Here is a 72,089-nt window from a genome sequence, read left to right on the forward strand (position 1 = left end):
TCACTCTAATGTACACATAAACATAGAAAAACAGAAAACAAGTCCAAACAATAAAATAATTGCTACATTTCACACTGAGTGTCCAGAAGTAACATTGTAATGATGTTTTGTTCACTTTTTAAGGTTTATATCATGTGGCAGGAGAAAAAAATAGAAAATCTCCAAATGAGCTTAACTCACTCTGATGTACACATAAACATAGAAAAACAGAAAACAAGTCCAAACAATGAAATAATTGCACAATTTTACACTGAGTGTCCAGAAGTAACATTTTAAAGATGTTTTGTTCACTATTTAAGGTTTATATCATGTGGCAGGAGAAAAAAATAGAAAATCTCCAAATGAGCTTAACTCACTCTGATGTACACATAAACATAGAAAAACAGAAAACAAGTCCAAACAATGAAATAATTGCACAATTTTACACTGAGTGTCCAGAAGTAACATTGTAAAGATGTTAAGTTCACTTTTTAAGGTTTATATCATGTGGCAGGAGAAAAAAATAGAAAATCTCCAAATGAGCTTAACTCACTCCAATGCGCAAGTAAACATAGAAAAACAGAAAACAAGTCCAAACAATGAAATAATTGCTACATTTCACACTGAGTGTTCAGAAGTAAAATTGTACAGATGTTAAGTTCACTTTTTAAGGTTTATATCATGTGGCAGGAGAAAAAAATAGAAAATCTCCAAATGAGCTTATCTCACTCTAATGTACACATAAACATAGAAAAACAGAAAACAAGTCCAAACAATGAAATAATTGCACAATTTTACACTGAGAGTCCAGAAGTAACATTGTAAAGATGTTATGTTAACTTTTTAAGGTTTATATCATGTGGCAAGAGAAAAAAATGGAAAATCTCCAAATGAGCTTAACTCACTCTGATGTACACATAAACATAGAAAAACAGAAAACAAGTCCAAACAATGAAATAATTGCACAATTTTACACTGAGTGTCCAGAAGTAACATTGTATAGATGTTAAGTTCACTTTTTAAGGTTTATATCATGTGGCAGGAGAAAAAAATAGAAAATCTCCAAATGAGCTTATCTCACTCTAATGTACACATAAACATAGAAAAACAGAAAACAAGTCCAAACAATGAAATAATTGCACAATTTTACACTGAGTGTCCAGAAGTAACATTGTAAAGAGGTTATGTTCACTTTTTAAGGTTTATATCATGTGGCAGGAGAAAAAAATAGAAAATCTCCAAATGAGCTTAACTCACTCTGATGTACACATAAACATAGAAAAACAGAAAACAAGTCCAAACAATGAAATAATTGCACAATTTTACACTGAGTGTCCAGAAGTAACATTGTAAAGATGTTAAGTTCACTTTTTAAGGTTTATATCATGTGGCAGGAGAAAAAAATAGAAAATCTCCAAATGAGCTTAACTCACTCCAATGCGCAAGTAAACATAGAAAAACAGAAAACAAGTCCAAACAATGAAATAATTGCACAATTTCACACTGAGTGTCCAGAAGTAACATTCTACAGATGTTAAGTTCACTTTTTAAGGTTTATATCATGTGGCAGGAGAAAAAAATAGAAAATCTCCAAATGAGCTTATCTCACTCTAATGTACACATAAACATAGAAAAACAGAAAACAAGTCCAAACAATGAAATAATTGCACAATTTTACACTGAGTGTCCAGAAGTAACATTTTAAAGATGTTTTGTTCACTTTTTAAGGTTTATATCATGTGGCAGGAGAAAAAAATAGAAAATCTCCAAATGAGCTTAACTCACTCTGATGTACACATAAACATAGAAAAACAGAAAACAAGTCCAAACAATGAAATAATTGCACAATTTTACACTGAGTGTCCAGAAGTAACATTGTAAAGATGTTAAGTTCACTTTTTAAGGTTTATATCATGTGGCAGGAGAAAAAAATAGAAAATCTCCAAATGAGCTTAACTCACTCCAATGCGCAAGTAAACATAGAAAAACAGAAAACAAGTCCAAACAATGAAATAATTGCTACATTTCACACTGAGTGTTCAGAAGTAAAATTGTACAGATGTTAAGTTCACTTTTTAAGGTTTATATCATGTGGCAGGAGAAAAAAATAGAAAATCTCCAAATGAGCTTATCTCACTCTAATGTACACATAAACATAGAAAAACAGAAAACAAGTCCAAACAATGAAATAATTGCACAATTTTACACTGAGTGTCCAGAAGTAACATTGTAAAGATGTTTTGTTCACTTTTTAAGGTTTATATCATGTGGCAGGAGAAAAAAATAGAAAATCTCCAAATGAGCTTAACTCACTCTGATGTACACATAAACATAGAAAAACAGAAAACAAGTCCAAACAATGAAATAATTGCACAATTTTACACTGAGTGTCCAGAAGTAACATTGTAAAGATGTTAAGTTCACTTTTTAAGGTTTATATCATGTGGCAGGAGAAAAAAATAGAATATCTCCAAATGAGCTTAACTCACTCCAATGCGCAAGTAAACATAGAAAAACAGAAAACAAGTCCAAACAATGAAATAATTGCTACATTTCACACTGAGTGTTCAGAAGTAAAATTGTACAGATGTTAAGTTCACTCTTTAAGGTTTATATCATGTGGCAGGAGAAAAAAATAGAAAATCTCCAAATGAGCTTATCTCACTCTAATGTACACATAAACATAGAAAAACAGAAAACAAGTCCAAACAATGAAATAATTGCACAATTTTACACTGAGTGTCCAGAAGTAACATTGTAAAGATGTTATGTTAACTTTTTAAGGTTTATATCATGTGGCAAGAGAAAAAAATGGAAAATCTCCAAATGAGCTTAACTCACTCTGATGTACACATAAACATAGAAAAACAGAAAACAAGTCCAAACAATGAAATAATTGCTACATTTCACACTGAGTGTCCAGAAGTAACATTGTAAAGATGTTAAGTTCACTTTTTAAGGTTTATATCATGTGGCAGGAGAAAAAAATAGAAAATCTCCAAATGAGCTTAACTCACTCTGATGTACACATAAACATAGAAAAACAGAAAATAAGTCCAAACAATGAAATAATTGCACAATTTTACACTGAGTGTCCAGAAGTAACATTGTATAGATGTTAAGTTCACTTTTTAAGGTTTATATCATGTGGCAGGAGAAAAAAATAGAAAATCTCCAAATGAGCTTATCTCACTCTAATGTACACATAAACATAGAAAAACAGAAAACAAGTCCAAACAATGAAATAATTGCACAATTTTACACTGAGTGTCCAGAAGTAACATTGTAAAGAGGTTATGTTCACTTTTTAAGGTTTATATCATGTGGCAGGAGAAAAAAATGGAAAATCTCCAAATGAGCTTAACTCACTCTGATGTACACATAAACATAGAAAAACAGAAAACAAGTCCAAACAATGAAATAATTGCACAATTTTACACTGAGTGTCCAGAAGTAACATTGTAAAGATGTTAAGTTCACTTTTTAAGGTTTATATCATGTGGCAGGAGAAAAAAATAGAAAATCTCCAAATGAGCTTAACTCACTCCAATGCGCAAGTAAACATAGAAAAACAGAAAACAAGTCCAAACAATGAAATAATTGCTACATTTCACACTGAGTGTTCAGAAGTAAAATTGTACAGATGTTAAGTTCACTTTTTAAGGTTTATATCATGTGGCAGGAGAAAAAAATAGAAAATCTCCAAATGAGCTTATCTCACTCTAATGTACACATAAACATAGAAAAACAGAAAACAAGTCCAAACAATGAAATAATTGCACAATTTTACACTGAGAGTCCAGAAGTAACATTGTAAAGATGTTATGTTAACTTTTTAAGGTTTATATCATGTGGCAAGAGAAAAAAATGGAAAATCTCCAAATGAGCTTAACTCACTCTGATGTACACATAAACATAGAAAAACAGAAAACAAGTCCAAACAATGAAATAATTGCTACATTTCACACTGAGTGTCCAGAAGTAACATTGTAAAGATGTTAAGTTCACTTTTTAAGGTTTATATCATGTGGCAGGAGAAAAAAATAGAAAATCTCCAAATGAGCTTAACTCACTCTGATGTACACATAAACATAGAAAAACAGAAAATAAGTCCAAACAATGAAATAATTGCACAATTTTACACTGAGTGTCCAGAAGTAACATTGTATAGATGTTAAGTTCACTTTTTAAGGTTTATATCATGTGGCAGGAGAAAAAAATAGAAAATCTCCAAATGAGCTTATCTCACTCTAATGTACACATAAACATAGAAAAACAGAAAACAAGTCCAAACAATGAAATAATTGCACAATTTTACACTGAGTGTCCAGAAGTAACATTGTAAAGATGTTAAGTTCACTTTTTAAGGTTTATATCATGTGGCAGGAGAAAAAAATAGAAAATCTCCAAATGAGCTTAACTCACTCCAATGCGCAAGTAAACATAGAAAAACAGAAAACAAGTCCAAACAATGAAATAATTGCACAATTTCACACTGAGTGTCCAGAAGTAACATTCTACAGATGTTAAGTTCACTTTTTAAGGTTTATATCATGTGGCAGGAGAAAAAAATAGAAAATCTCCAAATGAGCTTATCTCACTCTAATGTACACATAAACATAGAAAAACAGAAAACAAGTCCAAACAATGAAATAATTGCACAATTTTACACTGAGTGTCCAGAAGTAACATTTTAAAGATGTTTTGTTCACTTTTTAAGGTTTATATCATGTGGCAGGAGAAAAAAATAGAAAATCTCCAAATGAGCTTAACTCACTCTGATGTACACATAAACATAGAAAAACAGAAAACAAGTCCAAACAATGAAATAATTGCACAATTTTACACTGAGTGTCCAGAAGTAACATTGTAAAGATGTTAAGTTCACTTTTTAAGGTTTATATCATGTGGCAGGAGAAAAAAATAGAAAATCTCCAAATGAGCTTAACTCACTCCAATGCGCAAGTAAACATAGAAAAACAGAAAACAAGTCCAAACAATGAAATAATTGCTACATTTCACACTGAGTGTTCAGAAGTAAAATTGTACAGATGTTAAGTTCACTTTTTAAGGTTTATATCATGTGGCAGGAGAAAAAAATAGAAAATCTCCAAATGAGCTTATCTCACTCTAATGTACACATAAACATAGAAAAACAGAAAACAAGTCCAAACAATGAAATAATTGCACAATTTTACACTGAGTGTCCAGAAGTAACATTGTAAAGATGTTTTGTTCACTTTTTAAGGTTTATATCATGTGGCAGGAGAAAAAAATAGAAAATCTCCAAATGAGCTTAACTCACTCTGATGTACACATAAACATAGAAAAACAGAAAACAAGTCCAAACAATGAAATAATTGCACAATTTTACACTGAGTGTCCAGAAGTAACATTGTAAAGATGTTAAGTTCACTTTTTAAGGTTTATATCATGTGGCAGGAGAAAAAAATAGAATATCTCCAAATGAGCTTAACTCACTCCAATGCGCAAGTAAACATAGAAAAACAGAAAACAAGTCCAAACAATGAAATAATTGCTACATTTCACACTGAGTGTTCAGAAGTAAAATTGTACAGATGTTAAGTTCACTCTTTAAGGTTTATATCATGTGGCAGGAGAAAAAAATAGAAAATCTCCAAATGAGCTTATCTCACTCTAATGTACACATAAACATAGAAAAACAGAAAACAAGTCCAAACAATGAAATAATTGCACAATTTTACACTGAGTGTCCAGAAGTAACATTGTAAAGATGTTATGTTAACTTTTTAAGGTTTATATCATGTGGCAAGAGAAAAAAATGGAAAATCTCCAAATGAGCTTAACTCACTCTGATGTACACATAAACATAGAAAAACAGAAAACAAGTCCAAACAATGAAATAATTGCTACATTTCACACTGAGTGTCCAGAAGTAACATTGTAAAGATGTTAAGTTCACTTTTTAAGGTTTATATCATGTGGCAGGAGAAAAAAATAGAAAATCTCCAAATGAGCTTAACTCACTCTGATGTACACATAAACATAGAAAAACAGAAAATAAGTCCAAACAATGAAATAATTGCACAATTTTACACTGAGTGTCCAGAAGTAACATTGTATAGATGTTAAGTTCACTTTTTAAGGTTTATATCATGTGGCAGGAGAAAAAAATAGAAAATCTCCAAATGAGCTTATCTCACTCTAATGTACACATAAACATAGAAAAACAGAAAACAAGTCCAAACAATGAAATAATTGCACAATTTTACACTGAGTGTCCAGAAGTAACATTGTAAAGAGGTTATGTTCACTTTTTAAGGTTTATATCATGTGGCAGGAGAAAAAAATGGAAAATCTCCAAATGAGCTTAACTCACTCTGATGTACACATAAACATAGAAAAACAGAAAACAAGTCCAAACAATGAAATAATTGCACAATTTTACACTGAGTGTCCAGAAGTAACATTGTAAAGATGTTAAGTTCACTTTTTAAGGTTTATATCATGTGGCAGGAGAAAAAAATAGAAAATCTCCAAATGAGCTTAACTCACTCCAATGCGCAAGTAAACATAGAAAAACAGAAAACAAGTCCAAACAATGAAATAATTGCTACATTTCACACTGAGTGTTCAGAAGTAAAATTGTACAGATGTTAAGTTCACTTTTTAAGGTTTATATCATGTGGCAGGAGAAAAAAATAGAAAATCTCCAAATGAGCTTATCTCACTCTAATGTACACATAAACATAGAAAAACAGAAAACAAGTCCAAACAATGAAATAATTGCACAATTTTACACTGAGAGTCCAGAAGTAACATTGTAAAGATGTTATGTTAACTTTTTAAGGTTTATATCATGTGGCAAGAGAAAAAAATGGAAAATCTCCAAATGAGCTTAACTCACTCTGATGTACACATAAACATAGAAAAACAGAAAACAAGTCCAAACAATGAAATAATTGCTACATTTCACACTGAGTGTCCAGAAGTAACATTGTAAAGATGTTAAGTTCACTTTTTAAGGTTTATATCATGTGGCAGGAGAAAAAAATAGAAAATCTCCAAATGAGCTTAACTCACTCTGATGTACACATAAACATAGAAAAACAGAAAATAAGTCCAAACAATGAAATAATTGCACAATTTTACACTGAGTGTCCAGAAGTAACATTGTATAGATGTTAAGTTCACTTTTTAAGGTTTATATCATGTGGCAGGAGAAAAAAATAGAAAATCTCCAAATGAGCTTATCTCACTCTAATGTACACATAAACATAGAAAAACAGAAAACAAGTCCAAACAATGAAATAATTGCACAATTTTACACTGAGTGTCCAGAAGTAACATTGTAAAGAGGTTATGTTCACTTTTTAAGGTTTATATCATGTGGCAGGAGAAAAAAATAGAAAATCTCCAAATGAGCTTATCTCACTCTAATGTACACATAAACATAGAAAAACAGAAAACAAGTCCAAACAATGAAATAATTGCACAATTTTACACTGAGTGTCCAGAAGTAACATTGTATAGATGTTAAGTTCACTTTTTAAGGTTTATATCATGTGGCAGGAGAAAAAAATAGAAAATCTCCAAATGAGCTTAACTCACTCCAATGCGCACGTAAACATAGAAAAACAGAAAACAAGTCCAAACAATGAAATAATTGCACAATTTCACACTGAGTGTCCAGAAGTAACATTCTCCAGATGTTAAGTTCACTTTTTAAGGTTTATATCATGTGGCAGGAGAAAAAAATAGAAAATCTCCAAATGAGCTTATCTCACTCTAATGTACACATAAACATAGAAAAACAGAAAACAAGTCCAAACAATGAAATAATTGCACAATTTTACACTGAGTGTCCAGAAGTAACATTGTAAAGATGTTATGTTCACTTTTTAAGGTTTTTATCATGTGGCAGGAGAAAAAAATAGAAAATCTCCAAATGAGCTTATCTCACTCTAATGTACACATAAACATAGAAAAACAGAAAACAAGTCCAAACAATGAAATAATTGCTACATTTCACACTGAGTGTCCAGAAGTAACATTGTAAAGATGTTAAGTTCACTTTTTAAGGTTTATATCATGTGGCAGGAGAAAAAAATAGAAAATCTCCAAATGAGCTTAACTCACTCTGATGTACACATAAACATAGAAAAACAGAAAACAAGTCCAAACAATGAAATAATTGCACAATTTTACACTGAGTGTCCAGAAGTAACATTGTATAGATGTTAAGTTCACTTTTTAAGGTTTATATCATGTGGCAGGAGAAAAAAATAGAAAATCTCCAAATGAGCTTATCTCACTCTAATGTACACATAAACATAGAAAAACAGAAAACAAGTCCAAACAATGAAATAATTGCACAATTTTACACTGAGTGTCCAGAAGTAACATTGTAAAGATGTTATGTTTACTTTTTAAGGTTTATATCATGTGGCAGGAGAAAAAAATAGAAAATCTCCAAATGAGCTTAACTCACTCTGATGTACACATAAACATAGAAAAACAGAAAACAAGTCCAAACAATGAAATAATTGCTACATTTTACACTGAGTGTCCAGAAGTAACATTGTAAAGATGTTAAGTTCACTTTTTAAGGTTTATATCATGTGGCAGGAGAAAAAAATGGAAAATCTCCAAATGAGCTTAACTCACTCTGATGTACACATAAACATAGAAAACAGAAAACAAGTCCAAACAATGAAATAATTGCTAAATTTTAAACTGAGTGTCCAGAAGTAACATTGTAAAGATGTTTTGTTCACTTTTTAAGGTTTATATCATGTGGCAAGAGAAAAAAATAGAAAATCTCCAAATGAGCTTAACTCACTCTGATGTACACATAAACATAGAAAAACAGAAAACAAGTCCAAACAATAAAATAATTGCTACATTTCACACTGAGTGTCCAGAAGTAACATTGTAAAGATGTTAAGTTCAACTTTTTAAGGTTTATATCATGTGGCAGAAGAAAAAAATAGAAAATCTCCAAATGAGCTTATCTCACTCTAATGTACACATAAACATAGAAAAACAGAAAACAAGTCCAAACAATGAAATAATTGCACAATTTTACACTGAGTGTCCAGAAGTAACATTGTAAAGATGTTATGTTTACTTTTTAAGGTTTATATCATGTGGCAGGAGAAAAAAATAGAAAATCTCCAAATGAGCTTAACTCACTCCAATGCGCAAGTAAACATAGAAAAACAGAAAACAAGTCCAAACAATGAAATAATTGCACAATTTTACACTGAGAGTCCAGAAGTAACATTGTAAAGATGTTATGTTCACTTTTTAAGGTTTATATCATGTGGCAGGAGAAAAAAATAGAATATCTCCAAATGAGCTTAACTCACTATGATGTACACATAAACATAGAAAAACAGAAAAAAGTCCAAACAATGAAATAATTGCTACATTTCACACTGAGTGTCCAGAAGTAACATTGTACAGATGTTAAGTTCACTTTTTAAGGTTTATATCATGTGGCAGGAGAAAAAAATAGAAAATCTCCAAATGAGCTTATCTCACTCTAATGTACACATAAACATAGAAAAACAGAAAACAAGTCCAAATAATGAAATAATTGCACAATTTTACACTAAGAGTCCAGAAGTAACATTGTAAAGATGTTAAGTTCACTTTTTAAGGTTTATATCATGTGGCAGGAGAAAAAAATAGAAAATCTCCAAATGAGCTTAACTCACTCCAATGCGCAAGTAAACATAGAAAAACAGAAAACAAGTCCAAACAATGAAATAATTGCTATATTTCACACTGAGTGTCCAGAAGTAACATTGTAAAGATGTTAAGTTCACTTTTTAAGGTTTATATCATGTGGCAGGAGAAAAAAAAAGAATATCTCCAAATGAGCTTAACTCACTATGATGTACACATAAACATAGAAAAACAGAAAACAAGTCCAAACAATGAAATAATTGCACAATTTTACACTGAGTGTCCAGAAGTAACATTGTAAAGATGTTATGTTTACTTTTTAAGGTTTATATCATGTGGTAGGAGAAAAAAATAGAAAATCTCCAAATGAGCTTAACTCACTCTGATGTACACATAAACATAGAAAACAGAAAACAAGTCCAAACAATGAAATAATTGCTACATTTTACACTGAGTGTCCAGAAGTAACATTGTAAAGATGTTTTGTTCACTTTTTAAGGTTTATATCATGTGGCAAGAGAAAAAAATAGAAAATCTCCAAATGAGCTTAACTCACTCTGATGTACACATAAACATAGAAAAACAGAAAACAAGTCCAAACAATAAAATAATTGCTACATTTCACACTGAGTGTCCAGAAGTAACATTGTAAAGATGTTAAGTTCACTTTTTAAGGTTTATATCATGTGGCAGGAGAAAAAAATAGAAAATCTCCAAATGAGCTTATCTCACTCTAATGTACACATAAACATAGAAAAACAGAAAACAAGTCCAAACAATGAAATAATTGCACAATTTTACACTGAGTGTCCAGAAGTAACATTGTAAAGATGTTATGTTTACTTTTTAAGGTTTATATCATGTGGCAGGAGAAAAAAATAGAAAATCTCCAAATGAGCTTAACTCACTCTGATGTACACATAAACATAGAAAAACAGAAAACAAGTCCAAACAATGAAATAATTGCTACATTTCACACTGAGTGTTCAGAAGTAAAATTGTACAGATGTTAAGTTCACTATTTAAGGTTTATATCATGTGGCAGGAGAAAAAAATAGAAAATCTCCAAATGAGCTTATCTCACTCTAATGTACACATAAACATAGAAAAACAGAAAACAAGTCCAAACAATGAAATAATTGCACAATTTTACACTGAGAGTCCAGAAGTAACATTGTAAAGATGTTATGTTAACTTTTTAAGGTTTATATCATGTGGCAAGAGAAAAAAATGGAAAATCTCCAAATGAGCTTAACTCACTCTGATGTACACATAAACATAGAAAAACAGAAAACAAGTCCAAACAATGAAATAATTGCTACATTTCACACTGAGTGTCCAGAAGTAACATTGTAAAGATGTTAAGTTCACTTTTTAAGGTTTATATCATGTGGCAGGAGAAAAAAATAGAAAATCTCCAAATGAGCTTAACTCACTCTGATGTACACATAAACATAGAAAAACAGAAAATAAGTCCAAACAATGAAATAATTGCACAATTTTACACTGAGTGTCCAGAAGTAACATTGTATAGATGTTAAGTTCACTTTTTAAGGTTTATATCATGTGGCAGGAGAAAAAAATAGAAAATCTCCAAATGAGCTTATCTCACTCTAATGTACACATAAACATAGAAAAACAGAAAACAAGTCCAAACAATGAAATAATTGCACAATTTTACACTGAGTGTCCAGAAGTAACATTGTAAAGAGGTTATGTTCACTTTTTAAGGTTTATATCATGTGGCAGGAGAAAAAAATAGAAAATCTCCAAATGAGCTTATCTCACTCTAATGTACACATAAACATAGAAAAACAGAAAACAAGTCCAAACAATGAAATAATTGCACAATTTTACACTGAGTGTCCAGAAGTAACATTGTATAGATGTTAAGTTCACTTTTTAAGGTTTATATCATGTGGCAGGAGAAAAAAATAGAAAATCTCCAAATGAGCTTAACTCACTCCAATGCGCACGTAAACATAGAAAAACAGAAAACAAGTCCAAACAATGAAATAATTGCACAATTTCACACTGAGTGTCCAGAAGTAACATTCTCCAGATGTTAAGTTCACTTTTTAAGGTTTATATCATGTGGCAGAAGAAAAAAATAGAAAATCTCCAAATGAGCTTATCTCACTCTAACGTACACATAAACATAGAAAAACAGAAAACAAGTCCAAACAATGAAATAATTGCACAATTTTACACTGAGTGTCCAGAAGTAACATTGTAAAGATGTTTTGTTCACTTTTTAAGGTTTATATCATGTGGCAGGAGAAAAAAATAGAAAATCTCCAAATGAGCTTAACTCACTCTGATGTACACATAAACATAGAAAAACAGAAAACAAGTCCAAACAATGAAATAATTGCACAATTTTACACTGAGTGTCCAGAAGTAACATTGTAAAGATGTTAAGTTCACTTTTTAAGGTTTATATCATGTGGCAGGAGAAAAAAATAGAAAATCTCCAAATGAGCTTAACTCACTCCAATGCGCAAGTAGACATAGAAAAACAGAAAACAAGTCCAAACAATGAAATAATTGCTACATTTCACACTGAGTGTTCAGAAGTAAAATTGTACAGATGTTAAGTTCACTTTTTAAGGTTTATATCATGTGGCAGGAGAAAAAAATAGAAAATCTCCAAATGAGCTTATCTCACTCTACTGTACACATAAACATAGAAAAACAGAAAACAAGTCCAAACAATGAAATAATTGCACAATTTTACACTGAGAGTCCAGAAGTAACATTGTAAAGATGTTTTGTTCACTTTTTAAGGTTTATATCATGTGGCAAGAGAAAAAAGTAGAAAATCTCCAAATGAGCTTAACTCACTCTGATGTACACATAAACATAGAAAAACAGAAAACAAGTCCAAACAATAAAATAATTGCTACATTTCACACTGAGTGTCCAGAAGTAACATTGTAAAGATGTTAAGTTCACTTTTTAAGGTTTATATCATGTGGCAGGAGAAAAAAATAGAAAATCTCCAAATGAGCTTATCTCACTCTAATGTACACATAAACATAGAAAAACAGAAAACAAGTCCAAACAATGAAATAATTGCACAATTTTACACTGAGTGTCCAGAAGTAACATTGTAAAGATGTTATGTTCACTTTTTAAGGTTTTTATCATGTGGCAGGAGAAAAAAATAGAAAATCTCCAAATGAGCTTATCTCACTCTAATGTACACATAAACATAGAAAAACAGAAAACAAGTCCAAACAATGAAATAATTGCTACATTTCACACTGAGTGTCCAGAAGTAACATTGTAAAGATGTTAAGTTCACTTTTTAAGGTTTATATCATGTGGCAGGAGAAAAAAATAGAAAATCTCCAAATGAGCTTAACTCACTCTGATGTACACATAAACATAGAAAAACAGAAAACAAGTCCAAACAATGAAATAATTGCACAATTTTACACTGAGTGTCCAGAAGTAACATTGTATAGATGTTAAGTTCACTTTTTAAGGTTTATATCATGTGGCAGGAGAAAAAAATAGAAAATCTCCAAATGAGCTTATCTCACTCTAATGTACACATAAACATAGAAAAACAGAAAACAAGTCCAAACAATGAAATAATTGCACAATTTTACACTGAGTGTCCAGAAGTAACATTGTAAAGATGTTATGTTTACTTTTTAAGGTTTATATCATGTGGCAGGAGAAAAAAATAGAAAATCTCCAAATGAGCTTAACTCACTCTGATGTACACATAAACATAGAAAAACAGAAAACAAGTCCAAACAATGAAATAATTGCTACATTTTACACTGAGTGTCCAGAAGTAACATTGTAAAGATGTTAAGTTCACTTTTTAAGGTTTATATCATGTGGCAGGAGAAAAAAATGGAAAATCTCCAAATGAGCTTAACTCACTCTGATGTACACATAAACATAGAAAACAGAAAACAAGTCCAAACAATGAAATAATTGCTAAATTTTAAACTGAGTGTCCAGAAGTAACATTGTAAAGATGTTTTGTTCACTTTTTAAGGTTTATATCATGTGGCAAGAGAAAAAAATAGAAAATCTCCAAATGAGCTTAACTCACTCTGATGTACACATAAACATAGAAAAACAGAAAACAAGTCCAAACAATAAAATACTTGCTACATTTCACACTGAGTGTCCAGAAGTAACATTGTAAAGATGTTAAGTTCAACTTTTTAAGGTTTATATCATGTGGCAGAAGAAAAAAATAGAAAATCTCCAAATGAGCTTATCTCACTCTAATGTACACATAAACATAGAAAAACAGAAAACAAGTCCAAACAATGAAATAATTGCACAATTTTACACTGAGTGTCCAGAAGTAACATTGTAAAGATGTTATGTTTACTTTTTAAGGTTTATATCATGTGGCAGGAGAAAAAAATAGAAAATCTCCAAATGAGCTTAACTCACTCCAATGCGCAAGTAAACATAGAAAAACAGAAAACAAGTCCAAACAATGAAATAATTGCACAATTTTACACTGAGAGTCCAGAAGTAACATTGTAAAGATGTTATGTTCACTTTTTAAGGTTTATATCATGTGGCAGGAGAAAAAAATAGAATATCTCCAAATGAGCTTAACTCACTATGATGTACACATAAACATAGAAAAACAGAAAAAAGTCCAAACAATGAAATAATTGCTACATTTCACACTGAGTGTCCAGAAGTAACATTGTACAGATGTTAAGTTCACTTTTTAAGGTTTATATCATGTGGCAGGAGAAAAAAATAGAAAATCTCCAAATGAGCTTATCTCACTCTAATGTACACATAAACATAGAAAAACAGAAAACAAGTCCAAATAATGAAATAATTGCACAATTTTACACTAAGAGTCCAGAAGTAACATTGTAAAGATGTTAAGTTCACTTTTTAAGGTTTATATCATGTGGCAGGAGAAAAAAATAGAAAATCTCCAAATGAGCTTAACTCACTCCAATGCGCAAGTAAACATAGAAAAACAGAAAACAAGTCCAAACAATGAAATAATTGCTATATTTCACACTGAGTGTCCAGAAGTAACATTGTAAAGATGTTAAGTTCACTTTTTAAGGTTTATATCATGTGGCAGGAGAAAAAAAAAGAATATCTCCAAATGAGCTTAACTCACTATGATGTACACATAAACATAGAAAAACAGAAAACAAGTCCAAACAATGAAATAATTGCACAATTTTACACTGAGTGTCCAGAAGTAACATTGTAAAGATGTTATGTTTACTTTTTAAGGTTTATATCATGTGGTAGGAGAAAAAAATAGAAAATCTCCAAATGAGCTTAACTCACTCTGATGTACACATAAACATAGAAAACAGAAAACAAGTCCAAACAATGAAATAATTGCTACATTTTACACTGAGTGTCCAGAAGTAACATTGTAAAGATGTTTTGTTCACTTTTTAAGGTTTATATCATGTGGCAAGAGAAAAAAATAGAAAATCTCCAAATGAGCTTAACTCACTCTGATGTACACATAAACATAGAAAAACAGAAAACAAGTCCAAACAATAAAATAATTGCTACATTTCACACTGAGTGTCCAGAAGTAACATTGTAAAGATGTTAAGTTCACTTTTTAAGGTTTATATCATGTGGCAGGAGAAAAAAATAGAAAATCTCCAAATGAGCTTATCTCACTCTAATGTACACATAAACATAGAAAAACAGAAAACAAGTCCAAACAATGAAATAATTGCACAATTTTACACTGAGTGTCCAGAAGTAACATTGTAAAGATGTTATGTTTACTTTTTAAGGTTTATATCATGTGGCAGGAGAAAAAAATAGAAAATCTCCAAATGAGCTTAACTCACTCTGATGTACACATAAACATAGAAAAACAGAAAACAAGTCCAAACAATGAAATAATTGCTACATTTCACACTGAGTGTTCAGAAGTAAAATTGTACAGATGTTAAGTTCACTTTTTAAGGTTTATATCATGTGGCAGGAGAAAAAAATAGAAAATCTCCAAATGAGCTTATCTCACTCTAATGTACACATAAACATAGAAAAACAGAAAACAAGTCCAAACAATGAAATAATTGCACAATTTTACACTGAGAGTCCAGAAGTAACATTGTAAAGATGTTATGTTAACTTTTTAAGGTTTATATCATGTGGCAAGAGAAAAAAATGGAAAATCTCCAAATGAGCTTAACTCACTCTGATGTACACATAAACATAGAAAAACAGAAAACAAGTCCAAACAATGAAATAATTGCTACATTTCACACTGAGTGTCCAGAAGTAACATTGTAAAGATGTTAAGTTCACTTTTTAAGGTGAAGTGTCTTAGATGAACACATTAACACAGCGAAATTCCACCTCAAATGCTCAAGGCCCATTCCGCCACACCAAGGAGCACAAGGCTCCCCAGGATGTGAGGAGTCCTGGTGCTTACGCACCACATGGCTACAAGGTTCCTCAGGATGGAGGGGAGGCTAGGTGCACATGGTTACAAGGGAAGTCTGCAGGACTGACTGGACATTGCTATGTATGGGCCTCAGTTAGCCAGCACAGGGATGCAAAGGTTAACATGTGTTTTGTTTATGCCGTGAAGGGGCAACTATGCGTGACTAAAGATAGAAGACCTTATAAGGGCAGGAGGTGATGTATAGTAGGATGGCTAAATTTCCTATAAAATGTATAGTCTTGCCGACTGTTGGGCAGTGCTTCTGGAGAATTCGGCTGAAGCGCTCCCAAGCAACTGCAGTGCTCGGAAATGACACTTGACTTGTTACAGAATAAAGATCTCTTTGTTTGGTGAAGTCTTGGGTCACGGAGTCTCATTCTACATCATCATCTCATCACCTGTTGTTCTCAAGAACAGGGAAGCCTGACGAAACTACATTTGGCGTCACGAACAGGATAGTCTATTTGCTCTGTGTCTGTGACTCTGATGGCTCTTCTATGGATCTGCTCTCGCTCCTTGCCTGCATATAAAATAAAGGTGAGTGATTTCTCACTGTATGGGAGACAGAGGAGATCTGTTGAATTAGCTGTTGGAATGCGGTGGGCTAACGAGCATGCTAAAAAGAATCATTTGTGTGGTAGCAGGCTGAGGTGTGATGATGGTGCAGAAAGCTCTGTCTAAATTTGTTTTTGTTTTTATGTTGAGGAATAAAGAAGAGAATAAAGAAGAAGAGTTAAGAGAGTAAAGAAGAAGTGTTAAGAGAATGAAGAGTTAAAAGTAGAAGTTAAAGAGAATAATGAGTAGTAGATGAGTAGATATATGAGTAGCGTAAGCCAGACTAAATGGCCATATAAGAGGAATAAAAGTACCAATATGTGTGAATTAGAGGGCCCGCGAAAATTAATTTTAGATTAAAGAAGAAGTTAAGAAATTAGTTAGTAATTTGGCAAAAGAGCTAATGAGTAACTAACAGTAAAGCTGGTAAACGGTGCAAGATCTCGAAGAAGGGCCCCAATCTTCGCTGAACTGTAAGGCATGGTATTCACCTATACTTTTGTGAAAGTTGAGCGCAAATTAGTAGAATGACTGCTGTTGACCCAGACTATTTTAGTACTGCAAGAGAAATAAAGTATCTGTAGGTCAGGTGGAGTGGGCAGGTCAACAGTAGCTCGATAGAATAATGAGTAGCGTGGACTAGACTATTTGGGCACTGCAGGAGAAATTAAGTAACTGTAAGTCAGGTCAAGTAGCGGAAAGCGTGAAAATTGATGAAAGAAGAAGAAGAAAAGGAAAATCCTGCGTAGAGGTTTATTTAGAGGAAAAGAGTGAAATCCTGTGCACAGGTTTATTTAATCAAAGAAGTGAAACTGCAGATGAAAAGAGAAGTTGAGAGTAATTCTGAGGAAGTCTGTCAGAGGATGGATAATTGTGAAGAAGCCTGGCCAGGCAAATCATTTTAGCAGAAAATAAAATAGTATATAAATGGATCAATCCTAAATTAACTGAAGGCAATGACTGTCTTGTGAGGGCCGAATCATCGGAAAATTAGTTTTGGGGGGTTGAGAAATACCACCTCGTTTGGCTTCAAGACCAAGCAGATATATTGTTTTTGGAAGTCGACTTAAAAAATTTGAATTGAGATTAAGTACCATTTAAAATTTGGCCTAAGTGTTGTCTTGTGTTGTTCTGTTTTGTTCCTTGATGTTTTCATGTGTGTGGCTGGTTTGTGTTGTTTTGTGTATGTTGACATGAGCTCATGCTGCAGAGCTTGTGTGAGGAGGAAAAGTTGCATGAGGTTGTTGCAGGCTGTGGAGCCAGAATGACTGTAGAAAGTTGGGGAAAAAGAGGACATGCCTCTATGACAAAAAGTTAGACCATGTCTAGAGCATTGTTTCATTCAATGCCTGATCTGCTGCAGACAGGTGATATGTAGATATGTTTGGGGAAAAAAAAAAAAAAGGAGAGAAGAGAGGAGAAGTGTGGTGGTTTGCATGAAGTTGAATGAAGTTGCAGGAGAAAAGGGGTTGTTAGTCTGTTTGGATTGGTAATCAAGTGCTGTTGGGGTTTTTGGATGTTGAAGAGACTGTTGATGGTGTTGATAATGATATGATAGAAGGTGTTGGAGTAAAAGGTGAATGAACTGTTTCTGAGAGCTGATTTCTTGGGCTGGACACACAGTGATTTAGAGATGGAGAGATAGAGAGAAGGGGGGTTTCAGAAGTAAGGAGAAAGATTGTGAAAAGTAGTGACCAGGGAAAGAAAGTTGAGATATGATGAAAATGTTTAATAGGAAAATAATAATAATAACAGCAATGATAAATTAAGACATTAAATAAATAAATAGATAGATAAATAATAGGAACTGTCTATGTTGTTGAAATAAATAAATAATAGTAAATAATAATAGAAAATAATAGGAAAACAACAGTAATAATTAATTAGCACAATTAAATAAACAACAGGAACGGTGTATTTTGTAATAAGAACTATATACCAACACACAAGTGATTTATAATTGTTTAAATAGGGTTCAAATGGAAGCTGAGCCGCATGATTTGAATCTCTGAAAGAGCAGGATTTCTCGTCACTATGGCGACGATGACGTGTTGTTGGGGCGGAGTTGGCTCAGCTGTGGAACTTTGATTTTTTTCTGTGGTTTGCTGTGTAAATGTCTATGTTATGGTTAATGAGAGGATGATTGTTTATGACGAAGTGTCCCTGATCAAGACACTAAGTCCTTAATGACTCCTGATAAGTGTGGTTTATGTGGAATGTGAATGTGAATGGATGAATGGGAGAATTTAAGCTGTTCAAGCGTGCTTTGAAACGCCCAGTTGATAAATAGTAATAGTTTTTAAGATGAATGTGTGACATGATTTTGTTTTATTTCAAATGCCTTTGTCTCATGGTAGACAAGGAGGGTTCTGTGTGGATGTTGTGGATGTGATGTGGAAATGACTGAAGTGGTTATAAACTAACACATAAATCTGTAATTACATCATATTATATAACTATAGGACTAAAATAATCTGTAATCTAGACTGAGTGAATTTGACTGTATGAAGAAACATCTGAACACATAGTCTACAATTAGGCTCAGGAGATATCAGAGGTCAACAGGAGAGACATGGGACGCCATGACTCTTCAGGGATCCCAAAAGAGAGGAGATGGGGGACGCTCTGTCTTCTTCTCAAGCTTTGGGTGAACACTTGCTGACCAAATAAATATCTTCTGATCATTTCAGACATGAATAGAGAACAAATTGCATACATTTAATATAGGTATAGGGGATTGACTACCTTGATCTTATCACTGACTCCACTAACAGACCTGACTGACTGATAAGGGAAGAAAACTGCAGAAATAACTGTGTCTGTGGGAGAGTGTCTCTGTGAGTAATGTGAAGAGTGTTTGGAAGAGTCTGAAAGTTGTTTGAAGTGTGATGATAATTAAATTAATGTATGGATAAAGTTTGAATGAAAAGAAGTAAGTGTTAATTTGGAAATGGTATTCAGCTTCAAGGTGGTTATGATGGTGTTGACATTTATTACTTTTATATGTGAAGTTAAGATAAATAAAGTGGTCATTTACAGCTGATTGGATTAAAATCAAAAGGTAGATTAACAGTGTATCACTGTTTAGTGACTCAAGTTTTTGTAAATTTTGTAAGTTTACTGATGAATAGGGTGCAAATAGCAGCTGGACAATTAATGTGCAGCTAGACTGCAGCTAGAGAGTTTTGGGTGTGGTCTGGAGCAGTGTTCTCTGCGCTGGCTCAGGGAGAAATGAAACTTGAGGACTCTCAGTGAAGTAGGTGGGGCTATCCATGTTATCCTATCATCTTGTTCTCTGACATTTGGTCACCACCCCTGGTGCTGTGCGGCCTCAGTCTCCACTCAAAACTTTGAGAAGGGACAAAACAGGATTAAAGCGACTGTTTGTAAGCTACACTTACAATTCAAAAGTGGAGAGTTATTAATAAGATTTGGATAAAGAAATTTAAATTGGACATTTTTAGCAGATTTAAGATATATGCATATAGATTGATATATTAATTCTGATATTTGGGCTATTTCTCATAATTAATTGTATTTTGCTGTAGAATTGAAACATTTACCAACGAATGCCTAGTTTGAATAAAATTATGTATTTAATTTAAAAGTTTACAGGAATAAATATCAAGATTAATTGGTCTTTAAGAAACATCCTGACCTCATGAAGGACAGTCAAAATATGTCAGAAAAATGGGTCTAATGGATAGAATTTGTCTGGCCAAAAGGAGGTACATTTGATTACAGGTAAGGATCTAAAATAGAGAGCCAACATGCACCCACCAGATAGACGTTCTCCGGGTTGGTTACTATTTTTTAATTAAAGGTAATGAGGGTCGTTATGGACCATATACACTTGACCTTGTGAGGCTGATGTCCAGACTGCCAGACATTCATGAAGGGGCAAGTGAGTGGATGAGAGCATATGAGGAAATGACAGTGGAAGAAAATCTTGCCACGTGAAGGAAATGAAGCTGTGTGGACTTGTGTTCTTGAAACATCAGCAGTAGAGAACCTACTGCACTCCAAAGGGAAAGGCTGGATGATGATTCCCATTGAAGATGAGACTAACTTCAACCTTTGTCAAAAGGTGATGTGGAGAGGATTACGAGGCGAATCTCCCACTAAGAAGACCCAGAGGTGTTAAAGAGCGAACATATCTTTGAGATGCAAAGTAAGACAGTGCAAAGAAAGCTGGCACAGTTCCCTCTTTGAGGATTGTCAAATGCGAGAAGAAGATTTAAGTTCCAGTGATGAACAGTGACGTTGACAGTGTCACATACAGCAGATGAACAATGAATGAAGGATGCTGCCACATCTATGCTGTGGATGTGGTGAGACTGGAAACTGCAGGAGTTCATGAGCTGACCCTGATTGGGGAGAATGTGGTTGTGGAGCTCAGCCTTCTCAACGTGAAGGTGTTAGTCCAATAAATTTGTGGGGAGAATATTTCTATTAGGGGGAACTTTTGAAAATGTGACGACCAAAATCACCAAAATTTGGCTTCTGCCCAAATTTTCATTAATCAATGGGAAAGAACTGTGTGAAAAGTACAAGGTTCTAATTTCCTCTCTGGAGATGTATGTTGGTGGCTCATAATTTAATTTTAAATTAATTTTATTAGACCATTCTACAATAAAAGGCGATTGTATAATTGTGGACATTTAGTTGAGGATTCGCACAGTTGGAATCTGTGCGAGGGGGGAATGATGGACATACAATTTGGAACAACAAAATACATTTTTTACATTTTTGGAACAATTAAATACATTTTATGAAAGTTATGAGAAATGATTTCATTTGAAATGAGGAAATAATTTAATGCATTTGTATGTTCTTTGTTGGTAGTTTAATACGCCACTGAGAATCCCATTACCAGATCGAGAGTTTAAATATTTAGTTATGCATTGTGTAGGCATTAGGAACAATAAAGTAATAACTTCTGATAGTGATGAACCACTGTAGTCATTGGATTGAAATAACACCATTGGACAACCTTGGAGCAGAAACAGTTGAAAAAAAGGAGCAGAAACAGTTGATTAAAAAGGATAAGAAACAGTTGGGAAAAAAATGAGTAGTTGATGAAATATGTTTGGGAATGTTTTGAATATGATTTATTCCAAGTTTAATCTCCAAGCTGGGGGATTAGGTATATTGGATGCTGTAAATTGAGATGTGAGTGTGGAAGTGAGTGGTTGTTTGTCATTATTGTTTATCATTATTCAAAATCAAGGTTTGGTTTAGAGAATTAATGACAAAGTTAAATGAAATGTGTACAACCACTAAACTGAATTGAATACATGTTTGGCTACTTACAACCATGAATTACTGCATGCTAATTCACACCAGTGCTAACACTGCATGAAATGCTAACAGGTCGACCTATGCTAACACAGCTGCTGAGAGGACCCATGAGGACCCACTGTTTGAAAAAGCGTGATGTATTGAATTATATAACAGCATTGTCTTTATGAAATAACCCACATTAGATGACTGCCCTCCATAGGCGTGTCCATAGTTTGTTTACTTTCAGAAAGATGGTGGAAGCTCAGCTGGGGACAAGGAAGTTGAGTGACTGATGCTGCCTGTGAATCTGTCTACCCGAGGGGAGGTCCAAAGGAAGTGGACTGAGCCAATGAGAGAAGGAGCCTGAACTGTGATGAGACCATCAGCAGCAGTCCAGTCTGGAGGAGCATGGGATGGTGTCAACTAAGCCGGTACAAGGAAGTGGACGACAAGATCAAGAGCAGCATGGGGTCTGAGAGTAATGCAAATAGAAGGAAAATCTTGAAGGGCAAGAGAGCAACAGCTTGAACAGCAGAAAGTGGACTGTGGTTCCTGAACATGACAGAAGCAGGATTCACTGAGTCAGCATACACTGGACATTACATTATATTATATCGCAGTGGGAGGCGATGCTACTGAAGTTTCAACATTTAAATAACATCGGATGACAGATGTGTGAATGTTTAGATATAGAAACTGTGTTTTTATGTTTTCTTTATTTTTATTAGGTGCCTTTTACAACATGGAGATTTGTTTTGTTGGAGTGTGATTTCTAACAATAATGTTTTTGATGTTTGAAATCTTCAGTGATAAAAGTGTGTTAAATGACTGATTGGCAAAGAGTCATTCAATTAGAGGATAAATATTAATTGTTCATTTTAAAGGAGATTTCTTATCCAGATTGGCTAAGTGGATGAGAGTTTCTCCAAGCTAAGTTTAGAAAGGTCTCCTAGTCTTTTTCCCACCTTTTAGGATGGGTGGTTTTTCTGATTGGGAGGTAACGGCTGATCTGTGGGGTTCCCTTACATCTACACTCAAAAGGAGATTTAGCTTACAGGAGTGTGACTGGAAGGGAATCTGACATGGGAGGCTAAGTGTAGCCAAATTTGATCTGATTAGGATAGGTGAGTAGGTTACCTAGTCTGAAATAGTTAAAATAATGTGTGAATAGGACATCAAATAGGTAATTACTTAATTAGCTGATCTACCAATTGAAGTTTTTAAACTTAGATTCTTGAATAGGATATAATACCAAACAAAGAGGACTTTGTTGGAGTTCACAAGCAAGTGTGATTATGTCATATGCCAAACAACATTGCTGTGTTAATTATTTTGTATTTCGGGACTCTATGAAGTCCCGAAGGGGGGAATGAAGTGTCTTAGATGAACACATTAACACAGCGAAATTCCACCTCAAATGCTCAAGGCCCATTCCGCCACACCAAGGAGCACAAGGCTCCCCAGGATGTGAGGAGTCCTGGTGCTTACGCACCACATGGCTACAAGGTTCCTCAGGATGGAGGGGAGGCTAGGTGCACATGGTTACAAGGGAAGTCTGCAGGACTGACTGGACATTGCTATGTATGGGCCTCAGTTAGCCAGCACAGGGATGCAAAGGTTAACATGTGTTTTGTTTATGCCGTGAAGGGGCAACTATGCGTGACTAAAGATAGAAGACCTTATAAGGGCAGGAGGTGATGTATAGTAGGATGGCTAAATTTCCTATAAAATGTATAGTCTTGCCGACTGTTGGGCAGTGCTTCTGGAGAATTCGGCTGAAGCGCTCCCAAGCAACTGCAGTGCTCGGAAATGACACTTGACTTGTTACAGAATAAAGATCTCTTTGTTTGGTGAAGTCTTGGGTCACGGAGTCTCATTCTACATCATCATCTCATCACCTGTTGTTCTCAAGAACAGGGAAGCCTGACGAAACTACAAAGGTTTATATCATGTGGCAGGAGAAAAAAATAGAAAATCTCCAAATGAGCTTAACTCACTCTGATGTACACATAAACATAGAAAAACAGAAAATAAGTCCAAACAATGAAATAATTGCACAATTTTACACTGAGTGTCCAGAAGTAACATTGTATAGATGTTAAGTTCACTTTTTAAGGTTTATATCATGTGGCAGGAGAAAAAAATAGAAAATCTCCAAATGAGCTTATCTCACTCTAATGTACACATAAACATAGAAAAACAGAAAACAAGTCCAAACAATGAAATAATTGCACAATTTTACACTGAGTGTCCAGAAGTAACATTGTAAAGAGGTTATGTTCACTTTTTAAGGTTTATATCATGTGGCAGGAGAAAAAAATAGAAAATCTCCAAATGAGCTTATCTCACTCTAATGTACACATAAACATAGAAAAACAGAAAACAAGTCCAAACAATGAAATAATTGCACAATTTTACACTGAGTGTCCAGAAGTAACATTGTATAGATGTTAAGTTCACTTTTTAAGGTTTATATCATGTGGCAGAAGAAAAAAATAGAAAATCTCCAAATGAGCTTATCTCACTCTAACGTACACATAAACATAGAAAAACAGAAAACAAGTCCAAACAATGAAATAATTGCACAATTTTACACTGAGTGTCCAGAAGTAACATTGTAAAGATGTTTTGTTCACTTTTTAAGGTTTATATCATGTGGCAGGAGAAAAAAATAGAAAATCTCCAAATGAGCTTAACTCACTCTGATGTACACATAAACATAGAAAAACAGAAAACAAGTCCAAACAATGAAATAATTGCACAATTTTACACTGAGTGTCCAGAAGTAACATTGTAAAGATGTTAAGTTCACTTTTTAAGGTTTATATCATGTGGCAGGAGAAAAAAATAGAAAATCTCCAAATGAGCTTAACTCACTCCAATGCGCAAGTAGACATAGAAAAACAGAAAACAAGTCCAAACAATGAAATAATTGCTACATTTCACACTGAGTGTTCAGAAGTAAAATTGTACAGATGTTAAGTTCACTTTTTAAGGTTTATATCATGTGGCAGGAGAAAAAAATAGAAAATCTCCAAATGAGCTTATCTCACTCTACTGTACACATAAACATAGAAAAACAGAAAACAAGTCCAAACAATGAAATAATTGCACAATTTTACACTGAGAGTCCAGAAGTAACATTGTAAAGATGTTATGTTAACTTTTTAAGGTTTATATCATGTGGCAAGAGAAAAAAATGGAAAATCTCCAAATGAGCTTAACTCACTCTGATGTACACATAAACATAGAAAAAGAGAAAACAAGTCCAAACAATGAAATAATTGCACAATTTTACACTGAGTGTCCAGAAGTAACATTGTATAGATGTTAAGTTCACTTTTTAAGGTTTATATCATGTGGCAGGAGAAAAAAATAGAAAATCTCCAAATGAGCTTATCTCACTCTAATGTACACATAAACATAGAAAAACAGAAAACAAGTCCAAACAATGAAATAATTGCACAATTTTACACTGAGTGTCCAGAAGTAACATTGTAAAGATGTTTTGTTCACTTTTTAAGGTTTATATCATGTGGCAAGAGAAAAAAGTAGAAAATCTCCAAATGAGCTTAACTCACTCTGATGTACACATAAACATAGAAAAACAGAAAACAAGTCCAAACAATAAAATAATTGCTACATTTCACACTGAGTGTCCAGAAGTAACATTGTAAAGATGTTAAGTTCACTTTTTAAGGTTTATATCATGTGGCAGGAGAAAAAAATAGAAAATCTCCAAATGAGCTTATCTCACTCTAATGTACACATAAACATAGAAAAACAGAAAACAAGTCCAAACAATGAAATAATTGCACAATTTTACACTGAGTGTCCAGAAGTAACATTGTAAAGATGTTATGTTCACTTTTTAAGGTTTTTATCATGTGGCAGGAGAAAAAAATAGAAAATCTCCAAATGAGCTTATCTCACTCTAATGTACACATAAACATAGAAAAACAGAAAACAAGTCCAAACAATGAAATAATTGCTACATTTCACACTGAGTGTCCAGAAGTAACATTGTAAAGATGTTAAGTTCACTTGTTAAGGTTTATATCATGTGGCAGGAGAAAAAAATAGAAAATCTCCAAATGAGCTTAACTCACTCTGATGTACACATAAACATAGAAAAACAGAAAACAAGTCCAAACAATGAAATAATTGCACAATTTTACACTGAGTGTCCAGAAGTAACATTGTATAGATGTTAAGTTCACTTTTTAAGGTTTATATCATGTGGCAGGAGAAAAAAATAGAAAATCTCCAAATGAGCTTATCTCACTCTAATGTACACATAAACATAGAAAAACAGAAAACAAGTCCAAACAATGAAATAATTGCACAATTTTACACTGAGTGTCCAGAAGTAACATTGTAAAGATGTTATGTTTACTTTTTAAGGTTTATATCATGTGGCAGGAGAAAAAAATAGAAAATCTCCAAATGAGCTTAACTCACTCTGATGTACACATAAACATAGAAAAACAGAAAACAAGTCCAAACAATGAAATAATTGCTACATTTTACACTGAGTGTCCAGAAGTAACATTGTAAAGATGTTAAGTTCACTTTTTAAGGTTTATATCATGTGGCAGGAGAAAAAAATGGAAAATCTCCAAATGAGCTTAACTCACTCTGATGTACACATAAACATAGAAAACAGAAAACAAGTCCAAACAATGAAATAATTGCTAAATTTTAAACTGAGTGTCCAGAAGTAACATTGTAAAGATGTTTTGTTCACTTTTTAAGGTTTATATCATGTGGCAAGAGAAAAAAATAGAAAATCTCCAAATGAGCTTAACTCACTCTGATGTACACATAAACATAGAAAAACAGAAAACAAGTCCAAACAATAAAATAATTGCTACATTTCACACTGAGTGTCCAGAAGTAACATTGTAAAGATGTTAAGTTCAACTTTTTAAGGTTTATATCATGTGGCAGAAGAAAAAAATAGAAAATCTCCAAATGAGCTTATCTCACTCTAATGTACACATAAACATAGAAAAACAGAAAACAAGTCCAAACAATGAAATAATTGCACAATTTTACACTGAGTGTCCAGAAGTAACATTGTAAAGATGTTATGTTTACTTTTTAAGGTTTATATCATGTGGCAGGAGAAAAAAATAGAAAATCTCCAAATGAGCTTAACTCACTCCAATGCGCAAGTAAACATAGAAAAACAGAAAACAAGTCCAAACAATGAAATAATTGCACAATTTTACACTGAGAGTCCAGAAGTAACATTGTAAAGATGTTATGTTCACTTTTTAAGGTTTATATCATGTGGCAGGAGAAAAAAATAGAATATCTCCAAATGAGCTTAACTCACTATGATGTACACATAAACATAGAAAAACAGAAAAAAGTCCAAACAATGAAATAATTGCTACATTTCACACTGAGTGTCCAGAAGTAACATTGTACAGATGTTAAGTTCACTTTTTAAGGTTTATATCATGTGGCAGGAGAAAAAAATAGAAAATCTCCAAATGAGCTTATCTCACTCTAATGTACACATAAACATAGAAAAACAGAAAACAAGTCCAAATAATGAAATAATTGCACAATTTTACACTAAGAGTCCAGAAGTAACATTGTAAAGATGTTAAGTTCACTTTTTAAGGTTTATATCATGTGGCAGGAGAAAAAAATAGAAAATCTCCAAATGAGCTTAACTCACTCCAATGCGCAAGTAAACATAGAAAAACAGAAAACAAGTCCAAACAATGAAATAATTGCTATATTTCACACTGAGTGTCCAGAAGTAACATTGTAAAGATGTTAAGTTCACTTTTTAAGGTTTATATCATGTGGCAGGAGAAAAAAAAAGAATATCTCCAAATGAGCTTAACTCACTATGATGTACACATAAACATAGAAAAACAGAAAACAAGTCCAAACAATGAAATAATTGCACAATTTTACACTGAGTGTCCAGAAGTAACATTGTAAAGATGTTATGTTTACTTTTTAAGGTTTATATCATGTGGTAGGAGAAAAAAATAGAAAATCTCCAAATGAGCTTAACTCACTCTGATGTACACATAAACATAGAAAACAGAAAACAAGTCCAAACAATGAAATAATTGCTACATTTTACACTGAGTGTCCAGAAGTAACATTGTAAAGATGTTTTGTTCACTTTTTAAGGTTTATATCATGTGGCAAGAGAAAAAAATAGAAAATCTCCAAATGAGCTTAACTCACTCTGATGTACACATAAACATAGAAAAACAGAAAACAAGTCCAAACAATAAAATAATTGCTACATTTCACACTGAGTGTCCAGAAGTAACATTGTAAAGATGTTAAGTTCACTTTTTAAGGTTTATATCATGTGGCAGGAGAAAAAAATAGAAAATCTCCAAATGAGCTTATCTCACTCTAATGTACACATAAACATAGAAAAACAGAAAACAAGTCCAAACAATGAAATAATTGCACAATTTTACACTGAGTGTCCAGAAGTAACATTGTAAAGATGTTATGTTTACTTTTTAAGGTTTATATCATGTGGCAGGAGAAAAAAATAGAAAATCTCCAAATGAGCTTAACTCACTCTGATGTACACATAAACATAGAAAAACAGAAAACAAGTCCAAACAATGAAATAATTGCTACATTTCACACTGAGTGTTCAGAAGTAAAATTGTACAGATGTTAAGTTCACTTTTTAAGGTTTATATCATGTGGCAGGAGAAAAAAATAGAAAATCTCCAAATGAGCTTATCTCACTCTAATGTACACATAAACATAGAAAAACAGAAAACAAGTCCAAACAATGAAATAATTGCACAATTTTACACTGAGTGTCCAGAAGTAACATTGTAAAGATGTTATGTTTACTTTTTAAGGTTTATATCATGTGGCAGGAGAAAAAAATAGAAAATCTCCAAATGAGCTTAACTCACTCTGATGTACACATAAACATAGAAAAACAGAAAACAAGTCCAAACAATGAAATAATTGCTACATTTTACACTGAGTGTCCAGAAGTAACATTGTAAAGATGTTAAGTTCACTTTTTAAGGTTTATATCATGTGGCAGGAGAAAAAAATGGAAAATCTCCAAATGAGCTTAACTCACTCTGATGTACACATAAACATAGAAAACAGAAAACAAGTCCAAACAATGAAATAATTGCTAAATTTTAAACTGAGTGTCCAGAAGTAACATTGTAAAGATGTTTTGTTCACTTTTTAAGGTTTATATCATGTGGCAAGAGAAAAAAATAGAAAATCTCCAAATGAGCTTAACTCACTCTGATGTACACATAAACATAGAAAAATAGAAAACAAGTCCAAACAATAAAATAATTGCTACATTTCACACTGAGTGTCCAGAAGTAACATTGTAAAGATGTTAAGTTCAACTTTTTAAGGTTTATATCATGTGGCAGAAGAAAAAAATAGAAAATCTCCAAATGAGCTTATCTCACTCTAATGTACACATAAACATAGAAAAACAGAAAACAAGTCCAAACAATGAAATAATTGCACAATTTTACACTGAGTGTCCAGAAGTAACATTGTAAAGATGTTATGTTTACTTTTTAAGGTTTATATCATGTGGCAGGAGAAAAAAATAGAAAATCTCCAAATGAGCTTAACTCACTCCAATGCGCAAGTAAACATAGAAAAACAGAAAACAAGTCCAAACAATGAAATAATTGCACAATTTTACACTGAGAGTCCAGAAGTAACATTGTAAAGATGTTATGTTCACTTTTTAAGGTTTATATCATGTGGCAGGAGAAAAAAATAGAATATCTCCAAATGAGCTTAACTCACTATGATGTACACATAAACATAGAAAAACAGAAAAAAGTCCAAACAATGAAATAATTGCTACATTTCACACTGAGTGTCCAGAAGTAACATTGTACAGATGTTAAGTTCACTTTTTAAGGTTTATATCATGTGGCAGGAGAAAAAAATAGAAAATCTCCAAATGAGCTTATCTCACTCTAATGTACACATAAACATAGAAAAACAGAAAACAAGTCCAAATAATGAAATAATTGCACAATTTTACACTAAGAGTCCAGAAGTAACATTGTAAAGATGTTAAGTTCACTTTTTAAGGTTTATATCATGTGGCAGGAGAAAAAAATAGAAAATCTCCAAATGAGCTTAACTCACTCCAATGCGCAAGTAAACATAGAAAAACAGAAAACAAGTCCAAACAATGAAATAATTGCTATATTTCACACTGAGTGTCCAGAAGTAACATTGTAAAGATGTTAAGTTCACTTTTTAAGGTTTATATCATGTGGCAGGAGAAAAAAAAAGAATATCTCCAAATGAGCTTAACTCACTATGATGTACACATAAACATAGAAAAACAGAAAACAAGTCCAAACAATGAAATAATTGCACAATTTTACACTGAGTGTCCAGAAGTAACATTGTAAAGATGTTATGTTTACTTTTTAAGGTTTATATCATGTGGTAGGAGAAAAAAATAGAAAATCTCCAAATGAGCTTAACTCACTCTGATGTACACATAAACATAGAAAACAGAAAACAAGTCCAAACAATGAAATAATTGCTACATTTTACACTGAGTGTCCAGAAGTAACATTGTAAAGATGTTTTGTTCACTTTTTAAGGTTTATATCATGTGGCAAGAGAAAAAAATAGAAAATCTCCAAATGAGCTTAACTCACTCTGATGTACACATAAACATAGAAAAACAGAAAACAAGTCCAAACAATAAAATAATTGCTACATTTCACACTGAGTGTCCAGAAGTAACATTGTAAAGATGTTAAGTTCACTTTTTAAGGTTTATATCATGTGGCAGGAGAAAAAAATAGAAAATCTCCAAATGAGCTTATCTCACTCTAATGTACACATAAACATAGAAAAACAGAAAACAAGTCCAAACAATGAAATAATTGCACAATTTTACACTGAGTGTCCAGAAGTAACATTGTAAAGATGTTATGTTTACTTTTTAAGGTTTATATCATGTGGCAGGAGAAAAAAATAGAAAATCTCCAAATGAGCTTAACTCACTCTGATGTACACATAAACATAGAAAAACAGAAAACAAGTCCAAACAATGAAATAATTGCTACATTTCACACTGAGTGTTCAGAAGTAAAATTGTACAGATGTTAAGTTCACTTTTTAAGGTTTATATCATGTGGCAGGAGAAAAAAATAGAAAATCTCCAAATGAGCTTATCTCACTCTAATGTACACATAAACATAGAAAAACAGAAAACAAGTCCAAACAATGAAATAATTGCACAATTTTACACTGAGTGTCCAGAAGTAACATTGTTAAGATGTTATGTTCACTTTTTAAGGTTTTTATCATGTGGCAGGAGAAAAAAATAGAAAATCTCCAAATGAGCTTATCTCACTCTAATGTACACATAAACATAGAAAAACAGAAAACAAGTCCAAACAATGAAATAATTGCTACATTTCACACTGAGTGTCCAGAAGTAACATTGTAAAGATGTTAAGTTCACTTTTTAAGGTTTATATCATGTGGCAGGAGAAAAAAATAGAAAATCTCCAAATGAGCTTAACTCACTCTGATGTACACATAAACATAGAAAAACAGAAAACAAGTCCAAACAATGAAATAATTGCACAATTTTACACTGAGTGTCCAGAAGTAACATTGTATAGATGTTAAGTTCACTTTTTAAGGTTTATATCATGTGGCAGGAGAAAAAAATAGAAAATCTCCAAATGAGCTTATCTCACTCTAATGTACACATAAACATAGAAAAACAGAAAACAAGTCCAAACAATGAAATAATTGCACAATTTTACACTGAGTGTCCAGAAGTAACATTGTAAAGATGTTATGTTTACTTTTTAAGGTTTATATCATGTGGCAGGAGAAAAAAATAGAAAATCTCCAAATGAGCTTAACTCACTCTGATGTACACATAAACATAGAAAAACAGAAAACAAGTCCAAACAATGAAATAATTGCTACATTTTACACTGAGTGTCCAGAAGTAACATTGTAAAGATGTTAAGTTCACTTTTTAAGGTTTATATCATGTGGCAGGAGAAAAAAATGGAAAATCTCCAAATGAGCTTAACTCACTCTGATGTACACATAAACATAGAAAACAGAAAACAAGTCCAAACAATGAAATAATTGCTAAATTTTAAACTGAGTGTCCAGAAGTAACATTGTAAAGATGTTTTGTTCACTTTTTAAGGTTTATATCATGTGGCAAGAGAAAAAAATAGAAAATCTCCAAATGAGCTTAACTCACTCTGATGTACACATAAACATAGAAAAACAGAAAACAAGTCCAAACAATAAAATAATTGCTACATTTCACACTGAGTGTCCAGAAGTAACATTGTAAAGATGTTAAGTTCAACTTTTTAAGGTTTATATCATGTGGCAGAAGAAAAAAATAGAAAATCTCCAAATGAGCTTATCTCACTCTAATGTACACATAAACATAGAAAAACAGAAAACAAGTCCAAACAATGAAATAATTGCACAATTTTACACTGAGTGTCCAGAAGTAACATTGTAAAGATGTTATGTTTACTTTTTAAGGTTTATATCATGTGGCAGGAGAAAAAAATAGAAAATCTCCAAATGAGCTTAACTCACTCCAATGCGCAAGTAAACATAGAAAAACAGAAAACAAGTCCAAACAATGAAATAATTGCACAATTTTACACTGAGAGTCCAGAAGTAACATTGTAAAGATGTTATGTTCACTTTTTAAGGTTTATATCATGTGGCAGGAGAAAAAAATAGAATATCTCCAAATGAGCTTAACTCACTATGATGTACACATAAACATAGAAAAACAGAAAAAAGTCCAAACAATGAAATAATTGCTACATTTCACACTGAGTGTCCAGAAGTAACATTGTACAGATGTTAAGTTCACTTTTTAAGGTTTATATCATGTGGCAGGAGAAAAAAATAGAAAATCTCCAAATGAGCTTATCTCACTCTAATGTACACATAAACATAGAAAAACAGAAAACAAGTCCAAATAATGAAATAATTGCACAATTTTACACTAAGAGTCCAGAAGTAACATTGTAAAGATGTTAAGTTCACTTTTTAAGGTTTATATCATGTGGCAGGAGAAAAAAATAGAAAATCTCCAAATGAGCTTAACTCACTCCAATGCGCAAGTAAACATAGAAAAACAGAAAACAAGTCCAAACAATGAAATAATTGCTATATTTCACACTGAGTGTCCAGAAGTAACATTGTAAAGATGTTAAGTTCACTTTTTAAGGTTTATATCATGTGGCAGGAGAAAAAAAAAGAATATCTCCAAATGAGCTTAACTCACTATGATGTACACATAAACATAGAAAAACAGAAAACAAGTCCAAACAATGAAATAATTGCACAATTTTACACTGAGTGTCCAGAAGTAACATTGTAAAGATGTTATGTTTACTTTTTAAGGTTTATATCATGTGGTAGGAGAAAAAAATAGAAAATCTCCAAATGAGCTTAACTCACTCTGATGTACACATAAACATAGAAAACAGAAAACAAGTCCAAACAATGAAATAATTGCTACATTTTACACTGAGTGTCCAGAAGTAACATTGTAAAGATGTTTTGTTCACTTTTTAAGGTTTATATCATGTGGCAAGAGAAAAAAATAGAAAATCTCCAAATGAGCTTAACTCACTCTGATGTACACATAAACATAGAAAAACAGAAAACAAGTCCAAACAATAAAATAATTGCTACATTTCACACTGAGTGTCCAGAAGTAACATTGTAAAGATGTTAAGTTCACTTTTTAAGGTTTATATCATGTGGCAGGAGAAAAAAATAGAAAATCTCCAAATGAGCTTATCTCACTCTAATGTACACATAAACATAGAAAAACAGAAAACAAGTCCAAACAATGAAATAATTGCACAATTTTACACTGAGTGTCCAGAAGTAACATTGTAAAGATGTTATGTTTACTTTTTAAGGTTTATATCATGTGGCAGGAGAAAAAAATAGAAAATCTCCAAATGAGCTTAACTCACTCTGATGTACACATAAACATAGAAAAACAGAAAACAAGTCCAAACAATGAAATAATTGCTACATTTCACACTGAGTGTTCAGAAGTAAAATTGTACAGATGTTAAGTTCACTTTTTAAGGTTTATATCATGTGGCAGGAGAAAAAAATAGAAAATCTCCAAATGAGCTTATCTCACTCTAATGTACACATAAACATAGAAAAACAGAAAACAAGTCCAAACAATGAAATAATTGCACAATTTTACACTGAGTGTCCAGAAGTAACATTGTAAAGATGTTATGTTTACTTTTTAAGGTTTATATCATGTGGCAGGAGAAAAAAATAGAAAATCTCCAAATGAGCTTAACTCACTCTGATGTACACATAAACATAGAAAAACAGAAAACAAGTCCAAACAATGAAATAATTGCTACATTTTACACTGAGTGTCCAGAAGTAACATTGTAAAGATGTTAAGTTCACTTTTTAAGGTTTATATCATGTGGCAGGAGAAAAAAATGGAAAATCTCCAAATGAGCTTAACTCACTCTGATGTACACATAAACATAGAAAACAGAAAACAAGTCCAAACAATGAAATAATTGCTAAATTTTAAACTGAGTGTCCAGAAGTAACATTGTAAAGATGTTTTGTTCACTTTTTAAGGTTTATATCATGTGGCAAGAGAAAAAAATAGAAAATCTCCAAATGAGCTTAACTCACTCTGATGTACACATAAACATAGAAAAACAGAAAACAAGTCCAAACAATAAAATAATTGCTACATTTCACACTGAGTGTCCAGAAGTAACATTGTAAAGATGTTAAGTTCAACTTTTTAAGGTTTATATCATGTGGCAGAAGAAAAAAATAGAAAATCTCCAAATGAGCTTATCTCACTCTAATGTACACATAAACATAGAAAAACAGAAAACAAGTCCAAACAATGAAATAATTGCACAATTTTACACTGAGTGTCCAGAAGTAACATTGTAAAGATGTTATGTTTACTTTTTAAGGTTTATATCATGTGGCAGGAGAAAAAAATAGAAAATCTCCAAATGAGCTTAACTCACTCCAATGCGCAAGTAAACATAGAAAAACAGAAAACAAGTCCAAACAATGAAATAATTGCACAATTTTACACTGAGAGTCCAGAAGTAACATTGTAAAGATGTTATGTTCACTTTTTAAGGTTTATATCATGTGGCAGGAGAAAAAAATAGAATATCTCCAAATGAGCTTAACTCACTATGATGTACACATAAACATAGAAAAACAGAAAAAAGTCCAAACAATGAAATAATTGCTACATTTCACACTGAGTGTCCAGAAGTAACATTGTACAGATGTTAAGTTCACTTTTTAAGGTTTATATCATGTGGCAGGAGAAAAAAATAGAAAATCTCCAAATGAGCTTATCTCACTCTAATGTACACATAAACATAGAAAAACAGAAAACAAGTCCAAATAATGAAATAATTGCACAATTTTACACTAAGAGTCCAGAAGTAACATTGTAAAGATGTTAAGTTCACTTTTTAAGGTTTATATCATGTGGCAGGAGAAAAAAATAGAAAATCTCCAAATGAGCTTAACTCACTCCAATGCGCAAGTAAACATAGAAAAACAGAAAACAAGTCCAAACAATGAAATAATTGCTATATTTCACACTGAGTGTCCAGAAGTAACATTGTAAAGATGTTAAGTTCACTTTTTAAGGTTTATATCATGTGGCAGGAGAAAAAAAAAGAATATCTCCAAATGAGCTTAACTCACTATGATGTACACATAAACATAGAAAAACAGAAAACAAGTCCAAACAATGAAATAATTGCACAATTTTACACTGAGTGTCCAGAAGTAACATTGTAAAGATGTTATGTTTACTTTTTAAGGTTTATATCATGTGGTAGGAGAAAAAAATAGAAAATCTCCAAATGAGCTTAACTCACTCTGATGTACACATAAACATAGAAAACAGAAAACAAGTCCAAACAATGAAATAATTGCTACATTTTACACTGAGTGTCCAGAAGTAACATTGTAAAGATGTTTTGTTCACTTTTTAAGGTTTATATCATGTGGCAAGAGAAAAAAATAGAAAATCTCCAAATGAGCTTAACTCACTCTGATGTACACATAAACATAGAAAAACAGAAAACAAGTCCAAACAATAAAATAATTGCTACATTTCACACTGAGTGTCCAGAAGTAACATTGTAAAGATGTTAAGTTCACTTTTTAAGGTTTATATCATGTGGCAGGAGAAAAAAATAGAAAATCTCCAAATGAGCTTATCTCACTCTAATGTACACATAAACATAGAAAAACAGAAAACAAGTCCAAACAATGAAATAATTGCACAATTTTACACTGAGTGTCCAGAAGTAACATTGTAAAGATGTTATGTTTACTTTTTAAGGTTTATATCATGTGGCAGGAGAAAAAAATAGAAAATCTCCAAATGAGCTTAACTCACTCTGATGTACACATAAACATAGAAAAACAGAAAACAAGTCCAAACAATGAAATAATTGCTACATTTCACACTGAGTGTTCAGAAGTAAAATTGTACAGATGTTAAGTTCACTTTTTAAGGTTTATATCATGTGGCAGGAGAAAAAAATAGAAAATCTCCAAATGAGCTTATCTCACTCTAATGTACACATAAACATAGAAAAACAGAAAACAAGTCCAAACAATGAAATAATTGCACAATTTTACACTGAGTGTCCAGAAGTAACATTGTAAAGATGTTATGTTTACTTTTTAAGGTTTATATCATGTGGCAGGAGAAAAAAATAGAAAATCTCCAAATGAGCTTAACTCACTCTGATGTACACATAAACATAGAAAAACAGAAAACAAGTCCAAACAATGAAATAATTGCTACATTTTACACTGAGTGTCCAGAAGTAACATTGTAAAGATGTTAAGTTCACTTTTTAAGGTTTATATCATGTGGCAGGAGAAAAAAATGGAAAATCTCCAAATGAGCTTAACTCACTCTGATGTACACATAAACATAGAAAACAGAAAACAAGTCCAAACAATGAAATAATTGCTAAATTTTAAACTGAGTGTCCAGAAGTAACATTGTAAAGATGTTTTGTTCACTTTTTAAGGTTTATATCATGTGGCAAGAGAAAAAAATAGAAAATCTCCAAATGAGCTTAACTCACTCTGATGTACACATAAACATAGAAAAATAGAAAACAAGTCCAAACAATAAAATAATTGCTACATTTCACACTGAGTGTCCAGAAGTAACATTGTAAAGATGTTAAGTTCAACTTTTTAAGGTTTATATCATGTGGCAGAAGAAAAAAATAGAAAATCTCCAAATGAGCTTATCTCACTCTAATGTACACATAAACATAGAAAAACAGAAAACAAGTCCAAACAATGAAATAATTGCACAATTTTACACTGAGTGTCCAGAAGTAACATTGTAAAGATGTTATGTTTACTTTTTAAGGTTTATATCATGTGGCAGGAGAAAAAAATAGAAAATCTCCAAATGAGCTTAACTCACTCCAATGCGCAAGTAAACATAGAAAAACAGAAAACAAGTCCAAACAATGAAATAATTGCACAATTTTACACTGAGAGTCCAGAAGTAACATTGTAAAGATGTTATGTTCACTTTTTAAGGTTTATATCATGTGGCAGGAGAAAAAAATAGAATATCTCCAAATGAGCTTAACTCACTATGATGTACACATAAACATAGAAAAACAGAAAAAAGTCCAAACAATGAAATAATTGCTACATTTCACACTGAGTGTCCAGAAGTAACATTGTACAGATGTTAAGTTCACTTTTTAAGGTTTATATCATGTGGCAGGAGAAAAAAATAGAAAATCTCCAAATGAGCTTATCTCACTCTAATGTACACATAAACATAGAAAAACAGAAAACAAGTCCAAATAATGAAATAATTGCACAATTTTACACTAAGAGTCCAGAAGTAACATTGTAAAGATGTTAAGTTCACTTTTTAAGGTTTATATCATGTGGCAGGAGAAAAAAATAGAAAATCTCCAAATGAGCTTAACTCACTCCAATGCGCAAGTAAACATAGAAAAACAGAAAACAAGTCCAAACAATGAAATAATTGCTATATTTCACACTGAGTGTCCAGAAGTAACATTGTAAAGATGTTAAGTTCACTTTTTAAGGTTTATATCATGTGGCAGGAGAAAAAAAAAGAATATCTCCAAATGAGCTTAACTCACTATGATGTACACATAAACATAGAAAAACAGAAAACAAGTCCAAACAATGAAATAATTGCACAATTTTACACTGAGTGTCCAGAAGTAACATTGTAAAGATGTTATGTTTACTTTTTAAGGTTTATATCATGTGGTAGGAGAAAAAAATAGAAAATCTCCAAATGAGCTTACTCACTCTGATGTACACATAAACATAGAAAACAGAAAACAAGTCCAAACAATGAAATAATTGCTACATTTTACACTGAGTGTCCAGAAGTAACATTGTAAAGATGTTTTGTTCACTTTTTAAGGTTTATATCATGTGGCAAGAGAAAAAAATAGAAAATCTCCAAATGAGCTTAACTCACTCTGATGTACACATAAACATAGAAAAACAGAAAACAAGTCCAAACAATAAAATAATTGCTACATTTCACACTGAGTGTCCAGAAGTAACATTGTAAAGATGTTAAGTTCACTTTTTAAGGTTTATATCATGTGGCAGGAGAAAAAAATAGAAAATCTCCAAATGAGCTTATCTCACTCTAATGTACACATAAACATAGAAAAACAGAAAACAAGTCCAAACAATGAAATAATTGCACAATTTTACACTGAGTGTCCAGAAGTAACATTGTAAAGATGTTATGTTTACTTTTTAAGGTTTATATCATGTGGCAGGAGAAAAAAATAGAAAATCTCCAAATGAGCTTAACTCACTCTGATGTACACATAAACATAGAAAAACAGAAAACAAGTCCAAACAATGAAATAATTGCTACATTTCACACTGAGTGTTCAGAAGTAAAATTGTACAGATGTTAAGTTCACTTTTTAAGGTTTATATCATGTGGCAGGAGAAAAAAATAGAAAATCTCCAAATGAGCTTATCTCACTCTAATGTACACATAAACATAGAAAAACAGAAAACAAGTCCAAACAATGAAATAATTGCACAATTTTACACTGAGAGTCCAGAAGTAACATTGTAAAGATGTTATGTTAACTTTTTAAGGTTTATATCATGTGGCAAGAGAAAAAAATGGAAAATCTCCAAATGAGCTTAACTCACTCTGATGTACACATAAACATAGAAAAACAGAAAACAAGTCCAAACAATGAAATAATTGCTACATTTCACACTGAGTGTCCAGAAGTAACATTGTAAAGATGTTAAGTTCACTTTTTAAGGTTTATATCATGTGGCAGGAGAAAAAAATAGAAAATCTCCAAATGAGCTTAACTCACTCTGATGTACACATAAACATAGAAAAACAGAAAATAAGTCCAAACAATGAAATAATTGCACAATTTTACACTGAGTGTCCAGAAGTAACATTGTATAGATGTTAAGTTCACTTTTTAAGGTTTATATCATGTGGCAGGAGAAAAAAATAGAAAATCTCCAAATGAGCTTATCTCACTCTAATGTACACATAAACATAGAAAAACAGAAAACAAGTCCAAACAATGAAATAATTGCACAATTTTACACTGAGTGTCCAGAAGTAACATTGTAAAGAGGTTATGTTCACTTTTTAAGGTTTATATCATGTGGCAGGAGAAAAAAATAGAAAATCTCCAAATGAGCTTATCTCACTCTAATGTACACATAAACATAGAAAAACAGAAAACAAGTCCAAACAATGAAATAATTGCACAATTTTACACTGAGTGTCCAGAAGTAACATTGTAAAGATGTTATGTTCACTTTTTAAGGTTTATATCATGTGGCAGGAGAAAAAAATAGAATATCTCCAAATGAGCTTAACTCACTATGATGTACACATAAACATAGAAAAACAGAAAAAAGTCCAAACAATGAAATAATTGCTACATTTCACACTGAGTGTCCAGAAGTAACATTGTACAGATGTTAAGTTCACTTTTTAAGGTTTATATCATGTGGCAGGAGAAAAAAATAGAAAATCTCCAAATGAGCTTATCTCACTCTAATGTACACATAAACATAGAAAAACAGAAAACAAGTCCAAATAATGAAATAATTGCACAATTTTACACTAAGAGTCCAGAAGTAACATTGTAAAGATGTTAAGTTCACTTTTTAAGGTTTATATCATGTGGCAGGAGAAAAAAATAGAAAATCTCCAAATGAGCTTAACTCACTCCAATGCGCAAGTAAACATAGAAAAACAGAAAACAAGTCCAAACAATGAAATAATTGCTATATTTCACACTGAGTGTCCAGAAGTAACATTGTAAAGATGTTAAGTTCACTTTTTAAGGTTTATATCATGTGGCAGGAGAAAAAAAAAGAATATCTCCAAATGAGCTTAACTCACTATGATGTACACATAAACATAGAAAAACAGAAAACAAGTCCAAACAATGAAATAATTGCACAATTTTACACTGAGTGTCCAGAAGTAACATTGTAAAGATGTTATGTTTACTTTTTAAGGTTTATATCATGTGGTAGGAGAAAAAAATAGAAAATCTCCAAATGAGCTTAACTCACTCTGATGTACACATAAACATAGAAAACAGAAAACAAGTCCAAACAATGAAATAATTGCTACATTTTACACTGAGTGTCCAGAAGTAACATTGTAAAGATGTTTTGTTCACTTTTTAAGGTTTATATCATGTGGCAAGAGAAAAAAATAGAAAATCTCCAAATGAGCTTAACTCACTCTGATGTACACATAAACATAGAAAAACAGAAAACAAGTCCAAACAATAAAATAATTGCTACATTTCACACTGAGTGTCCAGAAGTAACATTGTAAAGATGTTAAGTTCACTTTTTAAGGTTTATATCATGTGGCAGGAGAAAAAAATAGAAAATCTCCAAATGAGCTTATCTCACTCTAATGTACACATAAACATAGAAAAACAGAAAACAAGTCCAAACAATGAAATAATTGCTACATTTTACACTGAGTGTCCAGAAGTAACATTGTAAAGATGTTAAGTTCACTTTTTAAGGTTTATATCATGTGGCAGGAGAAAAAAATGGAAAATCTCCAAATGAGCTTAACTCACTCTGATGTACACATAAACATAGAAAACAGAAAACAAGTCCAAACAATGAAATAATTGCTAAATTTTAAACTGAGTGTCCAGAAGTAACATTGTAAAGATGTTTTGTTCACTTTTTAAGGTTTATATCATGTGGCAAGAGAAAAAAATAGAAAATCTCCAAATGAGCTTAACTCACTCTGATGTACACATAAACATAGAAAAACAGAAAACAAGTCCAAACAATAAAATAATTGCTACATTTCACACTGAGTGTCCAGAAGTAACATTGTAAAGATGTTAAGTTCAACTTTTTAAGGTTTATATCATGTGGCAGAAGAAAAAAATAGAAAATCTCCAAATGAGCTTATCTCACTCTAATGTACACATAAACATAGAAAAACAGAAAACAAGTCCAAACAATGAAATAATTGCACAATTTTACACTGAGTGTCCAGAAGTAACATTGTAAAGATGTTATGTTTACTTTTTAAGGTTTATATCATGTGGCAGGAGAAAAAAATAGAAAATCTCCAAATGAGCTTAACTCACTCCAATGCGCAAGTAAACATAGAAAAACAGAAAACAAGTCCAAACAATGAAATAATTGCACAATTTTACACTGAGAGTCCAGAAGTAACATTGTAAAGATGTTATGTTCACTTTTTAAGGTTTATATCATGTGGCAGGAGAAAAAAATAGAATATCTCCAAATGAGCTTAACTCACTATGATGTACACATAAACATAGAAAAACAGAAAAAAGTCCAAACAATGAAATAATTGCTACATTTCACACTGAGTGTCCAGAAGTAACATTGTACAGATGTTAAGTTCACTTTTTAAGGTTTATATCATGTGGCAGGAGAAAAAAATAGAAAATCTCCAAATGAGCTTATCTCACTCTAATGTACACATAAACATAGAAAAACAGAAAACAAGTCCAAATAATGAAATAATTGCACAATTTTACACTAAGAGTCCAGAAGTAACATTGTAAAGATGTTAAGTTCACTTTTTAAGGTTTATATCATGTGGCAGGAGAAAAAAATAGAAAATCTCCAAATGAGCTTAACTCACTCCAATGCGCAAGTAAACATAGAAAAACAGAAAACAAGTCCAAACAATGAAATAATTGCTATATTTCACACTGAGTGTCCAGAAGTAACATTGTAAAGATGTTAAGTTCACTTTTTAAGGTTTATATCATGTGGCAGGAGAAAAAAAAAGAATATCTCCAAATGAGCTTAACTCACTATGATGTACACATAAACATAGAAAAACAGAAAACAAGTCCAAACAATGAAATAATTGCACAATTTTACACTGAGTGTCCAGAAGTAACATTGTAAAGATGTTATGTTTACTTTTTAAGGTTTATTTCATGTGGTAGGAGAAAAAAATAGAAAATCTCCAAATGAGCTTAACTCACTCTGATGTACACATAAACATAGAAAACAGAAAACAAGTCCAAACAATGAAATAATTGCTACATTTTACACTGAGTGTCCAGAAGTAACATTGTAAAGATGTTTTGTTCACTTTTTAAGGTTTATATCATGTGGCAAGAGAAAAAAATAGAAAATCTCCAAATGAGCTTAACTCACTCTGATGTACACATAAACATAGAAAAACAGAAAACAAGTCCAAACAATAAAATAATTGCTACATTTCACACTGAGTGTCCAGAAGTAACATTGTAAAGATGTTAAGTTCACTTTTTAAGGTTTATATCATGTGGCAGGAGAAAAAAATAGAAAATCTCCAAATGAGCTTATCTCACTCTAATGTACACATAAACATAGAAAAACAGAAAACAAGTCCAAACAATGAAATAATTGCACAATTTTACACTGAGTGTCCAGAAGTAACATTGTAAAGATGTTATGTTTACTTTTTAAGGTTTATATCATGTGGCAGGAGAAAAAAATAGAAAATCTCCAAATGAGCTTAACTCACTCTGATGTACACATAAACATAGAAAAACAGAAAACAAGTACAAACAATGAAATAATTGCTACATTTCACACTGAGTGTTCAGAAATAACATTGTACAGATGTTAAGTTCACTTTTTAAGGTTTATATCATGTGGCAGGAGAAAAAAATAGAAAATCTCCAAATGAGCTTAACTCACTCCAATGCGCAAGTAAACATAGAAAAACAGAAAACAAGTCCAAACAATGAAATAATTGCACAATTTTACACTGAGAGTCCAGAAGTAACATTGTAAAGATGTTAAGTTCACTTTTTAAGGTGTATATCATGTGGCAGGAGAAAAAAATAGAAAATCTCCAAATGAGCTTAACTCACTCTAATGTACACATAAACATAGAAAAACAGAAAACAAGTCCAAACAATGAAATAATTGCACAATTTTACACTGAGTGTCCAGAAGTAACATTGTACAGATGTTTTGTTCACTTTTTAAGGTTTATATCATGTGGCAGGAGAAAAAAATAGAAAATCTCCAAATGAGCTTAACTCACTCTGATGTACACATAAACATAGAAAAACAGAAAACAAGTCCAAACAATGAAATAATTGCACAATTTTACACTGAGTGTCCAGAAGTAACATTGTAAAGATGTTAAGTTCACTTTTTAAGGTTTATATCATGTGGCAGGAGAAAAAAATAGAAAATCTCCAAATGAGCTTAACTCACTCCAATGCGCAAGTAAACATAGAAAAACAGAAAACAAGTCCAAACAATGAAATAATTGCTACATTTCACACTGAGTGTTCAGAAGTAAAATTGTACAGATGTTAAGTTCACTTTTTAAGGTTTATATCATGTGGCAGGAGAAAAAAATAGAAAATCTCCAAATGAGCTTATCTCACTCTAATGTACACATAAACATAGAAAAACAGAAAACAAGTCCAAACAATGAAATAATTGCACAATTTTACACTGAGAGTCCAGAAGTAACATTGTAAAGATGTTATGTTAACTTTTTAAGGTTTATATCATGTGGCAAGAGAAAAAAATGGAAAATCTCCAAATGAGCTTAACTCACTCTGAGGTACACATAAACATAGAAAAACAGAAAACAAGTCCAAACAATGAAATAATTGCTACATTTCACACTGAGTGTCCAGAAGTAACATTGTAAAGATGTTAAGTTCACTTTTTAAGGTTTATATCATGTGGCAGGAGAAAAAAATAGAAAATCTCCAAATGAGCTTAACTCACTCTGATGTACACATAAACATAGAAAAACAGAAAATAAGTCCAAACAATGAAATAATTGCACAATTTTACACTGAGTGTCCAGAAGTAACATTGTATAGATGTTAAGTTCACTTTTTAAGGTTTATATCATGTGGCAGGAGAAAAAAATAGAAAATCTCCAAATGAGCTTATCTCACTCTAATGTACACATAAACATAGAAAAACAGAAAACAAGTCCAAACAATGAAATAATTGCACAATTTTACACTGAGTGTCCAGAAGTAACATTGTAAAGAGGTTATGTTCACTTTTTAAGGTTTATATCATGTGGCAGGAGAAAAAAATAGAAAATCTCCAAATGAGCTTATCTCACTCTAATGTACACATAAACATAGAAAAACAGAAAACAAGTCCAAACAATGAAATAATTGCACAATTTTACACTGAGTGTCCAGAAGTTACATTGTAAAGATGTTAAGTTCACTTTTTAAGGTTTATATCATGTGGCAGGAGAAAAAAATAGAAAATCTCCAAATGAGCTTATCTCACTCTAATGTACACATAAACATAGAAAAACAGAAAACAAGTCCAAACAATGAAATAATTGCACAATTTTACACTGAGTGTCCAGAAGTAACATTGTAAAGATGTTAAGTTCACTTTTTAAGGTTTATATCATGTGGCAGGAGAAAAAAATAGAAAATCCCCAAATGAGCTTAACTCACTCTGATGTACACATAAACATAGAAAAACAGAAAACAAGTCCAAACAATGAAATAATTGCACAATTTTACACTGAGTGTCCAGAAGTAACATTGTAAAGATGTTAAGTTCACTTTTTAAGGTTTATATCATGTGGCAGGAGAAAAAAATAGAAAATCTCCAAATGAGCTTAACTCACTCCAATGCGCAAGTAAACATAGAAAAACAGAAAACAAGTCCAAACAATGAAATAATTGCTACATTTCACACTGAGTGTTCAGAAGTAAAATTGTACAGATGTTAAGTTCACTTTTTAAGGTTTATATCATGTGGCAGGAGAAAAAAATAGAAAATCTCCAAATGAGCTTATCTCACTCTAATGTACACATAAACATAGAAAAACAGAAAACAAGTCCAAACAATGAAATAATTGCACAATTTTACACTGAGAGTCCAGAAGTAACATTGTAAAGATGTTATGTTAACTTTTTAAGGTTTATATCATGTGGCAAGAGAAAAAAATGGAAAATCTCCAAATGAGCTTAGCTCACTCTGATGTACACATAAACATAGAAAAACAGAAAACAAGTCCAAACAATGAAATAATTGCACAATTTTACACTGAGTGTCCAGAAGTAACATTGTATAGATGTTAAGTTCACTTTTTAAGGTTTATATCATGTGGCAGGAGAAAAAAATAGAAAATCTCCAAATGAGCTTATCTCACTCTAATGTACACATAAACATAGAAAAACAGAAAACAAGTCCAAACAATGAAATAATTGCACAATTTTACACTGAGTGTCCAGAAGTAACATTGTAAAGATGTTATGTTTACTTTTTAAGGTTTATATCATGTGGCAGGAGAAAAAAATAGAAAATCTCCAAATGAGCTTAACTCACTCTGATGTACACATAAACATAGAAAAACAGAAAACAAGTCCAAACAATGAAATAATTGCACAATTTTACACTGAGTGTCCAGAAGTAACATTGTAAAGATGTTAAGTTCACTTTTTAAGGTTTATATCATGTGGCAGGAGAAAAAAATGGAAAATCTCCAAATGAGCTTAACTCACTCTGATGTACACATAAACATAGAAAACAGAAAACAAGTCCAAACAATGAAATAATTGCTAAATTTTAAACTGAGTGTCCAGAAGTAACATTGTAAAGATGTTTTGTTCACTTTTTAAGGTTTATATCATGTGGCAAGAGAAAAAAGTAGAAAATCTCCAAATGAGCTTAACTCACTCTGATGTACACATAAACATAGAAAAACAGAAAACAAGTCCAAACAATAAAATAATTGCTACATTTCACACTGAGTGTCCAGAAGTAACATTGTAAAGATGTTAAGTTCACTTTTTAAGGTTTATATCATGTGGCAGGAGAAAAAATTAGAAAATCTCCAAATGAGCTTATCTCACTCTAATGTACACATAAACATAGAAAAACAGAAAACAAGTCCAAACAATGAAATAATTGCACAATTTTACACTGAGTGTCCAGAAGTTACATTGTAAAGATGTTAAGTTCACTTTTTAAGGTTTATATCATGTGGCAGGAGAAAAAAATAGAAAATCTCCAAATGAGCTTATCTCACTCTAATGTACACATAAACATAGAAAAACAGAAAACAAGTCCAAACAATGAAATAATTGCACAATTTTACACTGAGTGTCCAGAAGTAACATTGTAAAGATGTTAAGTTCACTTTTTAAGGTTTATATCATGTGGCAGGAGAAAAAAATAGAAAATCCCCAAATGAGCTTAACTCACTCTGATGTACACATAAACATAGAAAAACAGAAAACAAGTCCAAACAATGAAATAATTGCACAATTTTACACTGAGTGTCCAGAAGTAACATTATAAAGATGTTAAGTTCACTTTTTAAGGTTTATATCATGTGGCAGGAGAAAAAAATAGAAAATCTCCAAATGAGCTTAACTCACTCCAATGCGCAAGTAAACATAGAAAAACAGAAAACAAGTCCAAACAATGAAATAATTGCTACATTTCACACTGAGTGTTCAGAAGTAAAATTGTACAGATGTTAAGTTCACTTTTTAAGGTTTATATCATGTGGCAGGAGAAAAAAATAGAAAATCTCCAAATGAGCTTATCTCACTCTAATGTACACATAAACATAGAAAAACAGAAAACAAGTCCAAACAATGAAATAATTGCACAATTTTACACTGAGAGTCCAGAAGTAACATTGTAAAGATGTTATGTTAACTTTTTAAGGTTTATATCATGTGGCAAGAGAAAAAAATGGAAAATCTCCAAATGAGCTTAGCTCACTCTGATGTACACATAAACATAGAAAAACAGAAAACAAGTCCAAACAATGAAATAATTGCACAATTTTACACTGAGTGTCCAGAAGTAACATTGTATAGATGTTAAGTTCACTTTTTAAGGTTTATATCATGTGGCAGGAGAAAAAAATAGAAAATCTCCAAATGAGCTTATCTCACTCTAATGTACACATAAACATAGAAAAACAGAAAACAAGTCCAAACAATGAAATAATTGCACAATTTTACACTGAGTGTCCAGAAGTAACATTGTAAAGATGTTATGTTTACTTTTTAAGGTTTATATCATGTGGCAGGAGAAAAAAATAGAAAATCTCCAAATGAGCTTAACTCACTCTGATGTACACATAAACATAGAAAAACAGAAAACAAGTCCAAACAATGAAATAATTGCACAATTTTACACTGAGTGTCCAGAAGTAACATTGTAAAGATGTTAAGTTCACTTTTTAAGGTTTATATCATGTGGCAGGAGAAAAAAATGGAAAATCTCCAAATGAGCTTAACTCACTCTGATGTACACATAAACATAGAAAACAGAAAACAAGTCCAAACAATGAAATAATTGCTAAATTTTAAACTGAGTGTCCAGAAGTAACATTGTAAAGATGTTTTGTTCACTTTTTAAGGTTTATATCATGTGGCAAGAGAAAAAAGTAGAAAATCTCCAAATGAGCTTAACTCACTCTGATGTACACATAAACATAGAAAAACAGAAAACAAGTCCAAACAATAAAATAATTGCTACATTTCACACTGAGTGTCCAGAAGTAACATTGTAAAGATGTTAAGTTCACTTTTTAAGGTTTATATCATGTGGCAGGAGAAAAAAATAGAAAATCTCCAAATGAGCTTATCTCACTCTAATGTACACATAAACATAGAAAAACAGAAAACAAGTCCAAACAATGAAATAATTGCACAATTTTACACTGAGTGTCCAGAAGTAACATTGTAAAGATGTTATCTTCACTTTTTAAGGTTTTTATCATGTGGCAGGAGAAAAAAATAGAAAATCTCCAAATGAGCTTATCTCACTCTAATGTACACATAAACATAGAAAAACAGAAAACAAGTCCAAACAATGAAATAATTGCTACATTTCACACTGAGTGTCCAGAAGTAACATTGTAAAGATGTTATGTTAACTTTTTAAGGTTTATATCATGTGGCAGGAGAAAAAAATAGAATATCTCCAAATGAGCTTAACTCACTATGATGTTAACATAAACATAGAAAAACAGAAAACAAGTCCAAACAATGAAATAATTGCACAATTTTACACTGAGTGTCCAGAAGTAAAATTGTAAAGATGTTAAGTTCACTTTTTAAGGTTTATATCATGTGGCAGGAGAAAAAAATAGAAAATCTCCAAATGAGCTTAACTCACTCCAATGCGCAAGTAAACATAGAAAAACAGAGAACAAGTCCAAATAATGAAATAATTGCACAATTTTACACTAAGAGTCCAGAAGTAACATTGTAAAGATGTTAAGTTCACTTTTTAAGGTTTATATCATGTGGCAGGAGAAAAAAATAGAAAATCTCCAAATGAGCTTAACTCACTCCAATGCGCAAGTAAACATAGAAAAACAGAAAACAAGTCCAAACAATGAAATAATTGCACAATTTTACACTGAGAGTCCAGAAGTAACATTGTAAAGATGTTATGTTCACTTTTTAAGGTTTATATCATGTGGCAGGAGAAAAAAAAAGAATATCTCCAAATGAGCTTAACTCACTATGATGTACACATAAACATAGAAAAACAGAAAACAAGTCCAAACAATGAAATAATTGCACAATTTTACACTGAGTGTCCAGAAGTAACATTGTACAGATGTTAAGTTCACTTTTTAAGGTTTATATCATGTGGCAGGAGAAAAAAATAGAAAATCTCCAAATGAGCTTATCTCACTCTAATGTACACATAAACATAGAAAAACAGAAAACAAGTCCAAATAATGAAATAATTGCACAATTTTACACTAAGAGTCCAGAAGTAACATTGTAAAGATGTTAAGTTCACTTTTTAAGGTTTATATCATGTGGCAGGAGAAAAAAATAGAAAATCTCCAAATGAGCTTAACTCACTCCAATGCGCAAGTAAACATAGAAAAACAGAAAACAAGTCCAAACAATGAAATAATTGCTATATTTCACACTGAGTGTCCAGAAGTAACATTGTAAAGATGTTAAGTTCACTTTTTAAGGTTTATATCATGTGGCAGGAGAAAAAAAAAGAATATCTCCAAATGAGCTTAACTCACTATGATGTACACATAAACATAGAAAAACAGAAAACAAGTCCAAACAATGAAATAATTGCACAATTTTACACTGAGTGTCCAGAAGTAACATTGTAAAGATGTTATGTTTACTTTTTAAGGTTTATATCATGTGGTAGGAGAAAAAAATAGAAAATCTCCAAATGAGCTTAACTCACTCTGATGTACACATAAACATAGAAAAACAGAAAACAAGTCCAAACAATAAAATAATTGCTACATTTCACACTGAGTGTCCAGAAGTAACATTGTAAAGATGTTAAGTTCACTTTTTAAGGTTTATATCATGTGGCAGGAGAAAAAAATAGAAAATCTCCAAATGAGCTTATCTCACTCTAATGTACACATAAACATAGAAAAACAGAAAACAAGTCCAAACAATGAAATAATTGCACAATTTTACACTGAGTGTCCAGAAGTAACATTGTAAAGATGTTATGTTTACTTTTTAAGGTTTATATCATGTGGCAGGAGAAAAAAATAGAAAATCTCCAAATGAGCTTAACTCACTCTGATGTACACATAAACATAGAAAAACAGAAAACAAGTCCAAACAATGAAATAATTGCTACATTTCACACTGAGTGTTCAGAAATAACATTGTACAGATGTTAAGTTCACTTTCTAAGGTTTATATCATGTGGCAGGAGAAAAAAATAGAAAATCTCCAAATGAGCTTAACTCACTCCAATGCGCAAGTAAACATAGAAAAACAGAAAACAAGTCCAAACAATGAAATAATTGCACAATTTTACACTGAGAGTCCAGAAGTAACATTGTAAAGATGTTAAGTTCACTTTTTAAGGTGTATATCATGTGGCAGGAGAAAAAAATAGAAAATCTCCAAATGAGCTTAACTCACTCCAATGCGCAAGTAAACATAGAAAAACAGAAAACAAGTCCAAACAATGAAATAATTGCACAATTTTACACTGAGAGTCCAGAAGTAACATTGTAAAGAGGTTATGTTCACTTTTTAAGGTTTATATCATGTGGCAGGAGAAAAAAATAGAAAATCTCCAAATGAGCTTATCTCACTCTAATGTACACATAAACATAGAAAAACAGAAAACAAGTCCAAACAATGAAATAATTGCACAATTTTACACTGAGTGTCCAGAAGTTACATTGTAAAGATGTTAAGTTCACTTTTTAAGGTTTATATCATGTGGCAGGAGAAAAAAATAGAAAATCTCCAAATGAGCTTAACTCACTCCAATGCGCAAGTAAACATAGAAAAACAGAAAACAAGTCCAAACAATGAAATAATTGCACAATTTCACACTGAGTGTCCAGAAGTAACATTCTACAGATGTTAAGTTCACTTTTTAAGGTTTATATCATGTGGCAGGAGAAAAAAATAGAAAATCTCCAAATGAGCTTATCTCACTCTAATGTACACATAAACATAGAAAAACAGAAAACAAGTCCAAACAATGAAATAATTGCACAATTTTACACTGAGAGTCCAGAAGTTACATTGTAAAGATGTTAAGTTCACTTTTTAAGGTTTATATCATGTGGCAGGAGAAAAAAATAGAAAATCTCCAAATGAGCTTAACTCACTCCAATGCGCAAGTAAACATAGAAAAACAGAAAACAAGTCCAAACAATGAAATAATTGCACAATTTTACACTGAGAGTCCAGAAGTAACATTGTAAAGATGTTAAGTTCACTTTTTAAGGTTTATATCATGTGGCAGGAGAAAAAAATAGAAAATCTCCAAATGAGCTTAACTCACTCTGATGTACACATAAACATAGAAAAACAGAAAACAAGTCCAAACAATGAAATAATTGCTACATTTCACACTGAGTGTCCAGAAGTAACATTGTACAGATGTTAAGTTCACTTTTTAAGGTTTATATCATGTGGCAGGAGAAAAAAATAGAATATCTCCAAATGAGCTTAACTCACTATGATGTACACATGAACATAGAAAAACAGAAAACAAGTCCAAACAATGAAATAATTGCTACATTTCACACTGAATGTCCAGAAGTAACATTGTACAGATGTTAAGTTCACTTTTTAAGGTTTATATCATGTGGCAGGAGAAAAAAATAGAAAATCTCCAAATGAGCTTATCTCACTCTAATGTACACATAAACATAGAAAAACAGAAAACAAGTCCAAACAATGAAATAATTGCACAATTTTACACTGAGTGTCCAGAAGTAACATTGTAAAGATGTTTTGTTCACTTTTTAAGGTTTATATCATGTGGCAGGAGAAAAAAATAGAAAATCTCCAAATGAGCTTAACTCACTCTGATGTACACATAAACATAGAAAAACAGAAAACAAGTCCAAACAATGAAATAATTGCACAATTTTACACTGAGTGTCCAGAAGTAACATTGTAAAGATGTTAAGTTCACTTTTTAAGGTTTATATCATGTGGCAGGAGAAAAAAATAGAAAATCTCCAAATGAGCTTAACTCACTCCAATGCGCAAGTAAACATAGAAAAACAGAAAACAAGTCCAAACAATGAAATAATTGCTACATTTCACACTGAGTGTTCAGAAGTAAAATTGTACAGATGTTAAGTTCACTTTTTAAGGTTTATATCATGTGGCAGGAGAAAAAAATAGAAAATCTCCAAATGAGCTTATCTCACTCTAATGTACACATAAACATAGAAAAACAGAAAACAAGTCCAAACAATGAAATAATTGCACAATTTTACACTGAGAGTCCAGAAGTAACATTGTAAAGATGTTATGTTAACTTTTTAAGGTTTATATCATGTGTCAAGAGAAAAAAATGGAAAATCTCCAAATGAGCTTAACTCACTCTGATGTACACAAAAACATAGAAAAACAGAAAACAAGTCCAAACAATGAAATAATTGCTACATTTCACACTGAGTGTCCAGAAGTAACATTGTAAAGATGTTAAGTTCACTTTTTAAGGTTTATATCATGTGGCAGGAGAAAAAAATAGAAAATCTCCAAATGAGCTTATCTCACTCTAATGTACACATAAACATAGAAAAACAGAAAACAAGTCCAAACAATGAAATAATTGCACAATTTTACACTGAGTGTCCAGAAGTAACATTGTACAGATGTTTTGTTCACTTTTTAAGGTTTATATCATGTGGCAGGAGAAAAAAATAGAAAATCTCCAAATGAGCTTAACTCACTCTGATGTACACATAAACATAGAAAAACAGAAAACAAGTCCAAACAATGAAATAATTGCACAATTTTACACTGAGTGTCCAGAAGTAACATTGTAAAGATGTTAAGTTCACTTTTTAAGGTTTATATCATGTGGCAGGAGAAAAAAATAGAAAATCTCCAAATGAGCTTAACTCACTCCAATGCGCAAGTAAACATAGAAAAACAGAAAACAAGTCCAAACAATGAAATAATTGCTACATTTCACACTGAGTGTTCAGAAGTAAAATTGTACAGATGTTAAGTTCACTTTTTAAGGTTTATATCATGTGGCAGGAGAAAAAAATAGAAAATCTCCAAATGAGCTTATCTCACTCTAATGTACACATAAACATAGAAAAACAGAAAACAAGTCCAAACAATGAAATAATTGCACAATTTTACACTGAGAGTCCAGAAGTAACATTGTAAAGATGTTATGTTAACTTTTTAAGGTTTATATCATGTGGCAAGAGAAAAAAATGGAAAATCTCCAAATGAGCTTAACTCACTCTGAGGTACACATAAACATAGAAAAACAGAAAACAAGTCCAAACAATGAAATAATTGCTACATTTCACACTGAGTGTCCAGAAGTAACATTGTAAAGATGTTAAGTTCACTTTTTAAGGTTTATATCATGTGGCAGGAGAAAAAAATAGAAAATCTCCAAATGAGCTTAACTCACTCTGATGTACACATAAACATAGAAAAACAGAAAATAAGTCCAAACAATGAAATAATTGCACAATTTTACACTGAGTGTCCAGAAGTAACATTGTATAGATGTTAAGTTCACTTTTTAAGGTTTATATCATGTGGCAGGAGAAAAAAATAGAAAATCTCCAAATGAGCTTATCTCACTCTAATGTACACATAAACATAGAAAAACAGAAAACAAGTCCAAACAATGAAATAATTGCACAATTTTACACTGAGTGTCCAGAAGTAACATTGTAAAGAGGTTATGTTCACTTTTTAAGGTTTATATCATGTGGCAGGAGAAAAAAATAGAAAATCTCCAAATGAGCTTATCTCACTCTAATGTACACATAAACATAGAAAAACAGAAAACAAGTCCAAACAATGAAATAATTGCACAATTTTACACTGAGTGTCCAGAAGTTACATTGTAAAGATGTTAAGTTCACTTTTTAAGGTTTATATCATGTGGCAGGAGAAAAAAATAGAAAATCTCCAAATGAGCTTATCTCACTCTAATGTACACATAAACATAGAAAAACAGAAAACAAGTCCAAACAATGAAATAATAGCACAATTTTACACTGAGTGTCCAGAAGTAACATTGTAAAGATGTTAAGTTCACTTTTTAAGGTTTATATCATGTGGCAGGAGAAAAAAATAGAAAATCTCCAAATGAGCTTAACTCACTCCAATGCGCAAGTAAACATAGAAAAACAGAAAACAAGTCCAAACAATGAAATAATTGCTACATTTCACACTGAGTGTTCAGAAGTAAAATTGTACAGATGTTAAGTTCACTTTTTAAGGTTTATATCATGTGGCAGGAGAAAAAAATAGAAAATCTCCAAATGAGCTTATCTCACTCTAATGTACACATAAACATAGAAAAACAGAAAACAAGTCCAAACAATGAAATAATTGCACAATTTTACACTGAGAGTCCAGAAGTAACATTGTAAAGATGTTATGTTAACTTTTTAAGGTTTATATCATGTGGCAAGAGAAAAAAATGGAAAATCTCCAAATGAGCTTAGCTCACTCTGATGTACACATAAACATAGAAAAACAGAAAACAAGTCCAAACAATGAAATAATTGCACAATTTTACACTGAGTGTCCAGAAGTAACATTGTATAGATGTTAAGTTCACTTTTTAAGGTTTATATCATGTGGCAGGAGAAAAAAATAGAAAATCTCCAAATGAGCTTATCTCACTCTAATGTACACATAAACATAGAAAAACAGAAAACAAGTCCAAACAATGAAATAATTGCACAATTTTACACTGAGTGTCCAGAAGTAACATTGTAAAGATGTTATGTTTACTTTTTAAGGTTTATATCATGTGGCAGGAGAAAAAAATAGAAAATCTCCAAATGAGCTTAACTCACTCTGATGTACACATAAACATAGAAAAACAGAAAACAAGTCCAAACAATGAAATAATTGCACAATTTTACACTGAGTGTCCAGAAGTAACATTGTAAAGATGTTAAGTTCACTTTTTAAGGTTTATATCATGTGGCAGGAGAAAAAAATGGAAAATCTCCAAATGAGCTTAACTCACTCTGATGTACACATAAACATAGAAAACAGAAAACAAGTCCAAACAATGAAATAATTGCTAAATTTTAAACTGAGTGTCCAGAAGTAACATTGTAAAGATGTTTTGTTCACTTTTTAAGGTTTATATCATGTGGCAAGAGAAAAAAGTAGAAAATCTCCAAATGAGCTTAACTCACTCTGATGTACACATAAACATAGAAAAACAGAAAACAAGTCCAAACAATAAAATAATTGCTACATTTCACACTGAGTGTCCAGAAGTAACATTGTAAAGATGTTAAGTTCACTTTTTAAGGTTTATATCATGTGGCAGGAGAAAAAAATAGAAAATCTCCAAATGAGCTTATCTCACTCTAATGTACACATAAACATAGAAAAACAGAAAACAAGTCCAAACAATGAAATAATTGCACAATTTTACACTGAGTGTCCAGAAGTAACATTGTAAAGATGTTATCTTCACTTTTTAAGGTTTTTATCATGTGGCAGGAGAAAAAAATAGAAAATCTCCAAATGAGCTTATCTCACTCTAATGTACACATAAACATAGAAAAACAGAAAACAAGTCCAAACAATGAAATAATTGCTACATTTCACACTGAGTGTCCAGAAGTAACATTGTAAAGATGTTATGTTAACTTTTTAAGGTTTATATCATGTGGCAGGAGAAAAAAATAGAATATCTCCAAATGAGCTTAACTCACTATGATGTTAACATAAACATAGAAAAACAGAAAACAAGTCCAAACAATGAAATAATTGCACAATTTTACACTGAGTGTCCAGAAGTAAAATTGTAAAGATGTTAAGTTCACTTTTTAAGGTTTATATCATGTGGCAGGAGAAAAAAATAGAAAATCTCCAAATGAGCTTAACTCACTCCAATGCGCAAGTAAACATAGAAAAACAGAGAACAAGTCCAAATAATGAAATAATTGCACAATTTTACACTAAGAGTCCAGAAGTAACATTGTAAAGATGTTAAGTTCACTTTTTAAGGTTTATATCATGTGGCAGGAGAAAAAAATAGAAAATCTCCAAATGAGCTTAACTCACTCCAATGCGCAAGTAAACATAGAAAAACAGAAAACAAGTCCAAACAATGAAATAATTGCACAATTTTACACTGAGAGTCCAGAAGTAACATTGTAAAGATGTTATGTTCACTTTTTAAGGTTTATATCATGTGGCAGGAGAAAAAAATAGAATATCTCCAAATGAGCTTAACTCACTATGATGTACACATAAACATAGAACAACAAAAAACAAGTCCAAACAATGAAATAATTGCTACATTTCACACTGAGTGTCCAGAAGTAACATTGTACAGATGTTAAGTTCACTTTTTAAGGTTTATATCATGTGGCAGGAGAAAAAAATAGAAAATCTCCAAATGAGCTTATCTCACTCTAATGTACACATAAACATAGAAAAACAGAAAACAAGTCCAAATAATGAAATAATTGCACAATTCTACACTAAGAGTCCAGAAGTAACATTGTAAAGATGTTAAGTTCACTTTTTAAGGTTTATATCATGTGGCAGGAGAAAAAAATAGAAAATCTCCAAATGAGCTTAACTCACTCCAATGCGCAAGTAAACATAGAAAAACAGAAAACAAGTCCAAACAATGAAATAATTGCTATATTTCACACTGAGTGTCCAGAAGTAACATTGTAAAGATGTTAAGTTCACTTTTTAAGGTTTATATCATGTGGCAGGAGAAAAAAAAAGAATATCTCCAAATGAGCTTAACTCACTATGATGTACACATAAACATAGAAAAACAGAAAACAAGTCCAAACAATGAAATAATTGCACAATTTTACACTGAGTGTCCAGAAGTAACATTGTAAAGATGTTATGTTTACTTTTTAAGGTTTATATCATGTGGTAGGAGAAAAAAATAGAAAATCTCCAAATGAGCTTAACTCACTCTGATGTACACATAAACATAGAAAAACAGAAAACAAGTCCAAACAATAAAATAATTGCTACATTTCACACTGAGTGTCCAGAAGTAACATTGTAAAGATGTTAAGTTCACTTTTTAAGGTTTATATCATGTGGCAGGAGAAAAAAATAGAAAATCTCCAAATGAGCTTATCTCACTCTAATGTACACATAAACATAGAAAAACAGAAAACAAGTCCAAACAATGAAATAATTGCACAATTTTACACTGAGTGTCCAGAAGTAACATTGTAAAGATGTTATGTTTACTTTTTAAGGTTTATATCATGTGGCAGGAGAAAAAAATAGAAAATCTCCAAATGAGCTTAACTCACTCTGATGTACACATAAACATAGAAAAACAGAAAACAAGTCCAAACAATGAAATAATTGCTACATTTCACACTGAGTGTTCAGAAATAACATTGTACAGATGTTAAGTTCACTTTCTAAGGTTTATATCATGTGGCAGGAGAAAAAAATAGAAAATCTCCAAATGAGCTTAACTCACTCCAATGCGCAAGTAAACATAGAAAAACAGAAAACAAGTCCAAACAATGAAATAATTGCACAATTTTACACTGAGAGTCCAGAAGTAACATTGTAAAGATGTTAAGTTCACTTTTTAAGGTGTATATCATGTGGCAGGAGAAAAAAATAGAAAATCTCCAAATGAGCTTAACTCACTCTGATGTACACATAAACATAGAAAACAGAAAACAAGTCCAAACAATGAAATAATTGCTAAATTTTAAACTGAGTGTCCAGAAGTAACATTGTAAAGATGTTTTGTTCACTTTTTAAGGTTTATATCATGTGGCAAGAGAAAAAAGTAGAAAATCTCCAAATGAGCTTAACTCACTCTGATGTACACATAAACATAGAAAAACAGAAAACAAGTCCAAACAATAAAATAATTGCTACATTTCACACTGAGTGTCCAGAAGTAACATTGTAAAGATGTTAAGTTCACTTTTTAAGGTTTATATCATGTGGCAGGAGAAAAAAATAGAAAATCTCCAAATGAGCTTATCTCACTCTAATGTACACATAAACATAGAAAAACAGGAAACAAGTCCAAACAATGAAATAATTGCACAATTTTACACTGAGTGTCCAGAAGTAACATTGTAAAGATGTTATGTTCACTTTTTAAGGTTTTTATCATGTGGCAGGAGAAAAAAATAGAAAATCTCCAAATGAGCTTATCTCACTCTAATGTACACATAAACATAGAAAAACAGAAAACAAGTCCAAACAATGAAATAATTGCTACATTTCACACTGAGTGTCCAGAAGTAACATTGTAAAGATGTTAAGTTCACTTTTTAAGGTTTATATCATGTGGCAGGAGAAAAAAATAGAAAATCTCCAAATGAGCTTAACTCACTCTGATGTACACATAAACATAGAAAAACAGAAAACAAGTCCAAACAATGAAATAATTGCACAATTTTACACTGAGTGTCCAGAAGTAACATTGTATAGATGTTAAGTTCACTTTTTAAGGTTTATATCATGTGGCAGGAGAAAAAAATTGAAAATCTCCAAATGAGCTTATCTCACTCTAATGTACACATAAACATAGAAAAACAGAAAACAAGTCCAAACAATGAAATAATTGCTACATTTCACACTGAGTGTTCAGAAATAACATTGTACAGATGTTAAGTTCACTTTTTAAGGTTTAAATCATGTGGCAGGAGAAAAAAATAGAAAATCTCCAAATGAGCTTAACTCACTCCAATGCGCAAGTAAACATAGAAAAACACAAAACAAGTCCAAACAATGAAATAATTGCTAAATTTTACACTGAGTGTCCAGAAGTAACATTGTAAAGATGTTTTGTTCACTTTTTAAGGTTTATATCATGTGGCAAGAGAAAAAAATAGAAAATCTCCAAATGAGCTTATCTCACTCTAATGTACACATAAACATAGAAAAACAGAAAACAAGTCCAAACAATGAAATAATTGCACAATTTTACACTGAGAGTCCAGAAGTAACATTGTAAAGATGTTATGTTAACTTTTTAAGGTTTATATCATGTGGCAAGAGAAAAAAATAGAAAATCTCCAAATGAGCTTAACTCACTCTGATGTACACATAAACATAGAAAAACAGAAAACAAGTCCAAACAATGAAATAATTGCTACATTTCACACTGAGTGTCCAGAAGTAACATTGTAAAGATGTTAAGTTCACTTTTTAAGGTTTATATCATGTGGCAGGAGAAAAAAATAGAAAATCTCCAAATGAGCTTAACTCACTCTGATGTACACATAAACATAGAAAAACAGAAAACAAGTCCAAACAATGAAATAATTGCACAATTTTACACTGAGTGTCCAGAGGTAACATTGTAAAGATGTTAAGTTCACTTTTTAAGGTTTATATCATGTGGCAGGAGAAAAAAATAGAAAATCTCCAAATGAGCTTAACTCACTCCAATGCGCAAGTTAACATAGAAAAACAGAAAACAAGTCCAAACAATGAAATAATTGCACAATTTTACACTGAGAGTCCAGAAGTAACATTGTAAAGATGTTATGTTCACTTTTTAAGGTTTATATCATGTGGCAGGAGAAAAAAATAGAATATCTCCAAATGAGCTTAACTCACTATGATGTTAACATAAACATAGAAAAACAGAAAACAAGTCCAAACAATGAAATAATTGCACAATTTTACACTGAGTGTCCAGAAGTAACATTGTAAAGATGTTAAGTTCACTTTTTAAGGTTTAAATCATGTGGCAGGAGAAAAAAATAGAAAATCTCCAAATGAGCTTAACTCACTCCAATGCGCAAGTAAACATAGAAAAACAGAGAACAAGTCCAAATAATGAAATAATTGCACAATTTTACACTAAGAGTCCAGAAGTAACATTGTAAAGATGTTAAGTTCACTTTTTAAGGTTTATATCATGTGGCAGGAGAAAAAAATAGAAAATCTCCAAATGAGCTTAACTCACTCCAATGCGCAAGTAAACATAGAAAAACAGAAAACAAGTCCAAACAATGAAATAATTGCACAATTTTACACTGAGAGTCCAGAAGTAACATTGTAAAGATGTTATGTTCACTTTTTAAGGTTTATATCATGTGGCAGGAGAAAAAAATAGAATATCTCCAAATGAGCTTAACTCACTATGATGTACACATAAACATAGAACAACAGAAAACAAGTCCAAACAATGAAATAATTGCTACATTTCACACTGAGTGTCCAGAAGTAACATTGTACAGATGTTAAGTTCACTTTTTAAGGTTTATATCATGTGGCAGGAGAAAAAAATAGAAAATCTCCAAATGAGCTTATCTCACTCTAATGTACACATAAACATAGAAAAACAGAAAACAAGTCCAAATAATGAAATAATTGCACAATTTTACACTGAGTGTCCAGAGGTAACATTGTAAAGATGTTAAGTTCACTTTTTAAGGTTTATATCATGTGGCAGGAGAAAAAAATAGAAAATCTCCAAATGAGCTTAACTCACTCCAATGCGCAAGTTAACATAGAAAAACAGAAAACAAGTCCAAACAATGAAATAATTGCACAATTTTACACTGAGAGTCCAGAAGTAACATTGTAAAGATGTTATGTTCACTTTTTAAGGTTTATATCATGTGGCAGGAGAAAAAAATAGAATATCTCCAAATGAGCTTAACTCACTATGATGTTAACATAAACATAGAAAAACAGAAAACAAGTCCAAACAATGAAATAATTGCACAATTTTACACTGAGTGTCCAGAAGTAACATTGTAAAGATGTTAAGTTCACTTTTTAAGGTTTAAATCATGTGGCAGGAGAAAAAAATAGAAAATCTCCAAATGAGCTTAACTCACTCCAATGCGCAAGTAAACATAGAAAAACAGAGAACAAGTCCAAATAATGAAATAATTGCACAATTTTACACTAAGAGTCCAGAAGTAACATTGTAAAGATGTTAAGTTCACTTTTTAAGGTTTATATCATGTGGCAGGAGAAAAAAATAGAAAATCTCCAAATGAGCTTAACTCACTCCAATGCGCAAGTAAACATAGAAAAACAGAAAACAAGTCCAAACAATGAAATAATTGCACAATTTTACACTGAGAGTCCAGAAGTAACATTGTAAAGATGTTATGTTCACTTTTTAAGGTTTATATCATGTGGCAGGAGAAAAAAATAGAATATCTCCAAATGAGCTTAACTCACTATGATGTACACATAAACATAGAACAACAGAAAACAAGTCCAAACAATGAAATAATTGCTACATTTCACACTGAGTGTCCAGAAGTAACATTGTACAGATGTTAAGTTCACTTTTTAAGGTTTATATCATGTGGCAGGAGAAAAAAATAGAAAATCTCCAAATGAGCTTATCTCACTCTAATGTACACATAAACATAGAAAAACAGAAAACAAGTCCAAATAATGAAATAATTGCACAATTTTACACTAAGAGTCCAGAAGTAACATTGTAAAGATGTTAAGTTCACTTTTTAAGGTTTATATCATGTGGCAGGAGAAAAAAATAGAAAATCTCCAAATGAGCTTAACTCACTCCAATGCGCAAGTAAACATAGAAAAACAGAAAACAAGTCCAAACAATGAAATAATTGCTATATTTCACACTGAGTGTCCAGAAGTAACATTGTAAAGATGTTAAGTTCACTTTTTAAGGTTTATATCATGTGGTAGGAGAAAAAAATAGAAAATCTCCAAATGAGCTTAACTCACTCTGATGTACACATAAACATAGAAAACAGAAAACAAGTCCAAACAATGAAATAATTGCTACATTTTACACTGAGTGTCCAGAAGTAACATTGTAAAGATGTTTTGTTCACTTTTTAAGGTTTATATCATGTGGCAAGAGAAAAAAATAGAAAATCTCCAAATGAGCTTAACTCACTCTGATGTACACATAAACATAGAAAAACAGAAAACAAGTCCAAACAATAAAATAATTGCTACATTTCACACTGAGTGTCCAGAAGTAACATTGTAAAGATGTTAAGTTCACTTTTTAAGGTTTATATCATGTGGCAGGAGAAAAAAATAGAAAATCTCCAAATGAGCTTATCTCACTCTAATGTACACATAAACATAGAAAAACAGAAAACAAGTCCAAACAATGAAATAATTGCACAATTTTACACTGAGTGTCCAGAAGTAACATTGTAAAGATGTTATGTTTACTTTTTAAGGTTTATATCATGTGGCAGGAGAAAAAAATAGAAAATCTCCAAATGAGCTTAACTCACTCTGATGTACACATAAACATAGAAAAACAGAAAACAAGTCCAAACAATGAAATAATTGCTACATTTCACACTGAGTGTTCAGAAATAACATTGTACAGATGTTAAGTTCACTTTTTAAGGTTTATATCATGTGGCAGGAGAAAAAAATAGAAAATCTCCAAATGAGCTTAACTCACTCCAATGCGCAAGTAAACATAGAAAAACAGAAAACAAGTCCAAACAATGAAATAATTGCACAATTTTACACTGAGTGTCCAGAAGTAACATTGTAAAGATGTTAAGTTCACTTTTTAAGGTGTATATCATGTGGCAGGAGAAAAAAATAGAAAATCTCCAAATGAGCTTAACTCACTCCAATGCGCAAGTAAACATAGAAAAACAGAAAACAAGTCCAAACAATGAAATAATTGCACAATTTTACACTGAGTGTCCAGAAGTAACATTGTAAAGATGTTATGTTTACTTTTTAAGGTTTATATCATGTGGCAGGAGAAAAAAATAGAAAATCTCCAAATGAGCTTAACTCACTCTGATGTACACATAAACATAGAAAAACAGAAAACAAGTCCAAACAATGAAATAATTGCTACATTTCACACTGAGTGTTCAGAAATAACATTGTACAGATGTTAAGTTCACTTTTTAAGGTTTATATCATGTGGCAGGAGAAAAAAATAGAAAATCTCCAAATGAGCTTAACTCACTCCAATGCGCAAGTAAACATAGAAAAACAGAAAACAAGTCCAAACAATGAAATAATTGCACAATTTTACACTGAGAGTCCAGAAGTAACATTGTAAAGATGTTAAGTTCACTTTTTAAGGTGTATATCATGTGGCAGGAGAAAAAAATAGAAAATCTCCAAATGAGCTTAACTCACTCCAATGCGCAAGTAAACATAGAAAAACAGAAAACTAGTCCAAACAATGAAATAATTGCACAATTTTACACTGAGAGTCCAGAAGTAACATTGTAAAGAGGTTATGTTCACTTTTTAAGGTTTATATCATGTGGCAGGAGAAAAAAATAGAAAATCTCCAAATGAGCTTATCTCACTCTAATGTACACATAAACATAGAAAAACAGAAAACAAGTCCAAACAATGAAATAATTGCACAATTTTACACTGAGTGTCCAGAAGTTACATTGTAAAGATGTTAAGTTCACTTTTTAAGGTTTATATCATGTGGCAGGAGAAAAAAATAGAAAATCTCCAAATGAGCTTAACTCACTCTTATGTACACATAAACATAGAAAAACAGAAAACAAGTCCAAACAATGAAATAATTGCACAATTTTACACTGAGTGTCCAGAAGTAACATTGTAAAGATGTTAAGTTCACTTTTTAAGGTTTATATCATGTGGCAGGAGAAAAAAATAGAAAATCTCCAAATGAGCTTTACTCACTCCAATGCGCAAGTAAACATAGAAAAACAGAAAACAAGTCCAAACAATGAAATAATTGCTACATTTCACACTGAGTGTTCAGAAGTAAAATTGTACAGATGTTAAGTTCACTTTTTAAGGTTTATATCATGTGGCAGGAGAAAAAAATAGAAAATCTCCAAATGAGCTTATCTCACTCTAATGTACACATAAACAGAAAAACAGAAAACAAGTCCAAACAATAAAATAATTGCACAATTTTACACTGAGAGTCCAGAAGTAACATTGTAAAGATGTTATGTTAACTTTTTAAGGTTTATATTATGTGGCAAGAGAAAAAAATGGAAAATCTCCAAATGAGCTTAACTCACTCTGATGTACACATAAACATAGAAAAACAGAAAACAAGTCCAAACAATGAAATAATTGCTACATTTCACACTGAGTGTCCAGAAGTAACATTGTAAAGATGTTAAGTTCACTTTTTAAGGTTTATATCATGTGGCAGGAGAAAAAAATAGAAAATCTCCAAATGAGCTTAACTCACTCTGATGTACACATAAACATAGAAAAACAGAAAACAAGTCCAAACAATGAAATAATTGCACAATTTTACACTGAGTGTCCAGAAGTAACATTGTATAGATGTTAAGTTCACTTTTTAAGGTTTATATCATGTGGCAGGAGAAAAAAATAGAACATCTCCAAATGAGCTTATCTCACTCTAATGTACACATAAACATAGAAAAACAGAAAACAAGTCCAAACAATGAAATAATTGCACAATTTTACACTGAGTGTCCAGAAGTAACATTGTAAAGATGTTATGTTTACTTTTTAAGGTTTATATCATGTGGCAGGAGAAAAAAATAGAAAATCTCCAAATGAGCTTAACTCACTCTGATGTACACATAAACATAGAAAACAGAAAACAAGTCCAAACAATGAAATAATTGCTAAATTTTACACTGAGTGTCCAGACGTAGCATTGTAAAGATGTTTTGTTCACTTTTTAAGGTTTATATCATGTGGCAAGAGAAAAAAATAGAAAATCTCCAAATGAGCTTAACTCACTCCAATGCGCAAGTAAACATAGAAAAACAGAAAACAAGTCCAAACAATGAAATAATTGCACAATTTTACACTGAGAGTCCAGAAGTAACATTGTAAAGATGTTATGTTCACTTTTTAAGGTTTTTATCATGTGGCAGGAGAAAAAAATAGAAAATCTCCAAATGAGCTTATCTCACTCTAATGTACACATAAACATAGAAAAACAGAAAACAAGTCCAAACAATGAAATAATTGCTACATTTCACACTGAGTGTTCAGAAATAACATTGTACAGATGTTAAGTTCACTTTTTAAGGTTTATATCATGTGGCAGGAGAAAAAAATAGAAAATCTCCAAATGAGCTTAACTCACTCCAATGCGCAAGTAAACATAGAAAAACAGAAAACAAGTCCAAACAATGAAATAATTGCACAATTTTACACTGAGAGTCAAGAAGTAACATTGTAAAGATGTTATGTTAACTTTTTAAGGTTTATATCATGTGGCAAGAGAAAAAAATGGAAAATCTCCAAATGAGCTTATCTCACTCTAATGTACACATAAACATAGAAAAACAGAAAAGAAGTCCAAACAATGAAATAATTGCACAATTTTACACTGAGAGTCCAGAAGTAACATTGTAAAGATGTTATGTTAACTTTTTAAGGTTTATATCATGTGGCAAGAGAAAAAAATAGAAAATCTCCAAATGAGCTTAACTCACTCTGATGTACACATAAACATAGAAAAACAGAAAACAAGTCCAAACAATGAAATAATTGCACAATTTTTCACTGAGTGTCCAGAAGTAACATTGTAAAGATGTTTTGTTCACTTTTTAGGTTTATATCATGTGGCAAGAGAAAAAAATAGAAAATCTCCAAATGAGCTTAACTCACTCTGATGTACACATAAACATAGAAAAACAGAAAACAAGTCCAAACAATAAAATAATTGCTACATTTCACACTGAGTGTCCAGAAGTAACATTGTAAAGATGTTAAGTTCACTTTTTAAGGTTTATATCATGTGGCAGGAGAAAAAAATAGAAAATCTCCAAATGAGCTTATCTCACTCTAATGTACACATAAACATAGAAAAACAGAAAACAAGTCCAAACAATGAAATAATTGCTACATTTCACACTGAGTGTCCAGAAGTAACATTGTAAAGATGTTAAGTTCACTTTTTAAGGTTTATATCATGTGGCAGGAGAAAAAAATAGAAAATCTCCAAATGAGCTTAACTCACTCTGATGTACACATAAACATAGAAAAACAGAAAACAAGTCCAAACAATGAAATAATTGCACAATTTTACACTGAGTGTCCAGAAGTAACATTGTATAGATGTTAAGTTCACTTTTTAAGGTTTATATCATGTGGCAGGAGAAAAAAATAGAAAATCTCCAAATGAGCTTATCTCACTCTAATGTACACATAAACATAGAAAAACAGAAAACAAGTCCAAACAATGAAATAATTGCACAATTTTACACTGAGTGTCCAGACGTAACATTGTAAAGATGTTATGTTTACTTTTTAAGGTTTATATCATGTGGCAGGAGAAAAAAATAGAAAATCTCCAAATGAGCTTAACTCACTCTGATGTACACATAAACATAGAAAAACAGAAAACAAGTCCAAACAATGAAATAATTGCTACATTTTACACTGAGTGTCCAGAAGTAACATTGTAAAGATGTTAAGTTCACTTTTTAAGGTTTATATCATGTGCAGGAGAAAAAAATAGAAAATCTCCAAATGAGCTTATCTCACTCTAATGTACACATAAACATAGAAAAACAGAAAACAAGTCCAAACAATGAAATAATTGCACAATTTTACACTGAGTGTCCAGAAGTAACATTGTAAAGATGTTATGTTCACTTTTTAAGGTTTTTATCATGTGGCAGGAGAAAAAAATAGAAAATCTCCAAATGAGCTTATCTCACTCTAATGTACACATAAACATAGAAAAACAGAAAACAAGTCCAAACAATGAAATAATTGCTACATTTCACACTGAGTGTTCAGAAATAACATTGTACAGATGTTAAGTTCACTTTTTAAGGTTTAAATCATGTGGCAGGAGAAAAAAATAGAAAATCTCCAAATGAGCTTAACTCACTCCAATGCGCAAGTAAACATAGAAAAACAGAAAACAAGTCCAAACAATGAAATAATTGCTAAATTTTACACTGAGTGTCCAGAAGTAACATTGTAAAGATGTTTTGTTCACTTTTTAAGGTTTATATCATGTGGCAAGAGAAAAAAATAGAAAATCTCCAAATGAGCTTAACTCACTCTGATGTACACATAAACATAGAAAAACAGAAAACAAGTCCAAACAATAAAATAATTGCTACATTTCACACTGAGTGTCCAGAAGTAACATTGTAAAGATGTTAAGTTCACTTTTTAAGGTTTATATCATGTGGCAGGAGAAAAAAATAGAAAATCTCCAAATGAGCTTATCTCACTCTAATGTACACATAAACATAGAAAAACAGAAAACAAGTCCAAACAATGAAATAATTGCACAATTTTACACTGAGTGTCCAGAAGTAACATTGTAAAGATGTTATGTTCACTTTTTAAGGTTTTTATCATGTGGCAGGAGAAAAAAATAGAAAATCTCCAAATGAGCTTATCTCACTCTAATGTACACATAAACATAGAAAAACAGAAAACAAGTCCAAACAATGAAATAATTGCTACATTTCACACTGAGTGTTCAGAAACAACATTGTACAGATGTTAAGTTCACTTTTTAAGGTTTATATCATGTTGCAGGAGAAAAAAATAGAAAATCTCCAAATGAGCTTAACTCACTCCAATGCGCAAGTAAACATAGAAAAACAGAAAACAAGTCCAAACAATGAAATAATTGCACAATTTTACACTGAGAGTCAAGAAGTAACATTGTAAAGATGTTATGTTAACTTTTTAAGGTTTATATCATGTGGCAAGAGAAAAAAATGGAAAATCTCCAAATGAGCTTATCTCACTCTAATGTACACATAAACATAGAAAAACAGAAAAGAAGTCCAAACAATGAAATAATTGCACAATTTTACACTGAGAGTCCAGAAGTAACATTGTAAAGATGTTATGTTAACTTTTTAAGGTTTATATCATGTGGCAAGAGAAAAAAATAGAAAATCTCCAAATGAGCTTAACTCACTCTGATGTACACATAAACATAGAAAAACAGAAAACAAGTCCAAACAATGAAATAATTGCACAATTTTTCACTGAGTGTCCAGAAGTAACATTGTAAAGATGTTTTGTTCACTTTTTAGGTTTATATCATGTGGCAAGAGAAAAAAATAGAAAATCTCCAAATGAGCTTAACTCACTCTGATGTACACATAAACATAGAAAAACAGAAAACAAGTCCAAACAATAAAATAATTGCTACATTTCACACTGAGTGTCCAGAAGTAACATTGTAAAGATGTTAAGTTCACTTTTTAAGGTTTATATCATGTGGCAGGAGAAAAAAATAGAAAATCTCCAAATGAGCTTATCTCACTCTAATGTACACATAAACATAGAAAAACAGAAAACAAGTCCAAACAATGAAATAAGTGCACAATTTTACACTGAGTGTCCAGAAGTAACATTGTAAAGATGTTATGTTCACTTTTTAAGGTTTTTATCATGTGGCAGGAGAAAAAAATAGAAAATCTCCAAATGAGCTTATCTCACTCTAATGTACACATAAACATAGAAAAACAGAAAACAAGTCCAAACAATGAAATAATTGCTACATTTCACACTGAGTGTTCAGAAGTAACATTGTACAGATGTTAAGTTCACTTTTTAAGGTTTATATCATGTGGCAGGAGAAAAAAATAGAAAATCTCCAAATGAGCTTAACTCACTCTGATGTACACATAAACATAGAAAAACAGAAAACAAGTCCAAACAATGAAATAATTGCTACATTTCACACTGAGTGTCCAGAAGTAACATTGTAAAGATGTTATGTTCACTTTTTAAGGTTTTTATCATGTGGCAGGAGAAAAAAATAGAAAATCTCCAAATGAGCTTATCTCACTCTAATGTACACATAAACATAGAAAAACAGAAAACAAGTCCAAACAATGAAATAATTGCTACATTTCACACTGAGTGTTCAGAAGTAACATTGTACAGATGTTAAGTTCACTTTTTAAGGTTTATATCATGTGGCAGGAGAAAAAAATAGAAAATCTCCAAATGAGCTTAACTCACTCCAATGCGCAAGTAAACATAGAAAAACAGAAAACAAGTCCAAATAATGAAATAATTGCACAATTTTACACTAAGAGTCCAGAAGTAACATTGTAAAGATGTTAAGTTCACTTTTTAAGGTTTATATCATGTGGCAGGAGAAAAAAATAGAAAATCTCCAAATGAGCTTAACTCACTCCAATGCGCAAGTAAACATAGAAAAACAGAAAACAAGTCCAAACAATGAAATAATTGCACAATTTTACACTGAGAGTCCAGAAGTAACATTGTAAAGATGTTATGTTCACTTTTTAAGGTTTATATCATGTGGCAGGAGAAAAAAATAGAATATCTCCAAATGAGCTTAACTCACTATGATGTACACATAAACATAGAAAAACAGAAAACAAGTCCAAACAATGAAATAATTGCTACATTTCACACTGAGTGTCCAGAAGTAACATTGTACAGATGTTAAGTTCACTTTTTAAGGTTTATATCATGTGGCAGGAGAAAAAAATAGAAAATCTCCAAATGAGCTTATCTCACTCTAATGTACACATAAACATAGAAAAACAGAAAACAAGTCCAAATAATGAAATAATTGCACAATTTTACACTAAGAGTCCAGAAGTAACATTGTAAAGATGTTAAGTTCACTTTTTAAGGTTTATATCATGTGGCAGGAGAAAAAAATAGAAAATCTCCAAATGAGCTTAACTCACTCCAATGCGCAAGTAAACATAGAAAAACAGAAAACAAGTCCAAACAATGAAATAATTGCTATATTTCACACTGAGTGTCCAGAAGTAACATTGTAAAGATGTTAAGTTCACTTTTTAAGGTTTATATCATGTGGCAGGAGAAAAAAAAAGAATATCTCCAAATGAGCTTAACTCACTATGATGTACACATAAACATAGAAAAACAGAAAACAAGTCCAAACAATGAAATAATTGCACAATTTTACACTGAGTGTCCAGAAGTAACATTGTAAAGATGTTAAGTTCACTTTTTAAGGTTTATATCATGTGGCAGGAGAAATAAATAGAAAATCTCCAAATGAGCTTAACTCACTCCAATGCGCAAGTAAACATAGAAAAACAGAAAACAAGTCCAAACAATGAAATAATTGCACAATTTTACACTAAGAGTCCAGAAGTAACATTGTAAAGATGTTAAGTTCACTTTTTAAGGTTTATATCATGTGGCAGGAGAAATAAATAGAAAATCTCCAAATGAGCTTAACTCACTCCAATGCGCAAGTAAACATAGAAAAACAGAAAACAAGTCCAAACAATGAAATAATTGCACAATTTTACACTGAGAGTCCAGAAGTAACATTGTAAAGATGTTATGTTCACTTTTTAAGGTTTATATCATGTGGCAGGAGAAAAAAATAGAATATCTCCAAAAGAGCGTAACTCACTATGATGTACACATAAACATAGAAAAACAGAAAACAAGTCCAAACAATGAAATAATTGCTACATTTCACACTGAGTGTCCAGAAGTAACATTGTAAAGATGTTAAGTTCACTTTTTAAGGTTTATATCATGTGGCAGGAGAAAAAAAAAGAATATCTCCAAATGAGCTTAACTCACTATGATGTACACATAAACATAGAAAAACAGAAAACAAGTCCAAACAATGAAATAATTGCACAATTTTACACTGAGTGTCCAGAAGTAACATTGTAAAGATGTTAAGTTCACTTTTTAAGGTTTATATCATGTGGCAGGAGAAAAAAATAGAAAATCTCCAAATGAGCTTATCTCACTCTAATGTACACATAAACATAGAAAAACAGAAAACAAGTCCAAACAATGAAATAATTGCTACATTTCACACTGAGTGTCCAGAAGTAACATTGTAAAGATGTTTTGTTCACTTTTTAAGGTTTAAATCATGTGGCAGGAGAAAAAAATAGAAAATCTCCAAATGAGCTTAACTCACTCTGATGTACACATAAACATAGAAAAACAGAAAACAAGTCCAAACAATGAAATAATTGCTACATTTCACACTGAGTGTCCAGAAGTAACATTGTACAGATGTTAAGTTCACTTTTTAAGGTTTATATCATGTGGCAGGAGAAAAAAATAGAAAATCTCCAAATGAGCTTGACTCACTCCAATGCGCAAGTAAACATAGAAAAACAGAAAACAAGTCCAAACAATGAAATAATTGCACAATTTTACACTGAGAGTCCAGAAGTAACATTGTAAAGATGTTATGTTCACTTTTTAAGGTTTATATCACGTGGCAAGAGAAAAAAATGGAAAATCTCCAAATGAGCTTAACTCACTCTGATGTACACATAAACATAGAAAAACAGAAAACAAGTCCAAACAATAAAATAATTGCTACATTTCACACTGAGTATCCAGAAGTAACATTGTACAGATGTTAAGTTCACTTTTCAAGGTTTATATCATGTGGCAGGAGAAAAAAATAGAATATCTCCAAATGAGCTTAACTCACTATGATGTACACATAAACATAGAAAAACAGAAAACAAGTCCAAACAATGAAATAATTGCACAATTTTACACTGAGAGTCCAGAAGTAACATTGTAAAGATGTTATGTTAACTTTTTAAGGTTTTTATCATGTGGCAAGAGAAAAAAATGGAAAATCTCCAAATGAGCTTGACTCACTCCAATACGCAAGTAAACATAGAAAAACAGAAAACAAGTCCAAACAATGAAATAATTGCACAATTTTACACTGAGAGTCCAGAAGTAACATTGTAAAGATGTTATGTTCACTTTTTAAGGTTTATATCACGTGGCAAGAGAAAAAAATGGAAAATCTCCAAATGAGCTTAACTCACTCTGATGTACACATAAACATAGAAAAACAGAAAACAAGTCCAAACAATGAAATAATTGCTACATTTCACACTGAGTGTCCAGAAGTAACATTGTACAGATGTTAAGTTCACTTTTTAAGGTTTATATCATGTGGCAGGAGAAAAAAATAGAATATCTCCAAATGAGCTTAACTCACTATTATGTACACATAAACATAGAAAAACAGAAAACAAGTCCAAACAATGAAATAATTGCACAATTTTACACTGAGTGTCCAGAAGTAACATTGTAAAGATGTTAAGTTCACTTTTTAAGGTTTATATCATGTGGCAGGAGAA

This window comes from Microchirus variegatus (genome assembly GCF_963457635.1).
Source record: "Microchirus variegatus genome assembly, chromosome: 20".
NCBI classification, from domain to species: Eukaryota; Metazoa; Chordata; class Actinopteri; order Pleuronectiformes; family Soleidae; genus Microchirus; species Microchirus variegatus.